The sequence below is a fragment of the Trachurus trachurus genome (assembly GCF_905171665.1).
Source record: "Trachurus trachurus genome assembly, chromosome: 17".
In the NCBI taxonomy this organism is placed as follows: Eukaryota; Metazoa; Chordata; class Actinopteri; order Carangiformes; family Carangidae; genus Trachurus; species Trachurus trachurus.
Window position 1 is genome coordinate 24,331,959 of NC_139900.1, and position 68,071 is coordinate 24,400,029.

General features: G+C 41.6%; 3 protein-coding genes across 4 annotated transcripts; 2 read left to right on the top strand and 1 right to left on the bottom strand.

Annotated features, from left to right (window-relative positions):
* The first annotated feature begins 1,203 nt into the window (after nt 1-1,203).
* Nucleotides 1,204-26,207, top strand: acot11a (acyl-CoA thioesterase 11a). Of its 2 annotated transcripts, XM_083991524.1 has the most exons (17): nt 1,204-1,299; nt 4,977-5,181; nt 5,305-5,374; nt 5,478-5,538; nt 10,137-10,241; nt 10,347-10,482; nt 11,560-11,651; nt 13,362-13,423; nt 14,505-14,624; nt 14,734-14,872; nt 18,187-18,242; nt 18,692-18,758; nt 18,937-19,020; nt 19,207-19,340; nt 24,345-24,512; nt 24,593-24,719; nt 25,954-26,207. In XM_083991524.1, the coding sequence occupies exons 2-17, from the start codon at nt 4,986-4,988 to the stop codon at nt 26,191-26,193; spliced, it is 1,857 nt and encodes a 618-aa protein (XP_083847650.1). In that variant the 5' UTR covers nt 1,204-1,299; nt 4,977-4,985; the 3' UTR covers nt 26,194-26,207. The 2 variants fall into 2 exon arrangements, with proteins under 2 accessions (XP_083847650.1, XP_083847651.1); XM_083991525.1 differs by lacking the exon at nt 1,204-1,299 and having other exon boundaries at nt 5,064-5,186.
* A 1,574-nt stretch (nt 26,208-27,781) lies between these two features.
* Nucleotides 27,782-40,225, top strand: dnai4 (dynein axonemal intermediate chain 4; the record flags this gene model as incomplete). The annotated part of the gene is made up of 17 exons (XM_083991341.1): nt 27,782-27,978; nt 28,059-28,221; nt 30,169-30,329; nt 30,924-31,030; nt 31,243-31,399; nt 31,502-31,641; nt 32,145-32,309; nt 32,557-32,742; nt 32,839-32,990; nt 33,962-34,048; nt 34,171-34,325; nt 34,427-34,587; nt 35,223-35,335; nt 35,551-35,649; nt 37,314-37,540; nt 37,622-37,775; nt 40,181-40,225. The coding sequence occupies exons 1-17, from the start codon at nt 27,920-27,922 to the stop codon at nt 40,223-40,225; spliced, it is 2,331 nt and encodes a 776-aa protein (XP_083847467.1). The 5' UTR covers nt 27,782-27,919.
* A 2,582-nt stretch (nt 40,226-42,807) lies between these two features.
* On the bottom strand, nt 42,808-53,682 carry LOC311000502 (dual specificity protein phosphatase CDC14AB-like; the record flags this gene model as incomplete). The annotated part of the gene is made up of 14 exons (XM_083991232.1): nt 42,808-42,856; nt 42,963-43,103; nt 43,242-43,333; nt 43,448-43,667; nt 44,224-44,362; nt 44,463-44,693; nt 45,108-45,195; nt 46,472-46,534; nt 46,814-46,880; nt 47,357-47,436; nt 47,525-47,617; nt 47,959-48,034; nt 52,676-52,766; nt 53,637-53,682. 14 exons carry the CDS (start codon nt 53,680-53,682, stop codon nt 42,808-42,810), a joined length of 1,476 nt encoding a protein of 491 aa, XP_083847358.1.
* Nucleotides 53,683-68,071: the final 14,389 nt, after the last annotated feature.

A 68,071-nucleotide genomic window follows, 5' to 3' on the forward strand; every position in this document is an offset into this window, starting at 1 on the left:
GCAAACTGAATCTGCTTTTGATGCAAGCTTAGACTTTGCAAGGCTATTTAACACAAGGACACCCTTTACAGAGGGGCTGTAATGGAGCCATGTATGATCTTTAAACCACTTCTCCTGAAAGTAGAGTGTTCTATTCAATAGGGTTTGACTGACCATCTGGCTTCAGGCTATTGGTGATGCGTGTTTTCTATTTATTAGTTTGATGCACACCTCTTTTTATACGATTTGAACCTTTCTCATTTTTTAAATAGATGTCATACTGTAAATATGAGCATTATAGCTGAATAACTTCCAGCTCATGTGACCTTTTGGATCAAAATCAGTGTGAAACAGTAGAGCTACACTTGCTGTAGCCTATGATGCACACCTCTTTTTATACCATTTGAACCCTTGTCATATTTTTTATGATTTAAAAAACAAACAAACATCTCATACTGTATAGAGCATTATAGCTACACTTACTGCATGATGCACACCTCTTTTTACACAATTTTAACCCTTCTCGTATTTTTATTAATTTTTTTTAACGAGATGCACATGTTTTTTTGTTGTTTTTTTTAAATCACATTTGAACACTTCTCATATTTTTCAAAATGAAATGTAATTTATATCTGTTGGTTAATAAAACCAGGTATTCTTTAACTGCAAGTATTTTCATTAAAAAGGCCAGTATGAGAGTAAACCTACAGTGTAGCCTACCTGTCAGCATGTTTTCCTGGAGAGGCAGACCCCACCCGAGGCACTGTGTGGCAGTCTGCTGTGGAGAGGCGGGTCTGTTATCTGTTGGTCTGTTGTTGATACCAAATTGTGGTTGATACTGAACTTTGCAGCGTTTCATCAAGTTAGTGAAATACAAACAGCGGAAGCCATCTGCTGTCCCTCCTTCGTAAAATGTGTTATTAATCAGTCTTTCCTGAATTATTTATGATGCGATAGTGCCTAATTTAACAGTCTGTTGCATTTCACCAGGCTCTCAGAGCACAAAAGTCGTTTTTATCTCTACCTGCCGGTCATGGTTTCCAAATTCTTACCCTCTCAGAATTCAGAATTTCCACAAGAAGCGTGTAACTGTGCAGACTGTTCACTGAAGCCGAATGACGATACACGAACATGTTTACTACTGAGGCTTTTATTTTGAAATTCATTTCCGGAATTCCTCTAGGTGTGTGGCGTTGAGTGGCTGGAGTCGGAGTCGGAGAGCAGAGAGCCCCGCCCTCTGCTGCCCCGAGTCCAGCTGAAGGACCGTCCGTCAGCCAGCCACTTGTCTGGAGTCTGGACATCGTGGTCAGCCGCTCTCAGGTCAGTTCAGATCAACTTCAGCTAAACTGTGTTAAACTGTGGCGTTAACTCAGTTATGTAGCTCTAGGTTAGCCCGTGTTTAGCCAGCTAACTTCGGCTAGTTCTGCACTTGATTACGATCAGTTGTTTACAGAGCTGTGCGGAGTTTGTCAGCAAATAGCATAATTATCATTTCAGGCACATAAACACGTAGGCCTATTATAAAAGGTTATTCTCAGGTAGGTGTATGTTGTGAAGAAAAAAAAGTACTATGTCAGAAGTTGTATCTATCTATCTATCTATCTATCTATCTATCTATCTATCTATCTATCTATCTATCTATCTATCTATCTATCTATCTATCTATCTCAAAGCAGCAGACCTTGTGTGACACTTCTTCCTTGAGAAAAAAAATACTTAGAGTTGAAATGAATCATTGTACAGGAAGCTGTTGCAGTACTGTATTTCACCATCACCCAACATTCATGCAAACACTGAACCAGTGTGGATGGAGGCTGTTAGGCTATCTCTTAAGATTAAGATCATAGAGGGGAATGAATCTTGAGGTCTTGTTATCACATTTCACCTCACAACAGCAAACAGATTACTACCTGCAGATACACAGTCTTACATTCATTATAACTAGCCTATATTTTTGTTCACATAGCTGTCCAATTTCATAGTGCAGCTGTAAAATTACAAAGGCAGTCTGATGGAAAGTAAAGAAAATCAGACTAGTCTTTTTCTCAGTAGGTCGTTAACTTGTCGTCAGTGATCACATGGGTTTTTCATGCTGTGGCCTGTTGTGCATGCAGGTCAACTGATAAATAGTGATGGTTTACAAAACAAAGGACTGAATGGAGATAGAGCTGCAAGCGGCAGCATGCACAACTCAAAAACATCCTACAAACGATCAGGCTGCACAATAATCAAAATCTCAGGAGCTGTAATTTCTCTGATGAAGTTCACAATATTGTGCGTTGTTAGCAGCACCATGTTACCAAAGATAGACGCCCTGGCCCACAAATCATGTTCTCCAGACAGAAAGGAACATGTTTATGTAAAACTGCAGTTCCTCGGCTGCCGCTGGGGGCTGAGCAATTCTCCCTTGACCCCCATGTTAAAATAGCCGACTTTACAGCTTAAAAAAAAACATATACAGCCTGGTACATTTTTTGTTTTTGATAGTTTCAACCTCTGTGAACACAGGGGGGGGGATGTTTTTGTTCCACAACCGTTTTAGTATTATTTAGGATTAAAATTCAGACATAAATTGGGGCGTGGTTATGTTGCTTCGAGTTCAGTCGGTGGGTTCTTGGCTGGCAAACCGCTGCACATCTCCAAATATGGAAAGTATACTCCCACTAAAATCCAAGATGGCGCAGTTCAAATGCTCGTACTACCCCCAAACCAATGGGTGACGTCAGGGGTGCTACGTCCATTCTTTTTACCGTCTATGATACTGCTCAGTCCATTTGCATAGACAAATTCAACAACAGCTGTCAGATAAACAAGCTCCTGTTTTATTGAGGATAAATGTAGATGAGTTTCAGTGATAAGCCCTCATCTGCAGAGTCTGCACATGACAGAACAGAGCCACAGATAGTGTTGCTGTTAACTTTTCTCACTGTGAGTCTCCAAACACCTCCAGGTCATCTAGTTTCAATCAGAAGCTGTAGGTGTGGGAAACTTCATTGAGCCCAGTTTGGTGCCACGAGGAGTCTGAACTGAATCAAAGTATGAAAAAGCAAAAACTTCATCAACTTCCTGTTCAACCTACAGAAACGTGAACATGTGGGAGGAGATGGTTTAATGTGAAGATCAGATATCAGATTATCACTTTTTTACAACTTTATCATTTTTCCCTATCAAAAACACTGACATTAAAGCTATTCTTTACAAAACTTGAAACACCCCTGCCCCCCCAGCACCACAACTCCTCCACTCAGGAATAGGAAGAGCGTGTGCAATAGTGCAAATGACTAACTAAGCCCCCATCCAGGTGGCATCCTTACTACAAACATAAAATTGCCTCACAACCAAATATAGATATCAAGTTCAAGTTGACTTTATTGTCACATATAATTACAAGTAATTACAGTGAAATTCTTATGTAGGCTACCTTTGGTCATTTACACAAATAAAGATACAAGTCAAGAAAATAAAAGAAGAGGAGAAAGATATTTAAAACCAAAGAGGTTGGTAATAAATTAAAAAATATAAAAAAGTGCAATGGCAATCAATATATAAAAAAGGAAGAGAGAGAAGATTGTGCGGTGGATATTTTTGTATGTATACAGGTATTTTTATATTATTAAAGCAGAAGTAAGCGATCCGGTCATTTTGGCTAATGCTGCGTTCCAGGCAGGCTTTTGAAACCGTAAATTACAGCTTTAAGTCACGACTTATGACTTTGTAGCGTTCCAGGCAACCCACTCTTGTTTTTCCGACGTGTTTTACCTGTGAAAGTCACTATAACGGCCACTCGTAACTTCCGACCCGTGAACTCGTACCAGATCGAACTGGTACGACTTCACAGGTCAGAAATACACGAGTTACGGGTTGCCTTGAACGCACCATAACTTCTTGTCAGCCGATGGAGTTAGCAGCCCCCGCCCTCGTCATGGATCTATTGGTCCTCGTCCCTACGTCACCACATTCAGTCGCATGCCTTGGCTGCACACACAGCCCTTCATGCCGTTCTCTCTCCTCTTTGGATAAAACTTGTAGGATACGAGAAAAGTTTTCTCCTCGGCTCAGAGCAGAGCAGAGGGACTGACAGACCCGTGTTTCGGTCCAAACACTCTATGTAAGTGATTGCTGTCTGAAGATATAACTATTTAAGACTTATATTAACACAAAAATATTGCTTACTTCTGCTTTAAAATCCTCTCCGTGTTGGTCCTCAACTGTCTATAGCGCCGCCCTGAAGGCAACAGGGAGAACAGTCCATTGTTTGGGTGGTTGGGGTCCTCGTTGCTCTGGCCCTGCAGTGGTTGTTGTGGATGTCCCGCAGGTTTCCCGCAGATATATTAAACAGGCAACAGATAGACACTCACACACGTGTGCATATAGTTAAAGGCATACATGTCCTCTTATCTGTCAGGATTCCAAACCTATACCTTAGGAGGAAAATAGATACACACAAATGCAAAATGTAATAGATAAACTGAGACTGAAGACTCAAACCAATCTGCTTTGATTATTGTGGCCATACAGTAATGCCAACATTTTGGGTTTCTGGTAGAAGAGGAAAACATGAATCCTGGTAGAAGACTTAGTCAAAGAGAAACAACAAGGGGTCAAGGTTCCTAATAAGAGTTATGAACTGTGACCAGGTTTTGTCACATTTATCCTCCTACCCTCGTACTGTATAGGCCTACCTAGTTTTATTATTTAGTTTAGTTTAAACCTTTATTTATAACTCGGGGCCCATTGAGGGAGACGCTCATTTTCAATGATGACATTTGTAATACAAAGTTTGACTGACAGGTTAGATGGAGGTTTTATTTCAGTAGCCTTAGCTGTGGTGCTGTGTCAGTGAAGTTGCATGTAGCTTACTGTCACTGAGGACAACATGGATCATTTGGGCAAAAACATGTTGTGGACACATGTTGACTTTGGCATCTCATTTTCTGTCTCTCTAAAACCGACCAATGGGACGACTGACCTGAGACACTTTTTCTCTCTTCCCTCAGCTTTCGAGGATGACTTCTAGAGTGTTTGGTGATGTGGAGAAAGATGAAGAGGAGGAGGAGGAGGAGGAGGAGGAGGAAGAGGAAAGTGTGAACCCCACAGAGTTGAAAATGAGTCAGATTGTGATGCCGTGTCACAGCAACCATCGCCAGGAGCTGAGCGTGGGACAGCTGCTGAAATGGATCGACTCCATTGCCTGCCTCTCTGGTGAGGTGTGTGTATGTGTCTAAGAGAGAGAGAGAGAGAGAGAAAGAGAGTTAGTGAACATCAGTCAAGTAGTGTGTGTGTTCCAGTTGATGTTGTAACCACTGAGCACATTGTGTGTTTCAGCTGAGAGACACGCTGGAAGCCCCTGTGTCACCGCGTCCATGGATGACATCCACTTTGAACACACCATCAGGTAACAGGATGTGTGTGTACAGAATGTGTGTGTGTGTGTGTGTGTGTGTGTGTGTGTGTGTGTGCAGTATACACTAACTCTTCTTTAATGTGTCTTCCTTCAGTGTAGGTCAGGTGGTGAACATTAAAGCAAAGGTCAACAGAGCCTTTAACACCAGTATGGAGGTCAGAGACGTACACACACACACACACACACACACACACACACACACACACACACTGATACTTTACATACAGTGCTATAAAGTCCCAATGCTTTAGAAATCGCTTTGTAACACTTTCCAGACTTATAGATGTATTTTTTTAGATTTTTTAGATCACACCATGATGTGTTGCTGTTTGAGATCTCAGCCTCCTTTACTTCACAGTAAACAGGTTCTATTGAAGTGATTTCTTGATTCAACAGGTCTGGCAGTGATCAGGCCTGGGTGTGGACAGTGAAATTAAACTCTACTTTAAAAAAAAAAAAAAGGTTTATCACAGTTAGTTCATGATTTAACTTGGGTTATCTTTGTCTAATATTAAAATTTGTTTGATGATCTTAAACATTTAAGTGTGACAAACATGCAAAAACATGAGAAACATGAGAAAAAATGAGAAAAACACAAAGCCACTTTCCCTCATTGCATTGGGACTCAAATGATCGATCAGCTTCAGTGAGAAAGTCCACTGGATTTGGAATGGAAGAGTCAGCTCACCTAACAAAGCAGTGATCAGCCATGTCATCCATCCATTCCTCCTCTTCTATCTGTTTGAATGTGGTTCAACTTCCATGAATCAACAATTACTCCAGTGTATCTATCTGGAAGGCCCTCCCTTCCCTTTATAGGTTGGGCTTTTAATGTGTAAAGAAGCATTAGGAAGTGTGGAATCTTATTGTTGAAACTTGACATTAGTCAGGAGTTTGGCCCAGAGGAAATGACTGGAGGTAATTATCTGAAAACATGACAGAGTCTCAGCTGTAGACTGGTTAGTGCTGTGGAAATCTCCATGATATTGTGTTGTCTCTTTGGCCTTTTCATGCTGGCCACTGGTTATTACAGGAGACTTTTTTAAATTGTATTTATCCAGGATCAACAATCTCTTTTCCAAGGGAGACCTGGCCATGAAGGCAGCCACACAGTTACATTAAAAACAATAAACACGTTTAAAGTTAGACTGCAATGATTTCACCAGAAATTGAGCTTGTGGGGTTAGTGTTAGATGAAATTGAAGTTCAGATTGTAATTTATTCCAGAAACCTAAATGCTTTCTTGCCCGGTTCAGTTCGTACCTTGAGGACTACAAATTGCAGAGTACCTGAAGATCTGAGATTGTGACTTCCATGTTTCCTTGTTATACCCAGAAACCCAGAATGGTTTTGTAAATAAGTACACAATGAGTGAGGGGACAGTAAGGTAGTGAGGCTTTTACTGAGCAAATGTCTCTATTTGTTATAGCAGCAGTCCTGATTGTGTTTGTAGTGGTTTTAGCTGTATGTAGTTTTGATTCATGTGTCCAGGTTTAGAGTCTGTTCAATATCCATTTGGTCATACAGTAGTACAGGGGTCATCAACTATATTTGTTGAAGGGCCAGAATTTTTCTCAACAGACACCTTGGGGGCCGGACATTCAGATTGGCAGAGATAGAAATTAAATTCACCTTTTTGCCTAATAGGCCTGATTTATTTTATATTCTATTTTACCTGTAAACTCATAATTTTCATTTATACATATCTTTGGTGTTTGGTATGATATAAAATGAAAAATCTTGACAGCTGGACTTTCAGATACTCCGACATGCTGGAGCTTTACACTGCTGACTTGCCCTGTGATTTTCAGCCTAAATATGAAAGGAGGCTGACAATCGGTTCTGAGATGATACAAGTCAGTAGTCCTGAGTAGTCAGTAGTGTTTCTCTTCTATAATACACATTCTACATCTCGGAGGCGACGTTTTTCCACACACGGGCAGAGCTCAGTGGGAAACAGTAGGAGAGACACAGGTCGAGGGGGAACCGGGACACAACACCGGAGGGAGAAGCAGGTCCGTGCGCCGCAGGACGTGCACAAAAAACAACCGCGTGGCATCAAACACGCGCTGCTCCCGCATCGTTTTTGGGTTGTGAGCACGCATGACGCGCATCTACACTGAATGGGTTTGAGTGCGCAAAAGACGCTACATCTGAACGGCCCGTGCACACCCAGTTTAACCAAGGCGGCGGCCAAACTCACCCAGGCAGCTCACCTCTGCAGACAGGCAGGGAAAACCCTGCAGTCCAGCTCCCTAAACTTTCATGCACGGGGCTTTGGGTACCGCGGCGTTTCCTAATCCCAGCACATTGACTTACAGGCACACACTAACACTTTCTTTGAGCGTGTCTGCGTGTCTCCGTGTCCCAGCGCATTGACTTACAGGCGCACACCAACAGAGACGGAGAAATATAATAGCTACTTTTTAACTATCAGAACTCAGTCGCGGGCCGGATTGGAAGGTTCGGCGGGCCGGATTCGGCCCGCGGGCCGCCAGTTGATGATCACTGCAGTAGTATATAATCCACAGACCGAGTAGACCTACTTTCTACAGTACACAAAGACACAGTTCCTGTGAAATTCTTCATATTTCCTGAACCTCTCAGTCCTGCAGAGGAATTTGTTCAAACTGAGCTCTGTGGATTTTCACAAACACCGTTTCTAGAAAAGCAGATTATGCAGGGTTCCTACTCGTCCAGGAAAACCTGGAAAACCTGGAAAACCTGGAATATGGTTGACCAGTTTTCCAGTCATGGAAAACCCATGGAAAATGAGAAAAAAAGTCAAATGTCCTGGAAAAGCTTGAGTTGTCCTGGAAAATGATTTATCACATCTTGACATCAGCGACCTGGGGCCTCATTTATCAAAGAGCGTGTAAAAGTCCTCTTAAATTTTCAGTACGACGGAAAGGCAAAATGTGCGTACGACCAAAAAATATACACTCTTTTCAGATCTATCAAACTCCGCTTACACACGGCTGCACGGTATTTCCCTTGATAGATCACACCGGACCTGAGAAAAGCGTGGATGAGAACACGCCTCATACCCAGCCCCCTAAACGGCCCCATACAACCATATGTGGTCAATGCAAATCAGTTACGTGCATATTAAGTAGCCATGTGCGCTCTGGAAACGTGTGGAATGACGTCAGTGGAAGACGGTGAAGACAACAGACGGACTGAGAGCGGAGAAAGAAGCGGAATTTCTCTGAAAGCGAGATACACGGTAACACGGCAATATCAGTCAGAAACATCATCTTGCATTGAAAGGCTACAATAAATACAAAAAACTCCCAAATCTAAATGAAACAGACCAGAAAGAAGAAGAATCATATTTATTCTGCCCCTTATTTTAGATTATGTCATAATAATTTAAAGCAGGGTTTCCACTGCCAGTCAGTACTACTTTGCACCCCTTTCCACTAACCCCCCACTGCCGTTCACTGGACGACTTTGATTTTCATTTGTGCATAGCTATATATTAAAAAAAAAACAAAAAAACATTGAAGTCCACCAGTCTGTGACTTTTCCTAAAATGATGTTGGGCAGCACCCATTTTTGTTAAATACAATAAATATTATTCACACAAAAAATATCGATCATGTTTTCTCATTTGCTTTGATTTGCGCCGACATTATTGTGCTTGCTGCTTGCTTGTGTGTGTCCAGTCTGGCTACTTAACACAGGCACGGAGCAGAAATTATTTTCCAGACTGGACAGACTGGTTGTGGAAGAGGTGTAGCCTACATGCAGGGGGAAAATATCAATATGATATCAAAAGAAAACGAAATTCGTTTTATAAAGCCAGTATTTAGGAGCAAACTAGTGTAAATGCACAGGGGAAAAATCAGAGTCGTTGTGCTTTTCATGTAAAGTGCCGACGTCAACACGTGTGCGGTGGTGGTGGTGGTGGTGGTGGGGGGGGGGGGGGGGGGGGGTCATCATCACCACCACTTGCTACTTCAACACTTCAAACAGTGTCCGCGCTCCTCTCTCCCTCTCACACTGCAGTTCTCTGACTCTGCAGCGGTGTCGCCAATTCCTCCTGTTCTTCAAAAAGCGTGTAAATGCCGGTACGCCATGGTCGGACTGGTCGTAAATTTTTGCACTTACTCCCGACAAGTTTTGGTTTGATAGATCCCAAATTAGGCGGAGAAAAGTGCGTACGCACAAAATGGGGGAAAGAGCGTGTAAAAAAGCGTGTATCCACAATGATAAATGAGGCCCCAGAGCTGTATTTGACTTTTTCAGAACCCACCAAGGATTTCTTCTCCAAAGAAGTGCCTAGCGAGAAAACATTTTCTTTGTCATAATGTCAAAGCATGTAAGAGATTATTTCATAGATGAGTCAGAGCCATAGACTGTCTCTGCACATCTTTAGTCAGACTTCTGGGGCTGAGAGAATGAGAGTGAGGAATAAACACAGAAACAATCATGAACAAAATAAGGGACAACTGTCGACAAGAACACTTCTCCAATAATAACAACATGTCTGTCAGACTGTAGCAGCTGAAAATGTCCTGGAAAAGTTTCAAGCAAAGAGTGGGAACCCTTTTATGGTGTGAAATGCTGTAACCACCACAGATGAAAGTCAGTTCACCTTCTGTGTTTGGGAAGATGCAGAAAACACAGTTGGTGAACAGAACAGGTCCACAGTAAATGAAAAGCCGACCCATACGGCACATTTACAACTTATTGAGGATATGAAAAACAACACTTACATTCCGACCACGTTTCCCTGTCTTCATCTCAGGTGGGAATATGTGTGAGCTGCGAGGACCTGTTCTCAGATCGTCACTGGAGAGTTTGTCACGCTTGCGCCACCTTCGTCACCCAGCGCACACACACTGGACAGAAGGTGATGCGATGCCTGGATAGAGATGTCTGGCTTGATCTTTTTGGAGAATGTGTGAAACCATTGTGTGTGTCTGTGTGTGTGTATATGTGTGTTATTACCTCACAGGTGATCTTGAAGCCCATTGTACCCCGCACTCAGAAGGAGCATGTTGAGTACAGTGTGGCAGCTGAGAGACGGAGGGTGAGGATGGTACATGATGAGATCATCAGAGACCTGCTGTCCCACGGCTCCATCCAGCAGGGTAGGTCTCTCCATGTGTCTGCAGGGCTCCGCCTGCTGCTGAATGTTGCTGAGAGAAGGAGACGGACACTCAGATCATCCTCCACATTTAGTTAGGTCTAAGCATAAGGAGAAACATTTATTTGCATGGTTTTATTTGAAAATTCAACTACTATTCATACTTTTAACAATTATGGCTAAAATGCTTATAATTTGTAGGGCTGACCCAAAAAAAATCGAAGCTTCATGAAGTCCGTGATCGACTTTTTTTCCTTTTTGACACCGGTTCTCATTGGAAATTGTTACATTAAAATGAGTAGGCTACTTGGCATCCTGGAAACCTGTCTGATTTTGGAGATATGCAGTGTCTGTTTGCCATTACTTTCATTATTTCCGCTACGATCGCCCCCCTTGAAGGCCCGGGTTTTTTCTGCATTTCTTGTGGGACTACTGTAGGGTTGGGCCACTAGGAGGTGGCCACATGTGGTCCCTGGGCCACCATTTAGGCCTGGTCTAGGAGAAACACTGTACATGGTGAAATATGAAGAATGTCTCCCCAAACATTGAGTGATTGAAACTAGAAGAAAAGAAGCCAAGTTAACATACATGAAGTTATTTTGGAGCATGAAGAAGCAAATCTTACAATAATGTAACTGAAGAAGAGTTACTTAGCTTCATAGTGTTTGGGTTGTTTTAGTGAAAGAAACCTCCTGTTCTTCTCTAGGCTTTTTGAAGTCAATTTCTATTCTCACATTGTGCAGCTTGATTTTCTTTTTATATCATGAAAGTGTTCTTCAGAGATGAAGGGAATTGAGAAAGCAGTTTTGCATGTATTATTGTTGCAGTTTTACACAAGAAATGTAAATAACCCCTAACTCTTCAGAAGCATTTATATCAGATTAGGATGAAAGAATCTAATGGATATATGTTGTTGCTGTTTCAGACCATACTGTCACACCCTATTCAGGTGCACATAGTTGGTTTTTGGTCTTTTTTTTAGGGGATCACTGAATGTATATAGAATAACAGTCATGCTCACTGTCATCTTTTTCTACTGTGCGCCTGTGTGTCTTTGTATCTGTGTGTGTGTGTGTGTCAGCTGACACCTCAGCTGTAGAAAATGCAGTGGCAGCAGAGAAGACCAAGGTGGAGAGTGTTGAACTAGTTCTACCCCCGCATGCCAATCATCAGGTGACTGCTTCACTCATCTGTCTGTTTCTCTCAGGAAGTCAATCAGCAGTTTAGCTGGTCATATTTTTATTACATCTCTACTAGGGGTGCAATGGTACAGGTAGCCCACGGTACGATACGTACCTCGGTTTTTGGCCACGGTTCTCGGTACGGTTTCGGTATGTGTTTTGTGCAGAGAACTTTTTTTTCTCCCAAAATAATGTTTAAAATTTATATTATTTCTAATAGGCTACTACTATTTATAGTATTTCCTTGTAGAGCTCCCCTCTCTCTCTCACACACACACACAGACACACACACACACACACACACACACACACACACACACACACACACACACACACACACACACACACACACACACACACACCTGGGGTCCGTTTCAGGAAGCAGGCTCAACAAACTCTGAGTCAAATCCCGAGCTCAGGGTTGATTGAGCCTGAGCTGGAAAACTCTGAGTTTTCGGTTTCAGAGCAGCTGATCAGAAATAGTTCAATCAACCCAGAGTATGTTGAGCCTGAGGGAGGCGCGTTCACCGTGAGCACAAGAAGCATCATCAGCCTGCCAGGGAGCGGTTTGCTTCACAGCACATGTTGCCGTAGCGACTGACTCAGCATTACGCTGATCCTGCTCTCTGAAACGGAAAACTCTGAGTTTCCCTCATCTCAGGCAGACCCCAGAACTGTCTGTGTCGTGAACAGCCCCTAGCTCGTTGCATCCCCCTAGCTCCTCCCTCTGCACACTCCTTTAGTCTTTCATATGGTGCACACTCTGAAGCCACTTTCAAACAGAGATCGCGCTATATTGCCGTCATGGAAGACCGTCACTATTCTGGCAGCCACAGTCTCTCACTGGGAAAGAAGGAGTTACGGTAGTCTATTGTGTTTTTTTAAACAGCCTTTCACTACCTCTCATCCCTGTCAGTCAACTCCTCCTGCTGGACATCGTCTTTCTATCGCGCGTGGGCACACGGATACGCGACCACACACGTGCAGTGTGCATGGACAGAGTCCTGCTGGAACTCTAATAAAAGCTAAATGTGCTAAATCGCGCTAACTAATGTGTGTGTGAGCTGCTGCACTTTCAGTTGCAGGGGGGGGAGTCACTGTGAGTGTGTGGAGGCTCAACAGTGATTGGACATCAACTCGCGGGGGCGGGCTTTTGCCTTAAACGGCCAGGCGCACACACACATGGCACAGCTGCCTGTAAAGCAGTAAGAGCTGATGCAAGCTGAATCTGAAATACCGCGGTCCAAGAGCGTATTGCACCGTGCAGGCCGTACCGAACGGTTCGGTATTTTACCGAGAACCGTTGCATCTCTAGTCTCTACTTGTTCAGCTGTCTGTCCCCTTCTTTTGGACACAGTATCTCAGTAACACCCTGATAGAACTTCAGTTACACACAGATTAAAGGATAAACGAAAAGCTTTTTTGTGGTTTTTCTTTTGTGGCTTTGGCTTTGTGAATGCAATATCTCAGTAACGTCGGGAGTGGCAGCGTTGAACACTTCACCTGGACCGTGGTGTGTTTGGGTCTGTGCAGAAATGTGGGACACTGCTGGTGAACAGGTCCAAGCATGTTGGTGTTTGTTTAACTAAAGGGATCAAAGTGTAAGAAGTGACATTTCTGTGTCTTCCATGCCTCCAAACAAGCAGCAGTCATGGACAGAGGCCATGCAGTAATTGTAGTTTACTTGTGTGTTGTGTACCAGGTGAACACATTTGGAGGACAGATCATGGCCTGGATGGTGAATGTGGCCACAATCGCTGCAAGGTACAATTCCACACATTTAAAATGCCTTGTTTATTCAGACCAGGGTCACAGAGGGTTACAGATGGTACACACATGAAAACACAAACAAATCATGGGTGGAGGACATGATGTGTTCAGGTGTTTTAGATGCTAGAGCTCAGAGCTGAAATGGTTTCAACTGTGATATTAGAAACCATAAAATGCCTCTTTCTCTATAGTAAAGAATTAACATTTCTGGAGCTCTGAACACTTGTATTGTCCATATGTCTGTGAAGTGTCTAATGAAGCAGTTTTGAGAAAAGGAGTTTTCAAGAAATGGGTTTAGCCATTGTAAAAAACTGTCAGGAAACATTAAATACAAACTTCTTGAGTTTAGGATTTTTTTTTAAAAGGGATAGTTCAACATTTTGGCAAATTCGCCTATTGCCATAATTCCTATATAATAGTCATAGGGGTAGGTTAATTACCTTTAATTGTTGGTGCAAGCTGTTTTTAGATCAGCGGGGCAGAGACCTATGGCAGAAACGCGAGCTGCTCGGCTAACGCAACGGAGGTGCACGATACTTTCGCCTTTCCCTCATCAAATACACAATCCAACAACTCCAAAACACTCTCATGAACAAGTTGTGACCTGCACATTCACCACGCTATGAGATAATAACGTAACGTTATGAGACGGAGTTGTTTTCAAGGCAAATACGTAGCCGGAACTACATTCCAGACATGGCTGCTGGGCAGAGCGACTTCAAAAGCGCAAGCAGTTCTGAGTATTTGCTTCATGTGTCGTAATGTTACTTAAGCATACGTTATTATTTCATAGCGCAGTGAATGTGCAGGTCACAACTTATCCATGAGAGTGTTTTGGATTTGTTGGATTGTGTATTTATGAGTTTGATGAGGGAAAGGCGAAAGTACCGTTGCATTAGCTGAGCAGCTCACGTCTCTGCTCCACCGATCTAAAAACAGCTTGCACTGACAATTAAAGGTAATGAACCTATAGGGATTATGGCAATAGGTGAATTTGCCAAAATGTTGAACTAAAATATTAGTAACATGTCATTTAACTGATAAAACAGTCATCTGACCATATCTCCCTCCACAGCCGTCTGAGTAAGGCTCATCCCACGCTCCAGGCCATCGACATGTTCACTTTCAGAGGACCTTCTCAGATCGGAGACAGGCTGCTGCTGAGGGCCATCGTCAACAACGCCTTCAAAAACAGGTCTGAGTGTGTCTGATACCTGATCCCTGTGGCCATGACAACACAGAAAAGAAAAAGTGGTGCTGTATATAAATCTGAATTAAACAAACTGTGACTCGTGTGTGTGCAGCATGGAGGTGGGGGTGAGGGCAGAGGCCTATCAGGAGGAGGGGCCTAACCGACACATCAACTCTGCCTTCATGACCTTTGAGGTGCTGGATGACCACAGGAAGCCCTGCCTGTTACCACGGATACGACCTGAGCCCCTGGTGAGTGAACCAGCAGAATGAACTACAAGTGAAGAACCATTGTTACACTGTTTATGGCTCTGTGTGCATAAGATTGCAATGTAAGCAAATAACCAGTCATTATCTAGTTGTGATGGGAAAATATTGTACCAAATTAAACTGAAACAAAGTCATAATGCATGAGAAGACTTTGTGACGAGAAAAAATAAGAGACAAGATAGATGGAAAAGAATGATGTCATCATGATGTCTGTCTTTATCCTTGAGTTGTGGGACTGTGCCTGGGTTTGGGTTCAAGTTTTCATCAGATCAGCCAACTAGGTTTAGTAATAGAATAATCAAGATAAGATCATTATCTGATTCAAATCAAGCAGTTTGTTTAACATGATTTAACCATTCATGGGCAGATGGATGATTGTTTGGAATATTCTAAGAGTTGGAACAAGGACATTTGGCTCCTCTAAAAGTTTTAGAAAACATGTAGTGATTTAATGCTAATGAAATAAATAACTTTGTGACAAGAAAAAACAAGAAAATTACACAAATTATATGAAAACGATGTTTACTATGCATTGTGTCATCATGTATAAATGAACCAGAATCAGTTGTTAAGCTCACATACGTATATCAATTTACAAAGTCAGGTTATTAAATTCAAATGTTGTATCTATAATTTCTGTCATGCTCATGGCTGTAACTAAACTTCATTAGCTGTAAAGAGGCAGTCAAAGGTTTAAAAAAAAAGATGACATTGAACCCTGTGAGAGACTTTTTGTTATCACCATTGGCAAGGTTCCAGAGCTGAGACAATACAAAAATGAGAGTCAACCGACTGCTGGCCACTGATTGGCCACAGTGTCATCACTGGAAGAGTTGCAAGTGCAACGTCCAACACAAAAATCAAACCCGCTATTTTTAAAACACACCGGCACCAGCGTCCACTGATCTGAATTGAGACTGTTGCAAGACGATGTGACCGTAGCAGCCGTGATATGACGACCCCGCCCACATTGAGGAGGAACTATGAGGTACTCTATGGGAAGTGACAAAAAACGAGTTGGGTCGAGTTGAGTTGAGTAGAGCTGTAACTGTGTAGTGGAAAAGGGCCATAACAGACACAGCAACAGGTTATAAAAGACAGTGCTGAAATACTCTATTATTTATTGATGAAGTCCTGATGCATATCACCAGACTGAATCCGAACAGTCAAATCTCAGGCCATAAAACCAAAACAATGATCTGTATGAAGCCACAGTATACACAGCTGATAACACCAACCTGTTGTAACCTCTGACACAGAGTTTACAGTGCTGGGGCTGTAGAGGTGTGAAGGCTCGGCTGAGCAAAGGTCATTCGTCAACCTGACTCAACAATGACTCAACAATGACTCGTACATTGGAGGGAAGTGACACAGTGACTCTTTGAAGAGCCGTCCTTGTGTTTATTGATGCAGCTCTTACTACAGGGATCCTACACTACCAGTCAAAAGTTTGAAGGAGTTCCCAGAGGTGCTGAGCACTTACGAATATAAATTATTTTGTTAATCCTCAAAGGGAAATTCATTTGTCTGTCAGTTTATCACCATTTGCAGAAGAATCAAAAAGCCAGATGGCTGAAGGTACAAGGGATCCTCTGTGTTTCTGTGTCCTGCGAAGAGAGAGGAGCCGTCCACCTTTCCTGCTCCATCAAGGTGCCATTAAGTGGATGATCCCAGTTGTTCAGAATGCCGGCCTCCACCATCTCCAGTGTTCATCTCTCCACCACATCCCCCAGTGGGTCCATCAGGGAAACATGACTGAAGTCTCCTGATATCATGCAAAAGTGCCTCAGGATGTTTAGTATTGTTAGGATTTGAAAAAATGTCTACTTTCTGAGTCTTCACCAATATCTCCAGCTCTTCATCACTCTTGTTGGGCAGAGAGTTGATATTTCCCATGATGACTGACAGCAGAAGATGTACAGTACGCAATATTTTTTTTCATAGGATGGGTCCGGGAAAGTCCCGCCTTTCCCGCCGTTCCCGCCTCTGATTGGCTAGATGGGCTCCATTTTCGACTCTGATTGGCTAGAAGGGCTCTCGCCTGATTGGTTGTTTGTTTTGGCTGTGAAACGGCTGTGAAACGCAGGCTGTCGGCAAAGCGTGAGAAGTGCCTAGATCTACCTGGACTCTCTCTACTTATCTGGCCTGTCTACACTCTACCTGGTCTTTTTACTAAACTTAACCAACTCCTTTCTTCATTGCCTAAACCTAACCAATGGCACAATTACACTTCTCTCAAACTCAAAATGTAAACTTGGAATATAAATTTAAAAACTAAATTTTCGGAATGTGAAACCAGCGGGGATCGAACTCGGATTCACCGCACCGCAGGCGAAAACGCAAACCGCTACACCATGGCGTCTGATTACATCAATTACATCAGTTGTGTGTATTTTAGTTTACTACAGTACTGTTGTGAGATGACGTCAATCGGAGGAGAATTCATCCAGCCAATCAGAGGCGGGGAAGGCGGGACTTTCCCAGACCTATCCTACGAAAAAAATATTGCGTACAGTACATCTCCACTTCCAAGCCTTCATCTTTGCACCACCAGCACGGCAACCAGGAATCATCTCAGCTGGAACAGGGTGGTGTCCTCCAGATCTGCTCCATTTTCAATGAAAGAAGCTCATCTCTGAAGAATCAGTCAGTAGTTGACAAAATACGACAAAAACACAACAAAAATAAAGCAGAGGTTGAGTAAAAACTCAGAGCTACCAGACTTTGCTGCTCCCAGTTAAAGTGCATGTTCTGGAATCACTTGTTGGCTGTTTTGCCTTCACTTGGTCCAACTCATCCCAAACCATCTCAGTTGGGTTTAGGTCAGTTGATACATAAGACTTTGGTTTTAATTAACACGTTTGCGTTTACTATATAATTCCATATAGTTCCGTCATAGTTTTGATGTCTTTAGTACAAGTCTACAATGTAGAAAGTGATAAAATAAAGAAAAAACATTGAATGGGAACCCTAACTTTTGACTGGTAGTGTTATTGTAGGCTACATCAGTCGCCTTCATAACCACTGTTTATTTCATCATCAAACGTTTCCATTAACCTCTCAGTCTTCAGCACACCTGTAAACTGAGGTTTATCTTTGTTGACAGGTTAGTTATCTGTTAGAGAGGTCAGTCCTCTGTATGTTTCACCTCAGTCTATCTGGGATGTGTGGAAACAGTGAAACCAGGTTTGCTTCATTAGCTCCTCTTTGTAGTGCTGTGAGATGATTCATTTATTCATTAATTCTAATGTAAACATGCCTCGTCCTTTCTTCTTCTCTCTGTGTTTCATTTACAGGAAGGGGAGAGGAGGTTTCAGGAGGCCATAGCCAGAAAGAAGATCCGATTAGACAGGTCAACATCTTGTCAACCCCTGGAATGAGCAATAGCTCTCACTTCCAAGTCTGTGTGCCAGAGATAACTGTTTTTTTAAATAGAAATAAGAGGAACTGAACTTTATAGAAGGAAAGAAAAAAATGTCACCACTGCTCTTTGCTGTGTTTATAACACTACACTTAAACTGTGTCTAAACGCCTATTACTGTATGACCCACAGCTCTTCATATCAGTGTTGATACTGTATGAAAACAGAGTCTTGAACACTGATAAAAACTGTTTAGAGTTGTGTTTGGTTTTGCTAGAAGAGTCAGGGGTTTGTCCAGAGTGTTGACAGGTTTGAGAGAAGCATAGAAGATTTCAAGAAATGTGTTTAAGCAGTTGTGAAAAACTGTAATTGTTTGTGTTTTATTCATCAGACTGTTTCAAAGATGCTTCTAACTACTCTTGTTGTTCCTATTGTTTCAGAAAGTATATCATTTCCCGCTCGCAGGGCGAGGTCCCTCTGTCTGTTCCCTGGGACCCCAGGAACCAGGTGAGGACTCAGGACTCAGACATAGTTACATGGTGTTGTGATGAATAATGCATTATTTACAGCACATGTATTGTTTCACTGGTACTACATACATCAGCATCAGCATCAACGTCTTCTGCAGTGTGTGCTTGTGTTGGTGTTTGCAGTTGCATACAGTACTGTATGTGTGTGTTTCCAGGTGTATCTGAGCTATAACAACGTGTCAGCGCTGAAGATTTTGGCTGCTCGAAACAACTGGCGCCTCAGTTCTGAGAAGGACAAGGTATCTTATCTGCTGCTCTGATCTTCTGCTCTGTGGGAGGACTGTGTTGTGTTGTGTTGTGTTGTGTTGTGTTGTGTTGTGTTGTGTTGTGTTGTGTTGTGTTGTGTTGTGTTGTGTTGTGTTGTGTTGTGTTGTGTTGTGGTCCACATGAGGAGCTGGAGGTTTCACATGACTGTCTGTTCCCAGGTCCGTCTCTACACCCTGGAGCAGAAATCCTCGCTGAGTTTCAGGATCGAAGCGGAGGTGGACGTTCCCGCTCACAGAGCCTTCTGTCTGCTGGCTGAGCTGAGCAACAGACCCAGCTGGGACAAACATTATCAGTGAGGTTTTAACACACACACACACACACACACACACACACACACACACACACACACACACACACACACACACACACACACACACACACACACACACACACACACACACACACACACACACACACACAAGCTTAAACTGTCTCTCCACCTCATGTAGAAAAGTCAGGGTTTACTGTGTGAGTAACATGAGCAGCAGTTCAGAGTGTGTATTTATCAAGAGATTAAAGAGATCAGATTCCATAATAAGGCTGTTGTTAAAGGGATATTTCAACATTTTGGCAAAGTCACGCATTACCATAAACCATACATGGGCATTTTACGGCCCGCGGGCCACACCCGGCCCGCATGCCGTCTCAATCCGGCCCGCGAGCCGAACTGTTATTATGACCCGATTGCTTTTATTACGTTGATGCGCACTAATCAGCTGTTTGAAACAGTGACAACCCTGTTAGAACAGGAGCCTGCACATCGCAGACAGAAAGTAACAACGTAACCTCCTCCAGGTAGAAGACAGACGGCTGCTCAGTCTCTTTCTCTGTCTGACACCGGAGCTCCGACTGAGGAGGGAGAGGAGCCGCTCTGGTGCAGCTTTTCTCCACAGAGGAGTTTCTGACCACCGCGACCCTGTCAGCGGTAACCTAGACCGCGGGACCGGGCCGGTGTTTCACAACCCTCCGTCAGCCGAATCATAACTGCTGACGGTTACAAAGCCCCATCACGGCACCTAATTATTAGAAAACTGTGATTAAAAGAGCATTTTATGAGATCGCTGGGTTTTCTGACGTGATCGACCATATGACTGATTGTAGCCACGTGCGTCTGAAGCCTCCATCCACCAATGGCTACGCTTGTAATCAAATCACTCTTTTTTTTCATGTTGGTGCTGTTAGGCAGCAGCAAATGAGTTTTGTGTTTCTTCATAAATAAAAGGTTATCTACATACAAATAGAACAGTCTCACTGAATCAGAACTGAAAAGGAGTGCTTAATTGTAGCCTAATATTCAGGTGTCTGTGAACATTATTAATTGGTGCAGTCATTTATGGTCAGTAAGTTTCTTATCTGCCTTGAGTCCATATTTATATCATAATACAGCATGTTTCTTCAGTGATCTGTGATGGATATAAGTTGAAAATGCGATTACATGATTGTGGGCTGTCAGCCTATTGTAATGCAATCATTTCCACCAAATATATGTAGTTATATAGGCTAATATATAATTATATATAATTCAGCAATAAATATTTTATGTTTCAATTTGATTTCGAATCGTGTGGCCCTTCACTCACTTTATCGGAGTCAGTGTGGCCCTCTGGAAAAAATAATTGCCCACCCCTGCCATAAACCCTATAGTCATAGCAGTAGGTTCATTACCTTTAATTGTCAGTGCAAGCTGTTTTTAGATTGGTGGTGGAGAGATAAGCTACTCAGGAGGCTCATGGTATTTCCAGCTTTCCCTCATCAAATACACAATCCAACAACTCCTCAACGCTCTTGTGGAAAAGTTGTGACCTGCACATTCACCACGCTATGAGATAATAATGGAATATTACAAGACAGAGTTGTTTTCGAGGCAAACGCATAACCGGCACTACATTTCAGACACGGCTGCTGGGCGGAGTGATTTCAAAAGCACAAGTAGAAAGAAAATATGTTTTTTAATCTGATTTCACAGAAACACAAAAATGATTCTGGCAAAAAAAAGAAGCACCTTTTCATGTGTTCCATAGAGAGTCATATAAAACCTTTATTTATTCTGCACTACAGAATTCTTACAGGCTTTGGAAACTATTTCACTTTCATGTACGTTTATTTGAATGTACTATGTCAATGGCCTATTGGTAAACAGGCATGAAATGAAGGTGCTAATTTGTCATCATATGTTTACATATGGCGCATTTCCACTAGCACGGTTCGGCTCGGTACGGCACGGCTCGGCGCGCTATTGCGTGTTTCCACTAGCACGCAGTACCTGCAACCGGGTACATTTTTGGTATCACCTCAGCCCTGGTTCCAAGCGAGCCGAAGCGTTACTAAAACGTGACGTCAGCCGACTGCCTTCCACTGATTGGCCGATGAGTGTCGTCACTGGAAGCGACGACCGACAACAGAAATGTTCCTGCTGAAGCCTGTTATTACCAGAGAATTTCTAATATTGGGACTGGCTCTGTCATTACGTGACTTTATTAAGTTTTAATATTTTTTCATGCGAGAAAGTAACTGTTTAGATCCCAATGTGCGGTTAGTTTATCCAAACGACGGCTGTTTAGAAGTTTGCCCCGATGTTTTTCGGAGAAGTGAAGCTCCAGGTCCGAGCAGCGACCGGTTCATCACAGAGGCAGCAGCCCGGCTCCTGACGTGCTCCGCCGGGCCAGCCTACCATCGTCACCCCGAGGAGAACAGACCGCTAATTAACTTCCCCGATGGCTTTTAGAGGTTTACCACCGGCTGGTCAAACTCTTAAATGTTGGTCTCATTGATGAAATCTAACAATTGTGGCTGTAGCAGAAGTTTGTTTGTGGTTAGACAGAAGAGCAGCACTGCCTTGGGGTCTGTACGCACAGAAAACACCACATTTACATCAATAAATAAATGTTTTACAATGAACCAGGCCGATCTCAGAGCTGGTAGACTCTCCGGTAAGGCATATTGAACGGTTAAATGCCGTTAACGGGACGAGAGCAGTCAAAACGGCGGTTTAAAGCTAGCTACAGCGAGGGTAGGTTCACTTCCTGTTTACAAAGTAAAAGCACCAATTCTATCGTAATGGCTTTCCTTATGATAAAAGGCAACGGGTATTTTATTTTGTGAAAATAACCGGAAGTGCGTTGCTCACTACGGCTAGCTTTAGTAACGCCGACTTCGTTGAAACAAAATTGTAAACAGCTGGTATTTTGTCAGTTTTTCAACACGTTGGGGATCTAAACGACTACTTTCTCGCCTGAAAATGTTTCAAATGTTGCTAAAGTTATATATTTACAGAGTTTAGAGCGTTGCTCGGCGCCGTGTAAATGACGTCACGGCGGTACTAGTGATACTCAGTTGTAATGGAAACACAACCAAACCGAGCCGAGCCGTGCCGTGCCGAGCCGTATCGAGCCGAGCCGTGCTAGTGGAAATGCGCCATAAGATACCTGTGGTAACTATTAACCTGAGCTATTTGACTACCACATGAATCACAAATCATTCTTCAGTCTCAATTTCAGTGTCATGATAAACAGGACTGATAGTGAGATGCTTGAAAAACACAAGCCCAAGTCCTCAATAAAGTAACTGTTGAAAGCAATAAACAAGTACATGGTCCTCAATCATAAAACCCACACATCACACACTTTTTCATATCACTGAGGTTGGCAGTGGGAAGTGTGACTGTCATGATTGAAGACTGAAAGACTTCTCTACAGGATCAGTGATAATTCCTCACCTGCAACACTGACACCTGCAAAACTTTATCCAGGCAGTTTGCCACTATGGTGAATAAGGATTTATTGTATTGTATTGCACTGTATTGTATGTAACAAGATGATTCTGTCAGCTGTTATTTCTATGATGTCCGCTGTGTAGCAGTGATGTGTGAAGGTCGTCAGTGGCAAGATAAGATAAGATAAAGTCCTTTATTTGTCCTGCAGTGGGGAAAAGTTCTGTCTGTGCAAAGGATCAGGTCAATATGTTGTCCTTGTCATAGGTGGATATTGTGCAGAAGGGGTGGGGTGGGGGGTGACAGGAGACATGCACACACACACACACACACCCATTTCACAGAGGTCTCCTTTAAAAATCGCCTGAGCATTGTAGTTCCTCTGACAGATCTTTCTTTTGTTTGTCCCCCTGTGAAGTGACAAGTTTTGCTTAGTGCTTACTGTATAGAGGACATAGCAGATATGAACCTGATAAAAACAGGTTTGTTACCTTTAATTGTCGTTGCAAGCTATTTTTAGAAGGGTGGAGCACGTTACGTTACGAGACAAAGTTGTTTTTGAGGCAAATACAAAGACTCTTTGCCAAAAAACTGCCCCCAACAGGAACGCACATGAGTGGTTTTGCATGAATTTGCCTCTAAAACAACTCTGTCTGGTAACGTTCTGTTATTATCTCATAGCGTAGCGAGTATGCAGGTCACAACTTGTCCACCAGAGCGTTCTGGAGTTGTTGGATTGTGTATTTGATGAGTTTGATGAGGGAAACCAAGAAATCCCATGAGCCTCCGTAGAGTAGCTCTGAGCAGCTCGTAGCTCTGCTCCGCCATTCTAAAAATAATGTAACTGCCACTGCTGTCCTGCTTTTTGCCATGAAGATGTCTGTGTGTAAGTGTTGTTGTTGTTGTCCTGCTTGTTGTTGTTGTTATTGTCCTGCCTGTTGTTTTTTATGAGACCAAAAACAAATGTCCACATCGTGGACAAATAAAACTAACTAACTAACTAAATAGCTTGCACCGACAATTAAAGGTAACGAACCTACTCCTAAAACTATAGAGATTATCGCAATGGGCCAATTTGCCAAAATGTTGAACTATCACTTTAAACAAATGCTGCCACCATGTTAAAATGCCGACCAGTCGTCACCTCACAGGAACACTGAACTGAACTGAACTGAACTGAAGCTGAGCTGCTCAAACTAAAATAAGTTTGGTTCCCATAATTAAAACACATTCCATCTTTACATGTTAATAGAAAAAGCTTGTTTCAACTTTGGTGTGAAGATATTTTTGTGTGTTCATCATCAGTGCAGAGGATCAACTTTGGTTGTGTTTGTCTGATTTAGACTCTGGATCCTGGTTTGGATTTGGGTGTGTGTGCCAAATAACAACACAGGTCACACACACATATGGTCCAATAACCTGTCAGTAAAAGGTCTTACACACACAGCAACATTTGCATATTCGGCATGTTTGTGACTGTGACCAAACAAAAGAAACAGTCAGGGTCCAGGGATCAGACGGCGACATGGTTTGTGTTACAACACTTGACCACATCCTCATCATCAGTGTCTCTCTGTCTCTAATCAGGAAGTGTGAGCTGATTCATCGGGTGGACGCGGATGACTTCCTGTATCGCGTGGTCACCCCATCAGTCCACCACGGCGCTTCTGGTTCTCCGACTTCAGCCAATCAGGGGGAGGGGATCCTCCAGGACTTCATCTTGTTGGCCTCCAAGAGGAAGCCGTGCAGCAGCGGGTCAGTGGGATGAGAGGAACGCCACCCATTCCCGTAGGACCCACCGTGAATGTTCATGTTGATGTGTTTTTTCTCCTCAGAGATCCATACGTCATCGCCCTTCGTTCAGTGTCTCTGCCCACCCACCCCCCCACTGACGCATACCACAGAGGGGAGGTCATGTGTGCCGGCTTCACCATCCTGGAGACAGAGAACAACATGTCACTGGTGAGACAAACATCACGGCTGTATTTACATCCGCGGTGTTGAGCATGTCACTTTAAAAAGGACATAGTTATAAAAAAAAAACTAACTAAGAGAGAAACTGATTTACATCATAAGAGTAACTAATTACCATGAAAAGTAACTATTGTGTTAAATTACTTGGACTCGCCTCCCTAACCTCCCGTTTATGTGGAACTAACCAACTCACTCACAGTATTCCTCGGCACAGGCAGGCTCTGAGATAAACAACTTTTTTCCAACTAGTTGATAGACTGAAGAAAAATGTGTAGGTAATAGGGGTGGCCTTGACCTCGAGGATTTTCATAGTCGAATCTGATTCGTCAGATTTTGCCCATAGTCGACTAATCGTCAAATCATGTTGTTTTTTCCCTCATTGATTCATGATCTCATTTAGGTCTTTTTCCGCTCCAGAGAAAAGAGTTAAAACACCCAAATAAACAAATTCTTCAGTTGACATTAGGTAACAGGACATTCTCCATCCATCCTTTTCCTGATCTCACTCATTAGGCTGCGTGCACGACATCACTGTGTCTCTCTTTCAGCGACGGTGCAGCGATGACAAGTATGAGTGTGTTCTGTGAATTAACGAGTGTGTATGGTGAATGAAAACGTGAAGTCCCATCGTTGTGTGGCCATGGTACTCAGTGCTTGTATAGGCAGTTCAGGAGTCAAGTGTCACAGCACTGCTTTTTTGCGTGATGGATAGACAGAGAGTTTAAAACTTAGTTTAAAACTTAAGGCCCGAATTTAGAGAGAGCAGGTGAGAGAGATAGCGAACGAGGTGCGCTGGTGCTCCAGTACTCACTGTGATGTTTGTAGCCAAACAGTCTCACCTATATTACAAGAAAACAAAGGAATTCTATGTAAAATCAGATGTTCAGCAGCAGGGAGCCCTTGTATGTATTCAGAAGGATACAATCTTTTTTTCATAACCACATTTTGTGATGATTCGACTCGAATAGTCGACTGTTTGTCTATTCAAGGTCACCCCTAGTATGTAACGTACACTTTAACTAGTGTATTATTTTGTGACGGGACTTCTTGAGTCAAGTAACGGTGCATTTTATTGTCAGTAACGGTGTTATAACAGGGGAAACTGTAACTTTTTTGATTACTTGTTCCTGAAAAAAGTAGTCCCGTTTGTAACACTGTTATTTTATAACACTGTTATTCCCATCACTGAACAAACGTGACCAACATGTGGTTGTGTTTACAGATCAGTTACTATAATCAAGCGTCTCCAGAGGTCCTCCCCTACATCTCCACCGACATCGCTGGCCTCTCCTCCTCCTTCTACCACACCTTCTGCTCCTTCAGCCAGTACCTGACTGAGAACAGGCTGCAGGTCACGGCAGAGGAACAAGCAGGCCAACACCAGGCCACCGGTCCGGACAGTCTGACCTGTGAGGATGAAGCAGACAGTCTGTCAGTGGCCCTCCACAGCACCCATCTGTAGACGGTCAGGGCTGCTCCTGGAAACCAGCATTACAACATTTTTATCGTTGTTTATTTACATACAATATCAGAAAAGTTCAACTAGAAAAGATCACAGTTAAGTCAGTGAAGACAAACTGCCTTAAACCCTAAACATTTGGAGCTGGATATAAAACAAAGACTGGGTCTGTATTCACTGAAAATTTGATCTCACCACAAGGATTTCTCCTGACTCCTTAAAGAGTTTCCAACTCTTAAGAATAATAAGAATAAGAATCTGTCAGCTCATCTACCATTTGCAGAAGAATTAAAAAGCCTGCTGGCTGTAGGTACAAAGTATCTCTTATAGACTACAGTATCTCTATAGTCCTTATTATGTTCCTTGTTAAATTCTATCACTATCTGGCAGAAATTGGTGAGGTGCTGTTTTTTTTTTTTTTTTTGGTTTTTCATGCCTTTATTTGACAGTACAGTCGGGAGAGACAGGAAATGGGGAGGCAGAGAGAGAAAGGGCCGTCCGATGCGGGACTCGAACCGGGGCCGCCTGCACAAGGACTATAGCCTCAACACGTGGGGCGCCTGCCTAACCCACTGCGCCACTCGGCGCCCCTGAGGTGCTGTTTTTGAAGTAATGAATTTCCCAAAGTTTAGTCTACTAAAACATTAGTGAGGACTGTCACAGCCAGTATTTTAGCTTCAAGATGCTTTGTGAATGCAGACACAGATATAATATAAAGTTAATAATTATAAATGTACATGTCCTGGGAAATGTACACTTTTATTTTGACAAACACTAACAGTGGTACGACAGTGCTGACAGCAGTTAGCACAAAGAAAAAAAAAATACATTGATGCTTTCATAGGACTGAAATAAAGTGTTTTTTAACTACTGTACTGTAAGTGTCTGTTCTTTGTTCCTACACAGAGATACCTGATGTAGTTATATCACTCTGTCTTGTTATTTAATGGCAACACATAATGAAGCACATGACCATAACTACACATTGTTTTGCTTCACATCATTTTCCCTCAATGATCATTTTAATTTGTGAACCATTTCAAAATGACTTTTCATGAAGGTGCGTCTCACGTTTCAGGCAATCACATATATACAAAATATAGCACCTTTGTACTTAAATAAATGAAAATCACTCAGTATGTTTAAATAGAGCCTTCAATGAGGACTCACTGTCTTAATGTTTGACTAAAGAAACTAAACAGAAAAGCCCAACAGAACACGTCGTGGTCACTGTTGAACAGGTGAGGCTTAGACAGATGCACCTTCTCCAGCCAGTTCATGAAATGAAATTTACTTCTATCAGTTCAGTTGTGTTATTTGAAATTTAAATAAACTAAGGATACACACTCATAGAGCACATTGAGACTAGTGTTAAACCCACACACATAAAGGTGCATTTAAATAAATTGAAAATATCTTGGAAAAGTTCATTTATTTCAGTAGAGTTCAATTCAAACGGTGGAACTCAAATATTATAGATTCATTACACACAGACTGAAATATTTCATGTCTTTATTTCTTTTTGATAATGGTTACATTTAATGGAAATACAAAATGAAGTATCTCAAAGAGAGTAGCCTAGTGAAAAAGTTCCCCATTGTAACCTAATGATGTCACACTCTAATCAGCTGATCCTGCTCTCCAGTGGTTACTATGAGACAGAGCCAAGCGTCACGTTGCTATGGCGACCGATACACGGAGCCACAGAACTAGAACGCTCGATAGAATCATGTCCACGTCGGTGGGGAAAGAAGAAAGAAAGAAGAGGCGCGCTCTGGTGCTGAGGCCGTAAGTACATATTCTCTCCCTTAATGTCAGCGAACAGCAGCCAAATTCTCTGATATTAATGAGTCTTCACTGTGTCCCAGCTCCTCTCGGGCTCAGAATGTGTCCGTGTCCGGAGCCCACGGACTGTACCACAGACACACCGGCAGCGTGGCCGGGACCTCCAGCAGGAGAAGCCTCAGTCTGGGTGGAGGCAGCAAAGTCCTGGAGAAGAGCGTCGTCCACACCCCCAGACAGGCTGCTCGGGTGATTTAATACACATGTACTGTATGCTGCGTTCAGGTGCCACTCGGATGGCCCCATTTTCCGAGTTGTGAAGTTGTTTTTCCGAAATGTTATGTTGATTATGTGTTCTATACGGTTCTAAGTCCGAATAGAAACAACATATTGTTATTGTAGCGTCCCTGGAATAAACCGCTTCCATGGGCCAAAGCCAACGCCAGCGTAACAAAACGAAAATCCTTGTCCAAATTTTAGCTCCAGTTCTCCCACTCCAGGCTCGCGCACACGTTAGTTCCCGCCTCCAACAATGACTGACAGGCTTCTCAGATCAGATCAGATCAGATGAACTTTATTGTCCCCAGAAGAGGAAATTCGTCTTGGGCAAAAGTGCACCGTGTAGCAAGACAAGACATATAAGCAGCAATAAGCAGTGACAGACATACATACAATGGAGTACCGAGACAGACTTACAAACGATAGACATGTGTACAGTGACAGACATACAGGCATAGACGTACAGACGAAGCAGCATTGCAGTGCGTCAAAACCCTGTCAGTCGGCATTATCAATTCTTTTTTTTTTTTAATTTCTTTTTATTAAGGTTCAATCGGGGCACATATTGTTCTTTACATATGGTTTCCACAGAACCATGCATTTTTCTGTAGCACAGGCTACTAAATAAACATAACAAAGCAAGTAACAGCTTACAAACATACATACATAAACACATGAATACACCACCAGAGTCATCCACGTTATGTCACTTAGTGAGGGATATTGAAGCTCAGTCCAGAGGGATCCACAGCATCAAAAACTGGTTGCCATACCTTTGTAAAGCCCTCCAAGTTATCATGAAGGCTATAAGTCAATTTTTCCAAAGGGATTATACTCATTACCTCTTTGTACCAATCATCCAATGTAGGAGTGTCTTTATGAATCCAAAACTTAAGAATAGTTTTTCGTGCCATATACAAGAGGATTCCAATGAGTTTTGCGTTGTGGTTGTTCCTTGCGCTCGAGACCTTGGCCGCCAGAATACACTGAAGAGGTGATAGGTCCAAGTTATGTCCAATCAAAGTGTCCAGTTCTTTCTTAACCTCATTCCAAAACATTTGTATCTTCGAGCATTTCCAAAACATATGTGCATAGGTACCAATTTCTCTGTCACATTTATTACAGTCAGAGGAGCTGAGACCAAGCCTGCCTCTCATCAGAGGTGGGCATTATCAATTCTAAAAGAAAAGTGTAAAGTAACAGTAAAAAGGACAGAAGCTTGGCTTAGTAAAAAAAAAAAAAAAAAAAAAAAAAAAAAAAAGGAATTTAAAAGATCCTAAGATCAAGAGTAAAAACTCGAGCTACGCTACGCTTCCTCCAATTAGGAGGCCACCAGCCTAGGGTTGATGCTGGCGTGAATAGGGACTGGCTGTTTGTTTAACAGAGCAATAGAATTAGGGAGGAAAGAGTTTTTATAACGATTGCTTTTGGAGCGGCAAGCTCTTAAGCCTCTACTCAGCCTCTACTGTATGCCACCTTCATGAACTTCAGGGCAAACACAGAACTGATACAGCATGCCAGTCTGTATGTTACAAATAACATTTCTAGCTCAGCATGTGTCATTCAATAGGCTATATAAAGTTTTTCACTTGGGAAATTCATGGGGAAGTTCCATAGAGTTGGGAAAACAACTTGGAAAGTTCCTGGCTGAAATGGTTTTAGGTTGTACTGTACTGTGTCTGTCCACGTAGACTGACAGACCTGTTAGAAAAATTAACACAAATACTGGAAACAGCTATCAACATGTTAACTCACACATCTTTAAACCTGTCTCCACTCTTAAAGCATGTGAACACACCTTGGTTAGAAGAACAACTCCCCAATCTGGGGGATGGGGCGGTCTGTGGAGGATATGAATGTTGTTGTATAAGCAGCAATGTTGAAGCTGAAGGTGTCTAATATCTCCTCTTTTTTCAGGTGTTTGACGAGGAAGACAATGATGTCACTCCTCTGCCACTGTACCAGGCAGATCCTGGATCAGTACAGGCCAGAGGAAGCAGGTTCTTTGTGGATGAAATATCTGCAGGATCAGCATCAGACCAGACAGTCATGAGCAGCTTCACCATGCCATTCTCCAGGTACCACTACAACAGGCTGGGGCGATGGTCAGATTAGGCAAAGCTCTTAAATATATGATATAAAGTAGAATATGATGGAGGTCAGCAGTCTTCTCCATGACAGTGGAGCTACTGAACTCAACTAAGAGACCATTTAAAGGCTCAGGAAACTTTTGGAGTTAATCAGCTGATTAGAGTGCGACACCATTAGGTTACAATAGTGAATTTAAACACTTTATTCTGATTGTTTGATAAAAAAAAAAAATCATAATCTTGTGGTCTTGTTCTGTACGGGTTCTGGAGGCCTGTAAGAAAGTTGCACAGACTGAATGATTAACAGCTGAAGTGATTGCTACTAAAATTGCTTTGTTTGCTTCACACACCCCGAGGAAGGTGCAATCTGACATGCGTTAGTGTTTTAGTGACTGAACCACTGAAATAAATGAACTCTTCCATGATATTCTCATTTATTGAGATGGACCACCTGTGAATATGATTATTTATAAAACACAGTGTAGTCATATCATATTTGAAATATGGTTTGTAGCCACATAGTGAAGATTGTACTAAAGTCTAAATAATAACTTTGCTGGCGTCAACTTGCTCTTTTGTCAGGTCAGTGTTAGGCAGCAGCAGAATATCCAGCCAGTCCACAATAGAGTCGATGAATGAGGAGATGGAGGACACATTCTCCAAACGGGATATGGCCATCAACCTCCCAGGTCTACACTACAATACTTTTTTTCTTTTATTTGAAATACATGTATGCAATTTCCCTGTTTTTTGTTGTATTGTTTAACTTCTGAGATTCATAATGAGAACAGGTTGATTTACACTAATTCTGACAGAATGTCACAGTTCAATGTAGCAGGCAGCTGTAATGTACCATTTGTTGGATTTGTTGTTGTTTAATGTCTTTGGTTCCTTCTTCCAGATGTGCAGGGGAAAAGAGACTCTATGAAGGAACAGCTGACTGAGGAAATGTTGAGGACAGTCGTAGACATCTACATCTCTGAGACAGACACCATCTCACTGCTGGACATACCCAGCACCCTGGTGTCAGTGGACGCTGATGATGCAGAAGTGATTGTGTGAGTGAACTTATCCTCTGTTTGTGACTGTGATCAGTGATTGAAAATGTAATATAGTTTTTGTTTTCACAAGCATGTGTCATGTTCACCTTGTTTCCGCAGAGTGAGGAATAATCAGTACGCCGACGTCTGCAGAAACAGAATAGGCAATGATAAGTACATGGATCGAGCAGTGCAGACGCTGAATGGAGCAGCTAAGAACAAACCCGCCCAGAGTGACAGCACCGTCATGGTGGATGCAGGTCAGACTCATGGCCTCATAGATGCATTCAATTATTTTCTTCACAGTCACCTCAAAACTCAACACTGACAGTATTTCACATTATGAACAAACTCTGCATGAGGAGCATTATGATATCCCATTCCTTTCAGCTCTGTTTCTGGGGTCTACCAGCTCCTGAGGAAACAGCCATCTCTAGTAAATGCTCCACTAACATGTTTTTGCTGCCCCCATGTGGCCAGAGTAACCAGTCTTTACTGCACAGACAGTGAAGAAGAAGACAAACCTAAATCCAGGACCCACACAGCATAGTTAACCCAAAGCTGAAGTTAAGATGCGGAAAAAAAGTTTAGAGGTTTGGAATAATGGGGAGGGGAAGTGTCCAAGGGGAAGTAGAAACAGGATATTGAACCTGGGGCACAGGAAAAATTGAAATTATCAAAAAAAAAAAAAAAAATCCAGAATGGCAAGAAACAGGGAGGACTGTGTCCAGCTTCTCCTAATGATCTGACAGTTTCTCCACAGGCGTGACTGTCAGCACCTGGGACATGTTTGACACACTGAGCAGCCCTGAGCAGGACGACACGGTGCAGAGGCCTGAGCCTGAGCAGACGGACCATCCAGAGGCTGCGGTGGACAGCAGCAGAGCTGCAGAGAGGAGTGTGTCAGTGGGCAGCACAGCCAGTACAGGTAACAGTCAGAGACACTGCACCACACACTGTCAGAACCAGAGGCATGGTGTCGGCAGGTTTTAAGGATGTCCATCCCACAATTTCTTCAAATTTTGTAAAAACATTCACTTAGACTCAAGGACAAACTGAACAGACTTGACTGGTCAAAGGTCAAGGTCACAAACTGCCTCAGTATCCTCTCTGTCATGCTGCAGACTCTAGGTGCAGGTGTGTGTTATTGTGTTATTGTGTTATTATATTGTCAGCCAGTGCAGCCAGCTCACTGAAGGAAGTGGAGGTGTTTGGGAGCAGTCTAAATGCTGAGTCCGACCTGCAGCTCATCCTGCTGTCAGCCAAATTCCAGCAGAGCCTACTGGTCACGGAGAGGAGCATCCTGAGAAACATCTTCCAACCTCAGCTGGCTGCGTACAGACAGCTGCCTGTACTAGAAGGTAACACACACACACACACACACACACATACAGGCAAATGGACATGCAATTATACATGTATGTATATTACTCCTCAACCTGGTGTGATTGTGTCAGACCCAGACAGTGTGGTGAAGCCTGGGCCCCTGGAGCAGAGAGAGGACACAGAGAGCGGTGGATCTCCACATCTGGAACATCTGTGGTCTTTCAGCTGTGAGCTCACCAGAGGACGCAGAGTCAGCTGCATGGCCTGGAACAGGAAGTACCGGGTAACAGAGACTGTCAATACTACTGATGAGAGTTGATGTTGATGTTGTTCCAGGTGACATCCTGTTGTTGTGCATCAGCTCAACCAAACAAACTTCCTCTGACTCCCAGTGTTGTCATCTGGTGAGAGAACATTTCTCACTGACTGAAGACATTTGTGTTAGTCATTCTTGCTGGCACTGATAATCACAGCTCCAGGGGTGGCAGTGCTTCAGTTCATCATCTTGGTTATCTGGATATCCTTACAGTTACTGAATGGAGCGACATTCATGGTCCTCAGGGGATGAAATAATGGCTGGAGAATATTTCATGAATGTAACTATTCATGTAGCCCTGAGGGGTTTGATGAAATGGATGGTCAGAATATAGATATCGTCATGTCATGTTTGTGGGGGTGTCCATCTGTCTGTCCCACTATTATCTCAGTTGGAAGGTGATTCTTGCAAATTTTGCACGAGCATTCACTTGGACTGATTAGATTTTGGTGATCAAAGATCAAATATCACAGCAGTGAAGTCATCAATAACTTCAGGTATTAATTGTGCCCACACAACATATTTTTGGCCATGAATTCATAAGGAAGGTGACTGTGAACATTATTCCTGCAGCTTGGTTGGTGGAGACATACAGAACAACTGTGATTCTTTTTTTTTTTTTTTACATGAAAATATGACTGGACTTCAACAGCATCATTTTGTGATGAATACATCCCATAACGGAGGTTAATTTAATTTTCATTTCTTGTGCCAAATGCATTGAGACACTGTATTGATACTTCCAGCAGCACCAACAACAATCTGTTGTTCCTCTGTTAGAGGAAATGTGTCTGGACTTTGTCAATTATGTCCATTTATTCTAAACTGTGCAGCCTATGAAATAGCATAGCATTACAGTAACACCAATAGGATCTTCTACTCTTTTACTCTTCTACCTCTGAAAGCATTTGTGTGTGTGTGTGTGCTGTCTTTGTCAGGACCTCCTGGCTGTGGGTTATGGTGAATCCAGCTCCACCAATCAGAAACCAGGTCTAGTGTGCTGCTGGAGCCTCAAAAACCTCACAGTAAGACTTGAATTTGACCTGGATTTTAACCTTCCCTGACTTGTAGTCATTGTGCAGCATTGTAAATCCCCTCATGCACAGTACTGAGTGACAGTTGCATTCACGTGTCTCCTCCTCCGTAGTGGCCTGAGCGAGTCTTCCTCTGCGACAGCGCTGTGACTTCTCTGGACTTCTCAGCCAACAGTCCCAGGCAGCTGGCTGTGGGCCTGCACAACGGCACCATCACCATCTACAACGTGCAGAGTCAAGACGACAGGCCACGTGTCTTCAGCAGCAGGTGAGAACTCTGTGTGTGTGTGTGTGTGTATGTGTGTGAGTGACTGTGTTCAGTGATGTGACACACAGTATTGTTCCTTATGTTTTCGTGTGTCTACACAGCGAGTGTCCCAACAAGCACCTGGGCCCAGTGTGGCAGCTCAGGTGGACTCAACAGGAGCTGAGTTTCACAGGAGAGGAGAAGGCCGAGGCTCTGTTCTCTGTGTCTGCAGACGGCAGGACCAACAAGTGGTCCATCTTCAACAATGGCCTCGACTGCACAGGTGATATGCAACACTCAACTTGACAGGTTGGTGCGTAGCACATTCATACGACCTTTCATAAGCTGTTTGTAATGCACTCACGACAGCTTCTTAAGGCATGACTCAGCATTCATACATCAAGTTACATTGCTATGGAATAATGAACTGTGATATTTTGCCAATACAGCGCATGGAAATACAAGAACAAAACACACGTTCAAGTTGTATTTTTATAAATATTTCATACATAGCTTATGTTATTTTGTATGTTGCTTTACAATACAACCAGCAAAGGCTTCGTAAGGGCCAGGAGTTATTTGTACATTTTTCATGTATGGTTTATAAATGTTACTTTCCATGTCACTTTACTAAACAGGTGGTGAAGGATTCATAACTGAATTACAAATGATGCTCCCACTGGAATGGTTCAGTGTCTGGGCAAATTTGGGTGACAGGAACATAGCAAACAATGCATCTGCATACATGACTTTAATAAAATAAGGATGTGACTGAACAACTTTCAGTTGTACAGGAATCATATTTGACCAGGAATCAGGTGGTGAGCAGTCCTCAGGCTGTGGACTGCAGCTCATCTCTGTATATAACTGTAAAAATGTACAGAACTTTTCAAAGCAGCTGTGAATCTTTTGTCACAGATGTAATGAAGCTGAAGAGGATTCATAACATGAAGAAGAGCGATAAAGGACAGAGGACAGAGAATGTTCTGTCGACACTGACACCGGGTCTGTGTGCTGACTTCCACCCAACAGTAAGTTTGGAGCAGACACTGGTTTCAGGCTGGTTTCATTTCATGGACTGATGCAGTCGTGCAAATGTATTGAAGTAGCTTTATTGGCTACAGTACAGTGTCCATTGAACACTCGTACCTACACAGGTCTTTTCCCAATGATGGGTAACTTCTCCCTGTCCATTAAACTTCTAACTGCAGGACATGTGTGTCCTCGTCTCTCCCTCCTCCTGCAGAACTCCAGTCTCTACCTGGTCGGTACCAGAGAGGGCCTCATCCACAAGTGCTCCTGCTCCAACACTCAGCAGTTCCTGGAGACTTTCAGGAAACACTTTGTGAGTCCTTCAGAATAAAATCCTCCACCTTCCTCTGTTTTAAACTTATTACTGTTATTTTTTTTTTTTTACAATCGCTATGACCCGTTGTTCTCTTCACACAGTTAGCACAACATCAGCCTGTGTGGGCTACACAATTAACATATTTTTGTTCTTATTTTGACACAAAATACATACATTTAACACATTTAAAATTTGTTTTAACTTATTTTACACACAAGCTCAACTAAGACCAAAACAATAGATGTTAAAGCAGAAGTGAGTGATCCGGTCGTTTTCGCTAATGCTGCGTTCCAGGCAGGCTTTTGAAATCGTAAATTACAGCTTCAAGTCACAACTTACGACTTTGTAGCGTTCCAGGCAACCCACTCGTGTTTTTCCGACCTGTTTTACCGGTGAAAGTCACTATAACGGCCACTCGTAACTTCCGACCGGTGAACTCGTACCAGATCGAACTGGTACCACTTCACGGTCGGAAAAATACGAGTTTCCTTGAACGCACCATAACAGTCCTCGTCGCTACGTCACCACATTCACGGCGTTCCTTGGCTGCACACACAGCCCTGCATGCCGTTCTCTCTCCTCATTGGATAAAAACTGTAGGATACGATAAATGTTTTCTCTTCGGCTCAGAGCAGAGCAGAGGGACTGAGAGACCCGTGTTTCAGTCCAAACACTCTATGTAAGTGATTGCTGTCGGAAGATATAACTATTTAAGACTTATATTAACACAAATATATCACTCACTTCTGCTTTAACTGCTACATTTTCAATTGCTTTCATGCCGTTTGTCAAAACAGAAAACCTCATGTTCAAAGCTGAACCTAAAGGTTGAGGTTGAACTGAACAGTAGATTGAAACAAATGTATGACCTGTATTTTGTTTCATTGCTTTTGCATATGTGAATGATTTTTCTTTTTCTGCAGTAATTTTCAGTTGCTTTACTTGAGACATTTTGTAATTTTTTTCTCTTTTTTTGTAAAGTGTTCATTCTGCAAAGCTGCTCTGAGATAGGTTGTTCACTTTTTCTAGTGTTTGCAAAAAAAGAAGAAGAAACAAAATACCTGCATTTACTAAACCCAACAAAAGCAAAATATGGAGAGGCTCAAGAGAAAATTACAGCACAAAAGTCAATTTATGATCAATACAATAATCTGTTGACTGTAAAACAGCATGTAAAGTGATTCAGTTTGTGTTATTCCATCAGTTGTTAGTGTTTTTAGTAGATTTGGTGAATAGTGTTAGTGTATTATTGTATTTATGTGTCTGTGTTTAGTTACACTGTGTGATTTTGAGCATGAAATTAACTGTTTTGGGAATTGTGTGTGTGAAGAGTTCTGAAAAAATGTATTAAGTATTAACAAACGGGTTATAGCGATGGTAAAAAAAACTGCATATTCCATGCTCACCTCTTATAGTTATACTTCATTTCTTCAGGTAGTGAGCTTGTAAAACCGATTAAGTCACTATCCCACAATGCTTTGCTCACTGGCTCCTCAGCTGTTGTGATGTTGAGTGCTTATTAGACTTTACAGGTCACTGTGTGTCAAATTTCCACCATGTTGGTAAATTCCTGAAGTGGATCGAATTGAAAGGAACAGTTTGAATAGTTTGACCTCTTGTCACTGCTGCTGTTGTCACCATGGGTCACTGTTCTTCCTCAGGGTCCTGTCAACCATGTTGCGTGGTGTCCACTCAGTCCAGATGTGTTCCTGAGCTGCTCCTCTGACTGGACCATCCAGCTGTGGAAGCAGGACCAGCTCAGACCCGTGTTGAGTTTCACCTCGGCCCAGAGGGCAGTGTGTGACATCCAGTGGTCCCCACAGTGGGCCACAGTGTTTGGAGTGGTGAGTGAGGGACAGCTGGAGATCTGGGACCTGACCTCGAGCATGTGAGTGGGACTGAAGACAGTACCCGTCGATGCAGTCTCATCTTGTCTGTCTCTCTGACATGTCCCCTGTCTCTCCTGCAGTCTGGACCCAGCCTGCGTGCAGTGCGCCGCCCCAGGTGTGGACATGACGACCCTGCTGTTTGCCACACAAACAGACTGCGTCCTGGCCGGAGACAGTGATGGACAAGTGACTGTGTATCAGCTGAAGAACTTTGGGTTCAGAGACAGCAGCCAGGTAACACTGTGGGACAGGTGGACCGGTACAGGGGGGTCAGGGACCTGCAGGTACTCACTGGGACTCACAAACATCCCTCCACAACACTAGTGACAAGATAAACCAGTTCACCTGTACAGTAGTTCACCCTGAAGCAGACGTCACCTGAGCTTCAGATGCACAAACACATCATTTTGTTTATGGATTTCATGGCTGGGTATCTCCTGACAGTAATTATGAAAACATGTTTACTGCAGCTCTAAAATGATATATATAAAACGTGCAGTAAACACGGTTTCATTATACACACGTATATATCAATATATAAATCCAGGGAGCTTTTTGGAGTGGAGCCTTAAGCGCCAAGTCTAACTATATAATAAATCAATGTTTTAATCAATGGCAGGAGTGTTCCAGAATGAATGGAATTACCTTTTAAACAGAGGTTAAGAAGTGCTTCAACAATTGTGGCAGAAACAATAACAGCAATAAGTTTAAAGGCAGAGATGGAAGTAAAGATGCTGTTTCAAAGCAACAAAGAAACTCACAATAAAAGCATCAGAAGAATGATAGAAGCATAATAAAATGGTATAATCATATACTGTAAAAGTAAGTCTGCAAAAATGACTGAGTGTTAGGAAGTGATTTAAAAGTAGTTGCTGATTCTACCTCGTCTCCTCTGGGCGGTCCTTCCAGTGTCTATCTATTAGATAGATATCACGTGACGTCACACAGCGGTCGCAGCCGGTCACAGCGCCATCTTGGGTACCGACTTCCAAAGTGACCTAATACATCCATGGCTGTGACATCAAATCTCACAAAAATAGTGGATAAACCTTTTTTTATTACATGGCTCTATTGAATGTCGTATTCCGATAATTTATTGATATTTCTGATATTTGTTTACATCTTGATTTTGCATTTAACAGTCTGTTATTCCTGTTTAACAGATCGTTGCTAAGTAAAATACACCGTTGCTAGGGACGCCGCTCTGACAGACGTACAGTACGTTCACGTTGCTTTCGTGAATTGTAAACAAACAGACGCCCCCTCGGTTTTAGCGTCCAGCAGTTTAGCAGCTAATTCAACAGCAGTGATGGATAACTGTACCGGAGAGGCTCAACATGAGCTTCATTTGAGGAATAAACGGCAGCTTTTACCTGGGGAGCATACATCAGTCCGACTGCCCAAAAGTCCGACGGCTCATTTATCCGACTACCCATTCTATAGTGTTAAGGTTAGGTTTAGGGTAAGGTTAAGGGTTAGGGCTACTTAAGTCGGAGAAGTGGGAGGTCGGACTAATGGACGCAAAAATAAAGAAATGTATGGTCGGAGAAATGGGTAGTCGGACAGACGTCATGCGCCCCTTTAGAACCGCCAACATTCCATGTACTCCTAGAACCGCCAAGAGGTCATTTTGACCTCCATTCATTCTAATGCAAAAATGGTAAATGGACTGCATTTATATAGCCATATACATTATACAGCCAGCCAGACACACAGCTCAAAACACTTTATAGTAATGCTTCACATTCATATACAGACACATACTTTACAAAAAATAACAATAGTCGTTGCTAGGCAACCAATATAGACGACTCATCAATTTTCTATTTTTCGAATAGTGTGTGTATATAAAAATTTTCAAAATTGTTACAAATTTCTGAATTCATGTCCATTTCTCATGAGAGCAAGAGACTGTCACTGTTATGTTCAATGTTTATGAGTAATGTTCATTTGTTATCTGTTTGACACCTGTTTAACTGTTTGACAACTTTCTAATATCTGAACTCGTGTTGTGTTGTGGCAACTGACAAACTGAGTGACTAAATGGACATTATTTAGCATAGATTGCAATGATTAGAAAATCAATTTTATACATTTTTATATACACACACTGTTCGAAAAATAGAAAAATAAAGAGTCGTCTATATTGGTTGCCTAGCAACGACTATTGTTATTTTTTGTGTGTGTGTGTATATGAATGTGAAGCATTACTATAAAGTGTTTTGAGATGTGTGTCTGGCTGGCTATATAATATATATGGATATATAAATGCAGTCCATTTACCGTTTTTGCATTAGAATGAATGGAGGTCAAAATGACCTCTTGGCAGTTCTAGTTAAAATCACAATTTTTTTCGTTCTCTTTTATACTAGAATCATGAAAACGCATAAGATGATGTAGAACACACTTTTAGGAAAAGTCATCGACTGGGAGACATAGGGTTTTTACGCAAACAGAGTTACATGCATTTTAAGAAGCGAGAGAGGTCAAAATGACCTCACGGCGGTTCTAGTGTTCCTGACGGGAGACCGACGCCTGAGCTACGGTAGCTAACAGCTAACAGCTAGCAGGTTTTACCTACTTTTTCCTCTCTCCCTCCTTCAGCTCACAGCATCTTTATCCTGTATCTTGTGTTTCAGGTTGATGTTCTGGAGGAACTCATCCTGGCTGCAGGTTCCAGGTAGCCTGAAGAAACCATCAGACTTCAGACTTGGTTCAGGATGTATAAGTAAGAAGAAATAACCAGGACACATTCAGAATCATGGGAAACATCAGTACATGCACCAGTCATCATGGGAACCTGGACTTGAAAGCATCTAAATGATCATATAGGTAGCTGAGCCTGTTCCAGTTTTAGGGATCATGTTTAACATCTTTATCATCATGAAAATCTGTATCATAAAGTGATTTGGTGATATTATTAAAAAGAACTCAATAAAATCCAAGAGATGATTTAATAATGTTTTACATGTAGTCACTGTATTCTGCTCTACATTTTCTTTTATACATGTTTTATTTTTCTATAGGACAGATTTAACTTACAGTAAATCCTACTAAAGCTCAGTCACCAAATCAAAAGAGAGGTTCTGTGTGACGTATTGTACTTCACTAGATTTATTTTGCAGCTTTAGCTTTAACTTTAAAGACAAGCTCATACGAACATTTTACAATCTCTTTTACAAAAATTGGTGAGCAGCTGGAGACCCTGGTTATATTCCAGATGTTCACGTTAGCATTCACATGTGTGTGTGACATTAAATGTAATGTTATGTTAATACCTCTGTTCTGATGTAGAAGGACTGTTGCTTGATGAAGTACAGTGTCGTGAAAAAGTATTTTCCACCTTCCTGATTTCTTACTTTTTTGCACATTTGTCAAACTTAAATGTTTAAGATCATCAAATTAATTTTAATGTTCGACAAAGATAACCCAGCAGTTTTTAAATGATGATTTAATTTCCTAAAGTAAAAAATCCAAACCTATAGTACCTGGCCCTATGTAAAATATGATAAACCCCATTTTTTGGAAAGCTGAGTTTATTAGCACATTCGCCATGAAATAATGTCTAATTATGTAACATTACAACACATGAAGCAAATACTCTGAACTACTTGCGCTTTTGAAATCACTCCACCCAGCAGCCCTGTCTGAAATGTAGTGCCGGCTGTGCATTTTCCTCGAAAACAACTCGGTCTCGTAACGTTCCATTATTATCTCATGGCGTGGTGAATGTGCAGGTCACAACTTGATGCGTTTGATGAGGGAAAGCTAGATATACCATATGCCTCCATAGTTTAGCTGAGCAGCTTGTATCTCTGCCCCACCGATCTAAAAACGGTAAGGTGAGGTGAGACACGGAGCCAGCAGTAGGTTTGTAAATTTGTGCATTCACGTCTGTAACTGTAACGGCTCTTGCGTCACTTGCAGGTGGTGCTGGGGGGTGGGTGTGTTCTGACATCTGCTGTCAACGGCAAGGGGCCGTGTGGAGGAGGGGCCCAATTTGAATGTTGTGTTTACTGCAACAAACAAACCTACAGACTCTACATTTAATAATAAAGAGAAACATTAGGCTCTCCTTATCATTATCAAGCTTTATTCAGTTTTAAAAATAACATTCTCATCACGACTGTACATCACAAGTCTTACCAATCAGCTGGTGTGAGCGTATCAATGTATTCATACAATTCATTATGATAACAGCATAATTTTTACTCAACAGAATTTGTACTGCAAACATCCAGAGAGAAAAACAAGAAAACAATTCTTCTGTATATGTTTCCTCAAAAAGAAAAATGTTTAAACGGCTACACAAACACAAAGGTTCCCTACAGTGTTATTATGTGATTCTGAACATCTGGTCCAAAGTCTAGGTGCTCTGATACATGATTTGATAACTGAACTTTTTACTGACTTAAACTGTTTATACCGTACTTACGTAACATTAGCTGACTAGTGTTTATTTGATTATGTTCTTGGCTGTGGGTAAACCAACACCTCCACTTTTAACCAAAAACACCCATGACACATCACATCAATTCAAAACCTAACTGAACCGATGTCAATTCAAAGATTTCACCTGGGTGCTGATGGTGGTGATGGTTTCAATCAGACAGTTTCCTGTCTGACTGGACATGATCAAGTTTTCATTATCCCATTTTAACCTTCTTCTTGTGTTAGCTTTCTGCTACCATCTCTTGTGTTAGGGTCGGTTTTGACCCGAGTCTTATAGTAAATCACCTGTAAAGTAAAAACTTTCCTTTTTTTCATCAAGTTTGTTTTTCATCTCTTGTTTACATTGTTAGGCTTCCTTATCCATGAAAAGGTTGGTTTTCTTTTTATTTCTTTTATGCATTAAAAGCCTAAAAAAAAAGAAAGAAAACAGGTCAGTGGCGAACCTAACACAAGAGGAAGGTTACAGTAAAGTCACGTTACGTAATGAGCTGTCCTGATGGCCTCACAGCATGTCCTGCGGCTGGGTGGAGTCCACACAAATATAGGTTAACTGCAGACTGGATGTGAGTGTGGATGTCTCTTTGTGTGTGTGTGTGTGTGTGTGTGTGTGTGTGTGTGTGTGTGTGTGTGTGTGTGTGTGTGTGTGTGTGTGTGTGTGTGTGTGTGTGTGTGAAAGTGTCAAAGTGTCAAAGTGCAGATATCAGAGAGATAATTAAAGTGTCTCGGGGCTGATAACCCATTTAAGGCCTTGACAACCACAGCATGTTGGTGGAGACCGGCTGCAGTGTTCAACTCTGTCCTCAGAACTGTGAAGTCAATGAACAACGGCCGGCCTGCTGCTGAACAGACTGAGGCTGAAGGGACTGGAGAGAGAGAGAGAGAGAGTCACACCATCATACAGAGGCTCTTTGAGAGGAGATCATCAATAATAATCAAAATGGTTATGTCAAAAAGTGCATTAAAACTCACCTCTTGATCTGTGTGATGGAGGAGGAGGAGCTTCGTACCAGCTTCTTAGTGGAGGAGGAAGAGGAGGAAAAGGAGAGAGGGACCTTGGAGGACTTGGGAGGAGGGAGGATGGAGCTTTGGGAGGTTTTGGCCAAATTTAACCTGAAGAAGAAATACAAATCAACCCACATTGTATCCTTGTCCTGCAATATAATAAAAATCATTCATGACAACATTACGCTGAAAATGTTTAAACAGAAACTGACCCATCTAAAGCACAAATCTCTACACACACTGTACCTTGAGGAGGATGAGACTGATCTTGGAGGCCGTTTTCCCTTCAGTGCTCTCAGCTTGTCTCCCTGAGTCACACTGCTGTCCGTGTAGTTATTCTACATAGGGAGAGAGAGAGGGAGGGGGGGGGGGGGGGTCCACATTAAATGTCTGTTTACATGAGACATTTCTTATTTGAAAGAGGCAACAATAAAGGAAATCCTCCAGCTGACCTCATCCAAGCTGTATGATTTGTAGAGGGTGGTGTTGATTGACAGGTCGTCCATGCTTGCGAGTAGACAGGACATGGCTTCCTGTTTCCCGCCCTCAGAGTCTGGACTGTGAGGCTGCTGTTGACGCTGCTGGAGCTGCTGCCGCCGGCTCAGTCTCTGCTGCACCAGCCTCTGTTTGGAGCGGTGGACGTCACCCTGGACCCACAAACTGTGCTGTTTCCTACACACACACGACAGACACAATGTCATGAATTCCTGTCTTAACAGGATGAATAATAAGGGCGATGACATAAACTTCACTGTGACACCAAAATGTAGCTGTGTTTGAAATCACTCACTACTGACTATATAGTGGACTATGTAGTGAATAGGCCATTTTGTGGTGCTGTCCAAATGTATAGTGAGAATTAATTTACCCTATATAGTGGACTCAGACAGTATCCTACAATGCAGTGTGAAAAGAAGTGGACAACCGATGGCCCCAAACAAGCAATTTATACCATAATGCATTGTGGTCATGCCGAAAGACAGATCTGGCATGTCTTAATTGTGTGACAGTAATGATTGTACGGCAGAGTAGTGTCCACAAGTGTGTTTTTTTGTTGTTGTTTTTTTTACCATTGAGCTCACCAAATAGTTTGTTAGGTTATAGTGTTACTTGGCGAACAGTCTGAAGACTGCACCTCTGGCTGTGATTGACACTGAGACATCATCAAAACAGAAAGCAAACCCTCCAACTAGCAGCTGTGTGTTTTAGAACAATGTCAACCACTCACTCCTCCAGGAAGTTCTGCTGTGGACCGATGACGGATCCGGGCCGACAGATTCTGATCCAAGCGATGGCCTCAGCCGCGGTGAAGCGGTAATGCTTCATCAGGTAGCATCCAATCAGAGTGCCTGTCCGGCCCAGGCCAGCTGTGGTTGGATGAGGGAGCATCAGTGGAGATAAGTTATAGACAAGTGAAGACAAGCTGTGAATCACTGTTGCCTGTGATCACGTCAAACCCACTCCCACCTTTGCAGTGCACCGCCACCGCCCCCACCGTGCTCTCACACACATGGAGGAAGCGCCTGACGATGAGGTCAGAGGGCGTGGTCCCGTCCATGAAGAAGAGATCGTGGTGCTGGATCCCTGCATTCTCAAACCGTCTGCCTTCATACAACTTCCTGTTCAAACGGACCACGGCAGTGATGTCGTTTTGGCGAAAGTACGTGAAATACGCCTCTGGTGAATGGAGTGGATAACCTGGGCAAACAGACAGGAAGTGTTGTGACCTCAGAATCTGATTCAGACTCAAAGAGAAAGTGAGGAAAAGTTCACCAGTATGGATCAGTGGTTTAGAGGACAGGTCTTGAAGGGGAAATGTCTTGAAGGGGACAGGCCTTGAAGGGGACAGGTCTTGAAGGGGAAAGATATTGAAGGGAAGAGGCCTTGTAATGGAGAGGCCTCTGAAGGGACAGACCTTGAAAGGGATAGGCCTTGAAGAGAACAGGTCTTGAAGGAGAGAGGCCTTGAAGGGGACAAGCCTTTAAAGTGACAGGTCTTGAAGGGGATTTACTTTGAAGGGGACAGATCTCGAAGAGAATAGGTCTTAAAAGGGACAGGTCTTGAAAGGAACATGTCTTGAAGGGGACAGACCTTGAAGTTGATCAGACTCACCGTTCTCTATCTTACTGCGGGGGTGGGGGCTGCTGAACGCCAGAATCTTCCCTGGGATGATCCAGTTCATGTCCCCATTTTCGACACGCTGAAGACACAGAGACGACAGACAGAGAGTTGGTGAGAGACAGAGGCAGAGGACACGTGTCATTATTAGATCAGTGAGTCAGTGAGTCATTACTCAACTGAACCAAATCTGAAGAAGAGAAAAAGTGTGAGGAGGGACAAACCAGACAAACACTTTGGGCCCCAAAGTCTTTAAGACCTGTCCTCTTATGACAGCACATGTTGCTATGACAAATGTGGACCCCTTTAAATTTAAATCTCCCATGAAAACACAATGCAGTTTTTTGCAGCTGCCATAAACCTGAAAAAGTAGGCCTATATCAGGCATATCAGTTGGCTGCATGTGAGGCATTCATTGAACATCTGTAAATTATACATCTTTAAAATATAGTGGGAGTCGGTGAGGGCCACTGATGGGTTAGGGTTAGAGTTTCTTTGCAGCTTAACAGTATAATAAATATCAAAACAATAAATTATGCAATATCTCATTTAAAAAAGCATAATTAGGAAACAGTGAAAGTATTCTAGATTAGATGAGGACAGAGGAGAATAGCTGAGATTTTAGCTTCTATTTGAAGCCAGGTACAGTTTGGGGAGATTTGATCTCCAGTGGGAGCTGGTTCCAGCTGGTTCCAATTGGTTCCAACAGATTAATGGCTGACCGCCATTTCACCCTGTTCAGTTTTAACTCTTGGCTGCACCGACCAGCTCCTGCAGATCTAACAGACTGATAGGGACTGTATATATATGGAACATTTCGTGTGAAACTCTGAAGACCTGTGTCAAAGACCTGAGAACTGGGGTCAGGAGGATATAAAGACAGGAGTGAGTTTCTCTGTGAAGTTCTCTGAGCTTTCCTCTGTGACCACCTTTGATTGGGTCATTAAATGAAGACCTCCTCCTATGATGACATGGTTTTCAACACGGGTAAAAGTCTTCAGTGCTCTAGAATCCCAGTAGGCTCTGGTGTTCAGGCTGAACAGCAGGGGTCTGATCTTGGGCCACTGTGGGACCCACACAGCGGTTTTGACTGTTGGAGACACAGCAGTCCCCAGACTCCCCACCTTTACATCCCCACACATTAACACACTGATGAGACATCAGGGACAGTTTGGGGTTCACTGACACTTTGACATGGACTGGGATCAAACCAAAGACCCCAGTTCTGAGGTGAGTGTGCTGTGTGGTCCTGATCTCCACGTATTACATCAGGTGCAGCATCCACACAATGACTGAGTGTGTTTCACATTCTCCAACTCTGTGTTCTCTCTTATTGTTGCACCCAGTCACTTCCTCACCTCATAGTGTTCATACTCCTCAACATCGAAGTTTTCAAACTCCAGGAAGCCGTGTTGTAACGCCTGGGTGAGAGAGAGAGAGAGAGAGAGAGAGAGAGAGAGAGAGAGAGAGAGAGAGAGAGAGATGTTTATACAGTCTAATAGTGTGATGTAACTTCTCTCCTCTGTTTTCTCCTCTTTAAACTTTCATAAGAGTAAAGGATTAGTATTAAGTTTATACATAACAGCTGTCTGACCTCCAGAGGGAACACAGATCTCATCTGCTGCTGTTTGCTCTGGTCCAAAAATATCTTTCATCTGCACTGCCTTCATTCACTAACTGATCAGATGCCTGTTGTTTACCTTGCGTACCGCCTGCAAACAGTCCAGTACAGAGAGGTTGAAGGAGCACTCTCCCACTGCCGCATCCCTGTGACACACACAGACAGACACGCACAGACACACACACACACACAGATGGTTGAACTACTGATTGTCATGATTTCCAGATTTCAGCATGAGGTGAACAAAGAAAAGACAGAGCTTATCTTATGAAAATGTGGCATCTGGCCTCTACCACAGGTTGAATTGAATTGAATTGAATTGAATTGAAAACTTTATTGAACAACATTAAACAAGTGTTCAAAAGGATTAAAACACAATAAAGCCCAAAGGCTTATTTCCATTGTGGCCAGTCTCTGCAAAAATCTCTGCCCAAACTTTTTCTTCACAACAGACCTATGACTGGGATGGAACCCTCTGTGTCGTCTGCTATTCTCAACTTCTACATCACCTTGCAGTTCTGTGTAGAGGCTTGTTATCTCTGCGAGTGAAGATTATCCATCAGTGTGTGTGTGTGTGTGTGTGTGTGTGTGTGTGTGTGTGTGTGTGTGTGTGTGTGTGTACCTGAATGGCAGGTACCCTGTGTTGTTTCCTGAGATCAGAGTCCTGTAGGCTTCCTCTGGACTTCTTTTCAAATAGATGACCTACAGAGGAGAGGGGTTACTCTGCATCATTATCAACAAACTAGACAGATGGCTACGCAAATGGGTGGATGGATGGATGGATATTTACAGCATAGGCACCGATGAGGACAGCAGCATTGGCTCTTTTCTTCTGGTCATAGCTGGTGTAGTGGACCAGTTTCTTCCTGGACATTGTGAAGGACTGCAATGATCAAACAATGTAGTAATCAGTCATCACAGCATCATGTTCCTGGACTAATTAAAATGATACAACACATGGACCATGACCATGTTGATAGAGGTTGGTCTGCACAGATAAAGACATCCTTTATAGATCAGATCTTATATAATGGTAGAAATGTTTTAGAGTGGATTGTTGGTTGCTTCCAGAAGAAGGCCAAGACCACCCAGTCCTCAAGGACAAGAAGAGGACTGTGAAACAGATATTGATATACGTATTGGGAAAACTTCATATTAAAGTGTGCAGAGCCCTGATAGAAACCACATGTGTACTTCAGTACTGAGCTGCCAGTCTGCTGTTACCTTGAGCTTCTTGTTGAGTTTGCAGCAGTATCTGTGTAGCATGGCCAGGTTGAGGGGACCAAAGTCTGCATAGAAACTGCAACACACAGACACACACACCAGTCCTCATTATATCAGAAACACACAGCTATTCAGACCTGTCCTGGGCCTGAGGATCAAGACAGAAATATCCATTCATATTCATACATGAAATGTGAATTATACAGATACTGAAGGTGTGAGGTCTTTGTGCTGAAGCAGTGCATGTTTAAACCACGATGAAATCTAAATACGCATGATAAACATGATGCTACTGCACTCAACTTCTGCATTTGAATGTCCCACCAGAAACAGGAACAGAGTGGATAACAAGAGGTTAATATTACACATTACAGATTTCAATGTATTTAATATGTTGTGGTGATTTGTATTTTTGAGAATTCATCAAGCCATGTAGAGAAAAAAGCAAGGGAGGGTGTAAGAGTATAAACCTTGCAGGAAACATAACTTAAGAGGTAAATTAATATATAAAATGTGACATATTGTGATTTATTTCAAAATACACATTTTCTTTCTGCCTGATGGTTAATTAGAGATGAGGAAGGTTCTGTTGGAGCCGTTTTCGGTACTGGTACCGCTAGGCTACTGGTACCTATTATGCTGTTAACGTTGCTGTTGTGCTGCAGCGGCGGCACAATTCATCCTATTAACCATGTTTCTACCACTTCACTGAGTTTATAAACTTTATTTTAAGTCAAAACATAGTGTTGCTTTAAAGTAGGCTACATCAGTGGAGTGAGGTGTAGTATGACAGCAGCCTCTGTGTCTCTGTCTTCCACTGTGGAGGTCACTGAATATCATGACCACTAATGAAAAATCTGGTCCTGGTGATCGTTAGTGGAAAGTAACTAAATAATATTACTAATAAATATTACACAGCAATTTAGCTCAGTAGTCCTTGCCGCAGTGGCCCCAGTTTGATTCCACAGGTGGCCCTTTGCTACATTTTGTTCCTCCTCTGTCTCCCTCCCAAAATACAGAAATATACATAAGAAGCAAAGGGAAAAATCCAAAATAATGACAAGCAGAGCAGAGGGACATTTCTCCACATAGTGAAGGATGTGACTGATTCAGCTGGTAATCATGTGTGTTTGACTGCAGAGTCAGAGGCCAGTGGATCACGCTCCCCTGTGTGTTGCTATAATCTGCAGCTCAGGTCATTGCCACGGTCTGTGTGACTATGACGTGGTCAGATAAGAGCGCAGTGACCTCACAGACGTTTTAAGATCCTGGATTTCCTTCAAGAAAACCATCAGTCTGTAGCTACACACCATCCCCTACCACCAGCCCCTGGACACTGACCAGGAAGTAACAAAGCTGAACAAGCAGCCGGGTCTCATGGGAAATTCTTATGCAACTCAGTTGAATTATCAGTACATGGTTGATTCTTTCAGAGAAAAACTGCTCATGGACATCAGAGGGAGGGACACTCTACTGAAAGTGGCACTTTGGTATTGAACAGGATTTACATAATGTCAGGAGGGACTTGAAAATGAAACATCAGAGGACACTGCTCTCACAGACAAGAGGATGACATTTCAATGACCTCTGTTTTCTTCATTTATACAGCGTCCAAAAATGTATTTTGTTGTGATGACCTACAGAGAGTAATCCATGTTCTGAGCTTGTCTCATTCGGATCAGAATAATTCTTTATTTTGGCTGGAGCCACAGATCTCTATCTGAGCTGGAGCAGATCACAGGCCAATAACTGATCACCAGTGCAACAGTGTTGCACTGAATCTCTTCATTGATCAGTATATGAGACAGAATCAGGGGAAGCTTTATTTTGTTCCTTACTTTGATTGCTAAGGTCTTTTGTGTAACTGACTTTAACCGATTCCTTAAGTATAAATCATACCAATCACACACATTTTAAACTGTGTTTTCTGGAACTGTTCTTATTTTAAATAAACCTAAACTCAGACTTAAAGCAAAACATGTCATACAATAAAAAATGTGTGTTTACTATTCCAACCCAGTTATTATGACCATTAAAAAGACTGAATAAAGAAGAAAGGGGGACAAAGACGTCAGGGAGGAGTTGGCAGCTGAGACTGATGCTCTTTTTTTTTTTTTTTTTTTACCAGCAACTGAATTGTCCCTTCTCCATAGCAACATTTCTTCTGGACCAGAGGATTAAAAAAGTTTAATTTGAATGTTACCTAATAACCGAAGCCTCCAGCAGCAACAAAAAACACAGGTATGGTTGCCAAAGCCTCTGCTCTTGTTTATTTCTCCAACTTCATCACATTATATTCATTTGTTGTCAATGACTAGGTCTAACTATCACTACAAACAATAGAGGCAAATAGTGGCTGAGTGGATGAAGAGTCCACTCTGTCCAGTCTGACTGGTGTCGCTCTGCGTTCGTCCTAAATCCCTGTTCATGATGAGGACACAGCCACTGATCTCATCTTGACCTATATCTGATTGTGTCATCATAAACAGTGACTGGACATGTGTGAAGAGGACTGGGCTTCACTACAGCCAGCTGTTCACGCCCACCATCAGCAGCATTCTCTAAATCATTCATATGCTGTACAAGGGTACATACTGGACCAGTCACGGCCTTATATGGTGTCCTCCTACCTCATCAACCACAGAGGTCACTTTTCCCAGCACACCATCATCATCATGCCACCAACATACTGTATGTACGACCCATAAGAGTGTACCAGTCCTTCGTCCCCATCAAAGGAGCCCATTTCTCCTTATTTATCCTCAACATTATCCATCATGGCTGGTTATGGATGGCTTTGTGCTTAGGTGTGTGAATGGGTTATGTGTAATGTTATGGGATATGTGCAATACTGTTGTGTAGCCTAATTGTAATGGCTATATTATGGCTGATGATGTCTGTTTGTTGTCACTGTGGCCATCTAGGCATTTATGCTGCAGTTGCTCAAGGTACATTTTCCTAAGCGGGACAATAAAGTATATATCGTATTGTGTTCCTACATGTGTCCTGTTGTTTTATTATTATTTCCTACCTACTAATTTAAAATACTTTATGTAAGTCACTTCTTAAAAGTATTTTGTCCTGTTATCATTCCTCTATTGCCTTTATTGTGGCTGCTGTTATGACATCTACTCTCTCTAATTGGCCTACATTGAAACATATTGTCTTCACCTTCTCTCTGCCTCTGACTCTCTTGCTATTATTGCTTCGCAGGGTTCTTAAAGGTGCAGTATATGTAAATAGTACTATTTCATTACTATAATTGTTTTTGGTCAGTAAATGTTACTTCATCTGTCATGATGTTTAGTCTCAAGGTACGAAGAGGACATAGAGGGAGTGGGATGCTCCTCAGAGGCAGTGCTCACTTCAACAACAACATCTGTAAGGTCTTCCTTCAGTGTCAGCCCTCTGCACTCATTCATATCCAGGTTTTTACTTTAGCAGATGTCAGACTAGAGTGCTGCAACTTTGCAGACAGTGTCTCCTCTGATGCAGAGAGCAGTACATCCAGCAGCTCCAGACCACACTCCTGGCCCTGTTACCAGCTTCTACATGTAAATCAAAGTCTGACTGACAAGGTATTTACATGACACGTCATGATGAGGAAACCAGCAGAGTGGACAAAGAAGAGACAGCACATGTAAGTAAGTAAATGGAGAAAATAGTGTGAACTGAACACCTGTAGGCCTACTTTAAACAGGTCAATCATTATAACTGATCATTCTAACCTGGATGAGGGAGGATTCACTACAGGACTGTACAGTTACACTGCCCCCTCCAGTCTCAGGGCTTTCTGATAAGGTCATGTAAACTTACACTAGTTCTGCTTCAGCACTTTTTAGATACTACTTAGATAGTCCACTGGTTGTAGTGTGCAGTGTGGTACAGTGAAGGAGCCCATTTCGATTGAACGTATGAGTTAGTCTATACAATAGTCAGTCTGCCTCCATTGGGCCCTAAGCAACATTTTATTTTGGGGCCCTATACCAATAATACTGATTATTAATCATTTACACACCTACTACAAACTTATTTCATTTTGCTAATCTGTCATTACGAATCATCATCCTAGCCTGGCATGTTTTTACCCACCTATGGTTTTTAATAAAGCCATATTCTATTCTGTTCTTAACCTGAAATACCAAATCAGCTAAAGTGCAGCCTGGGATTGTTTTACACTTAATATTCAAAATGATATTGTACTAGTGGGATACTGAATGTTAACAAGCTTAGTTGAAGTTGAACTAGGCCTACTAAAAGTAACAAAATAGCAATAGATTTGTATATATAATATATAATATATTTGCTGTAACACGTCATCTGCGTTTTTATATTTGGTTTTAAATAAACTGCAACAGAAATGTGAAACAACAATTAAAAGTGCAACAACAATGAAGGGTAGTTGTTATTATGCAGGATTTATCTAGGGATTGACAGAAGTTATGCACTATAGATTGAAAAAGTTAATAGCTTTTTGGGGCCTCAGTGGTCACTGGGCCCTAAGCAAGTGCGTAGTTTGCTTATGCCTTGGCGGCTCTGAGTCTGGCCACAGCTCAAACACTAACAACCCACCAGGAATTCTCCCTCCTCTCCTGACTACCACTCTGCTCCAGACCTACTATCTACTGATGTGTTTCCCACACAACCAGTGGTCTGCTGTAAGGTGACAGGTGTGACTGATGTCAACATGACCCAGCAGCTCATCACAGAGTCTCACCTTTCATATAGGAACTCCTCGTCCACGCTGAAGTAATGTGTGTTGGCCAAGTTCTTGGGTTTGACCCGCAGAGTGGCAAAGTACAGCCGATCTGTGACAGACAGACAGACGGACAGATGGACGGACGGACGGACAGACAGACAGATAGACAGACAGACAGACAGACAGGTTGAAGTGTTGACAGGTTTTACACCTCCATTTACTCAGTGTAAACAGTTGAATTAGAGATTGGTCTGTAAAGAAAAAGACATTTCAACTTCCCCTCCTCACTGACACAAATTAAAACTTTGAATGAACAGTTAACTGTGCAAATGTTTTTGGTTTACAGCTCTTCCACAATAAGAGTGTTACCTTAAAACACACCCCCTGTTACTTAACCTGCTTTAATACAACTCAATCCTCCTGGGACTGTTGTTGCTGTTCAGCTCTTACACAACTGTACCAGTTTATATGGAAGAAAACGTTTTGTAGTGTGGATTCCATGAATGTTAACAAATAATTTACTAATACTCCATCTATATCTGAGACACCAAAGAAGAACAATCTTTACTGTATAGGTCATTACTGTATATATATATATATATATATATATATATATAAAAACATTTCAAATGAAACTTAACCTTGATTCTAACATTTAACACGAGGGATCTATTTACTAAAAATATTTTTGGGTTAAGTATCTTAATTAGCTGCTAGTTTTGTGTCACAGACACAATTGTTTCGATTGTAGGCTATATTCATTATAACTCTATATCCATTATAAAAACAACAACAAAACATAAATCAATAGAGACATTCACTTGAATTTTCAGAATTAACAAGTGTTAATTCTGAAAACAAACAAATAAACAGAACGTAGGCTATTTGATTAATTCATTGATTAATTATGACATTGATTTGGTAAAACAGAGCAGATGTGAGAACATGACACCTGTGTGTTTCTCCAGGTGTAACTTACCTTTGATGAACTCCGACGCACCGGTCTGTTCATACTCCTCCGCCATTGTTCTCACTCTGCACTGACTCCCGGACAAGTCTCCGTGTAAACAGTCCTGACCCAGTCTATATCAAGTGGAAGGCTTTGTACTGGACTTTCTGTAGTGAGTCACTTGAGGTGTGGGGTGTGATCATGCCCAGCTCCACGGTCCGGTTTCAATCAAAAAACCCAAAAAACAACATCAACATCCAAGTGGTAAAAAAATCACAGGAACAGCTCCATCACATGTTTCCACCTGATGAGGTCATTCCAGCATTTAAGGAGGTCTCCAAAGTGAAATAAAGAACCCTGCTGGTTCAGCTCATGTCACTCTGACACACACTCACTCACTCGGTTTGAACTGAACTGTTTCCCGCAAATGATCCAGATCCAGTCCAGGACCAAATTAAAACGTTTCCAGGAAGATTAGGCAGCTGAGGGAGGAGGAAGAGGAGGAGGAGGAGGTGCTACAGCCACAGAGAGCGCTAATCTCTCTGCTGCTGCTCTGCACATGCTTGGGCCACACACACACACACACAAAACCATTGATGGAAGATAGAGCAGAATACTCCTGGAATCTGTTTTCGTGATATTATTACATAATGTATTTTAATACTGACAGGATTCATTCAGAATGATTACTTCTGTTCTATAGTTCTACTGTTCGATATTCTATATCATTACACGTACCTGTAGAGTGACAGCAGAACTTATGTTATCAAAGTATATTTTTCACCATTAACTGAATACAGTCCTCCTGTATAGAGCTGCAAGAATTAATCAATTAATCAAACAATAATTGATTATTGAATTAATCGTCAACTATTTTGATAATCCAATAATTGTTTGGGCAGTTATTTAATTAAAAATAAGGTCCAAAATCCCTGATTCCAGCTTCTTAAATGTGAATATTTCTGGTTTCTTTGTTCCTTTATGACAATAAACTGAGTCTCTCTTTGGTTTGTGGACAAAACAAGATATTTGAGGATGTCGTCTTGTGGTTTGGAGAACACTGATCAACATTTTTCACTTTTTTAACATTTTATTGAGGAAACAACTGATGGATTAATCGTTTAAATAATCAACAGATTAATCGATAATGAAAATAATCATTAGTTGCAGCCCTACTCCTGTATTTGTAGTATAGTTGCTTCACCTGACCTGAGGAGTATGTGCAGCTTGCTGGGTGCGGTGCCAAGGGCCCGGGAGCCAAATGTCTGAGCTCTCTGCCTGCCTGGCTGAGCTGTGAGTCTCACATGGGCCCAGTAAAGCTGCACTTACATCACACACTCTTACAAGTGTTTGATTATGCAAGGAGAGCTTGGTTGGTTATTAAACAGGAGTCATGTTTGCGCTGATTCGGTGATGTTGGAATGACTCAGAGTTTGTCTTGTTGTTTCAGTGAATCCTGTTGATTTTGATGATTTTACTCTGGAGCCAACAGGAGGTTCACACTTCACACATCTTCACACCTGTGGACAAAGCGTGACAACTCTCCATCCTTCACTATCACCAGGCCAAAGTTTTGTTGTGTCCATTTCTCTGGTTCAATAGCAGTTTGTGTTAAGTGCTACTGAGCAGATAAGATATAATCCTTTATTTGTCCCACAGTGGAGAAATTTGCAGGGTTGCAGCAGCAGACAACAGCAAAGAAATGTATAGGACAGATAATAAATAGCAGATAGGAATAGCAGGAAAAAGAAAGTAGTATTTGTAATACAGTATGTTTAAGATTATGATTAAGACAAAATAATGAATAAGAAGAAATATATATACACGTTTGAATTGTGTTTAGTCCAGAGAGCAGAGCTTATTGTGGACTCTGACTGCTGCAGGGAGGAAGGATGTAGAGAATGTGTGAGTCAAGAGCAACATGTGAGGCAGTTGGTATTCGGATCAAGAGTAAGGAGAACTAGAAGTCCTGGACAAGCAGACCAGAGCCCACCTACACACTGTCTCACTGAACCACTTCTGAGTGGTGAAGAACTCACTTTACCCCCTGACCACGGCTCAGTGAATCACCAGTGTTTCCTTGCAGAAAGGTCCTGTGTTCAATTCCCAGGTGAGGTGGGAGTTTGTATGTTCAATCAGTCAATCAATCACTTTTCATGCACAGAGAAGCAGCCCAAAGTGTTTTACATAACACTGAAGTTAATGATCGGTGCATGTTGTTTGGAGATCAGCGGGGCAGAGACGTGAGCTGCTCAGTGAAGACAATGGAGGTGAACGGTACAGGTCCCCTGTCCCTCATCAAACTCATCAAATACACAGTCCAAATTTGGTTTATTTAACCCTTGAGGCCTCTAGGGACCCAGAAGGGTCCCTTTTGAAATTCGTATTTTTTTTATCCTCAATATCTCAGTCAGTTTTAAAGCAAATTTAATGAAATTTCCCAAGAATGTTTATTTTATGATGCTTTTTAATATTCCAAATCCCCACCTTTGTAAAGTCTATAGAATAGGAGATACACCTATTAGTTACGTAGGTATCCCTCGGGCCCAAACGGGTCCCATTGACTCCCATTAAAACCACTCATTTTCGATACACTGTAATCCTGACATATTATAATGCTTTTTCCATGAAAACCTAATAAATCTAAACTTTTGGCTTCAAAATAAAGGAAAAACAGGTTGTGGGTCAGGTGACCCCCCTAAACCCCCATAGAACCAGGCCTCCATTGAGACCTTGATTCCTGGTTTCTTACCTTGCAGATTGCACTGCAATAAAAAAGCTGAAAACCATAAAAATGGTTTTGGTGTGTGGAGACTGATGGTAAAGACTGGTGTGAAAGTGGATGAGAAAATATCTTGTCGGTGTGTGTGTCGGTGTGTGTGCAAAGTTTGAATCATAATAAAATAGCTAAATGGGCTTTGTTTATATTTTGCGTTTTTTATGTTTTGATTCTCAATATCTCGGTCAGTTTACAAGTTAATTGTATGAAACTTGGTCAGAATGTGTGTTTTATTGTTATTGTTAAAATTCTAGATCCCCTTTGTTGTACGGTGTATAGAAACGGAGATATGCATTATGCGTATACACTCGCTACCTTCAGGCCCAATCTGGGCCCATTGACTCCCATTATAAACACATATTTTTTGATATACTGTAATCCTGGCATATTAAAATATTTTCCCATAAATACCGAATTAATCTAAACCTCTCCCTTCAAATTAAAGGGAAAATAGGTTTTAGGCCCCCTTCCACCACTAGAGGTCTCCCTAAACCACCAGAGAACTAGGCCTTCACTGAAACCGCTGTTTAGGCATATTTCTCTTTCTATGCAACATATAGGGCAGTAAAAAACTATGAAAACCCTAAAACTGGTCTGGGTGTGTTTGGACCAATGCAGAAGAGTGGTGTGAATGTGGGTAAGAAAAATATTTTGTCTGTGTGTGTCTGTGTGTGTGAAATTTGGATCCTCATCAAAGGCCATACAGGCTTTGTTTATGTTGGTGTTTATAAACAGAGTCCATATCTCCCATTTGTGTGGTATCTCCATACAAATCTCTACAAAAACATACAAAATATAGAAAAAATCATATAAAACTTCATATCTACAGTTAGGTCTGACATTTTTGAAAAGATTTGATGCAGTAAAAAAAAAAAAAAATGTTATGTATATTACCTTTTTATGGCATTTATATGACAAGGGCCGTTAGTATAAAAGTATATGTTTTTGTTATAGCTCCAAAAATAATAATGCATTCAAATCAATGTTGTTATCAATTGTTGACATATTCAAGCCTCTAATAACTTCATATGGAGTGATCCACTTTGGATCTCATTTTTGGGAAATATTGCATATTTAGTTTTTTTCCTCAGTAAAAAATCAGGGGTTCGTCTGACAAAAAGGGCATAAAAACCTAAAAAATGACAAAAATTAATAAAAAACTTTATGTTTATGAATAGGTCTGGAGTAGCTGAACAGATTTCATGTGAAGAAAGCAAAAAAAAATATTCATATATGACATTTTTATGGCACTTTTATGAGAGGGACCCGTTTGGGTCCCGAGGGATACAAGGGTAACTTTTTTGAATAAATTGTAATAACTGCAAAAAAAATAATGCATTCAAATCAATGTTGTTATCAATTGTTGACATATTCAAGCCTCTAATAACTTCATATGGAGTGATCCACTTTGGATCTCATTTTTGGGAAATATTGCATGTTTTGTTTTTTTCCTCATTAAAAAATCAGGGGGTCACATGACAAAAAGGGCATAAAAACATAAAAAATGACTAAAAATAATAAAAAACTTTATGTTTAAGAATAGGTCTGGAGTAGCTGAACAGATTTCATGTGAAGAAAGCAAAAAATAATAATAATATATGACATTTTTATGGCACTTTTATGAGAGGGACCCGTTTGGGTCCCGAGGGATACAAGGGTAACTTTTTCGAATAAATTGTAATAACTCCAAAAAAAGAAATGCATTCAAATCAATGTTGTTATCAATTGTTGACATATTCAAGCCTCTAATAACTTCATATGGAGTGATCCACTTTGGATCTAATTTTTGGGAAATATTGCATATTTTGTTTTTTTCCTCATTAAAAATCAGGGGGTCGCCTGACAAAAAGGGCATAAAAACATAAAAAATAACAAAAAATAATAAAAAAACTTTATGTTTATGAATAGGTCTGGAGTAGCTGAACAGATTTCATGTGAAGAAAGCAAAAAAAAAAATTAATATATGACATTTTTATGGCACTTTTATGAGAGGGACCCGTTTGGGTCCCGAGGGATACCTATGTTATAGCTCCAAAAAAAAAATGCATTCAAATCAATGTTGTTATCAATTGTTGACATATTCAAGCCTCTAATAACTTCATATGGAGTGATCCACTTTGGATCTCATTTTTGGGAAATATTGCATATTTTGTTTTTTTCCTCATTAAAAATCAGGGGGTCGCCTGACAAAAAGGGCATAAAAACATAAAAAATAACAAAAAATAATAAAAAACTTTATGTTTATGAATAGGTCTGGAGTAGCTGAACAGATTTCATGTGAAGAAAGCAAAAAAAAATATTCATGTATGACATTTTTATGGCACTTTTATGAGAGGGACCCGTTTGGGTCCCGAGGGATACAAGGGTATCTTTCTACGAGGAGGCCTCAAGGGTTAATCAAGGTGACTTTTACAGATATTTACAAATTAGAGATTTCATAATTAAAAACACCACCTTAATGACTAATAACACCACTTAATGTGTTGAGAAGGCCCTGTCTCTACAGATTAGGAAGAAATGCATTACTGTTTTTTACAGAGCCCTAAACTCTAATTCTCCTCATAGCTCACAAGCCACCAAGCAAGCTTGGGAGAAAGATCTTGGCATTGCCATAGATGATGCTGACTGGCGGGAAGTCTGGTCTCAGGCCATGAAAATCTCTGTGTGTAATCGCACTAAATCCATACAGTTCAGAATTGTACATCGCACACATAACACCTGTTGTCAAGAACAAAATGGATGCTAATAATTCCCCGCTTTGCTGGAAATGCAATTCTGAGACTGGTGATTACTTTCACTGCCTCTGGTCATGCGTGAAGTTACAAATGTACTGGTCTAGTATTGCAAAGGAACTTACTGCTATCTTTGGTGTCTCAATACGGATGGACCCTATGTGCCTGATACTTGGTCTCCCGGATGATCAGATCACTGACAGTAAACACAGGAGACTTTTCAATATACTGACTTTTGCTGCAAGAAAGAACATTCTACTCATCTGGATCAAGAATGCTGCTCCAACAAAAAAATCATGGCACAACATCGTTATGGACTGCATTCCTAGTGAATACATTACATGTATGCTTCACTCCAAAATAGATGCTTTCTATAGGGTCTGGAACCCTTACTTGAAGCATATTGGGCCCACGCTGTCATCCTCCTTGCTTCGTGGATTTCCCAAATCAGCCTAGCCTGTTTTCATAACTTTGTTCGATAAGTGATCACTTTCTAACAAACACCTACTGGCCTTGTTATGTTTGTATGCTCTGTATTGATTGTCATCTGGATACTGCCTTGTCTTGCTGCAGGAGATTGATAGGGAGGAGGCTGGTCAGAAAATGTGCCCACTGTCATGTGGCCCTGTCATGTGTTTTGTGTGGTCATGTGTTTTGTGTTCAAAAAAAAAAAAAAAGAAATAAAAATATTTCCCTCCCCCCCCCAAAAAAAACACAATCCAACAACTCCAAAACACTCTGATGGACAAGTTGTGACCTGCACATTCGCCACACTATTAAATAATCATGTAACATTACAACACATGAAGCAAATACTCGCAAACACTATACGGAACTACTTGTGCTTTTGAAATCACTCCACCCAGCAGCCGTGTCTGGAATGTAGTTCTGGCTACATATTTACCTCGAAAACAACTCTCCGTTATTAACGTGGTGAATGTGCAGGTCACAACTTGTCCACCAGAGTATTTTGGAGTTGTTGGATTGTGTATTTGATGAGTTTCAAGGGACAGGGGACCTGTACCACTCATCTCAAAACAACATGCACCGATAATTAAAGGTAATGAACCTATATGAATATGGCATAGGCGAATTTGACAAAATGTTGAACTATCCCTTTAAGAGTTGCTTGTCTTGTGTCTTTTTTTTATAGTAGCCCTTTACGTCCATGTGTGCTGAAGGCTCAGTAATTGAAGTAGCTGTGGTAGAAAGTAATGAGGTTGATTTATTGTAAGTAGCCTACAATGTTGACGTACTTTCTTGATATACTATAGTGTATGTTTCTCCTACAGTTCAGAGGAAAGTTCTACTGTAATTATATTACTAAGCCACTTTCACAGGCTGTGGAGCTGTATCTATTATCAATCTGTGTGTGTGTTGGTCCTCCTCAGATTGACAGACCACATGTGGAGCATGTGAAAAATGTCTCAGTCCTCGGTGGATGAGGCTGTCATGTCATATTTAATATTTGACTCAAACATTTTGAAATTCTTTTTAATCTCTACTACTAAGTTTACGCTTTGTCTAACCTCTAACTTCACACACACACACACACATGCATGCAGAGAGAGAGAGAGAGAGAGGGTATCTGTGTATGGGATGTAGTCCTATTCCTGGTCTTAGCTTCATCTGTTCCAGTTAGCCAATTAGACATCAGATTAACAGAGGGAGGGAGTGAGCAGGGTCAGATCCGAGGACACCTGCTCCACCAGCATGAAAACAACACCAGATGCAACAACACACAGCACTAGATGCTGCCGCTGCTGCTGGTATATTGCAGATACTTTTGTGGAAAGTCAAACAATGTATTGATAATGTTACATTCAATGAATCACAAGAATCTCATTTTATTTTTTCTTAATTCTCAAATGCAGAAATAACGTGTAACAACAGTATTGTCAGCCACGTTTCTGTCCAAACTCCTTCGTTAGGGGCGATAAGAGCGCTGATGCTGGACGTTTCAGTCTTCTAATGGATTGCAGCCCTCTAGTGGTCATTCATATAACAACACCTACTGTAGCTGTGATCCACTCTCCACTACCAACTGCATGTCAGGGTTATTGTGCTACAATCAAAACAATGCGAGCAGACAACTGTCCCAGAAAACCTGATGGTCTGTGTCAATTGTGTGACAATTTGTCTGTGATAATTAGATTATTTATTGATTATAATATATATTTATTTTGACATGCAGCATCACAAACTCCAATCTAAGACAACTAAGGTGAGACAAAGGACAGTGATCCCCTTTAAAGTCCAAGTCATTCAGAGAACTGGAAAAGGTCTCCACAGCTTGATGAGCTTTGAGCGCTCTTGAATTATTCCTTTAAATCAATTAAATCTGGGAGAAAATATATCAGTCTAATTGCAGGTGTGAAGTGGGGTGAGGTGGGTCAGTGGTATTAGACATGCCAGGCCTATATGTTGGACAGGTGCTCTTTGTTTTTCTCAATCATTTTATTACAGAGGCAGTTATTGCTGAAAATCGAGTCTTTTAGTCTGTTTATTCCTGTTTAGTTGTAGAGGCAGGTAGAGACACTAAATGAGTGAATGCTAACCACATCAATTAGATTAATACAGAAAACTATTCTCATGGGTTGTAGCTATACTTTATATACTGTTATACATTAGCTACTCAGCTATCTGGTAAATCTGGCAGTTATCCCCCAGTAGCCTATGGTGAAGTATAATGATAATCCTTCTGTAAGGTTTATGGACCAGATTCATGCAGCTTGGTGCAAGCTGGAGGAGGAAGGAAAGGCAGGCATGTGGCCCACATAAGGCTGGGTTGATTGGACTGTCGGAGGGGGAGGGGGGGGGGGTTCAAACTGTTCAATGTGACCCTGAAAACCCAAAATGCAGAACACCAGGGAAACAGAGTGAAGTGACAGAGCTAAATGGCAGCATCAGCTGTACAGGAGGCCTATCCCGGTCTCAAGGGCAAAGAGGGGGAGGGGTGGTAGTGGTGGTGGTGGTGGTGGTGGTGGGGGATGAGGGAGAGAGAGCATCTGTCTGCATGGTGACGTCACCCCGCCTCATCCTTGAAGCAGTCTACGGTGCGTAATCCACCGCCCGCCCGTCCGCACCGTCCGGGAGGATGAATCCAAACACTTTGATTTCATTTAACAAATCCGTCTCGAATATTAAACAAATTATCCGAGATGATTTTTTCATCATCCAGCTCGTGAGAAGAGGAGGCTGACCGGACCCTGCGCCGCAGATTACGCACCTTTCTTTGTTTTTATTTTTTCTATCAGAAATATTTTTTTTTTTTGTCCTGCATGAATGGATATGAAGAGGAGAGGAGAGGAGAGGAGAGGAGAGGAGAGGGGGGAGGATGAGGAGGCTTCGGGATGGACTCCTGGAGGAGATAATGCGACAAGGAGACGCGCATCTCCGGGTTCCACTGCAGATATCGACGCTCTGCACATTTAGGCAATTCTTTCCTCTTATTTGAAATCATGTGTCCAGAGGGCTGCCTTTGTGCGCAGTGTATCCTTCAGCAAAACGGAGCACTCACTTTAAACTCAGACATCTGTGTGTGTTTGCTCGCTCCGTGCTCTTCTAGGTGCTGATTTAGTGTTCTTATTGTCTGGGAGAATGTGGTGGTTGGGCCTCGGTGCTGGAGCATATAGGCTAATGGTGCATGGCCCGGCCTACATACTGTAATAATCTGCTCCATATAATGTCGGGAGGGGTGAAATGAAAAATCACTCTTATGTAACATTCCAGGAGGGACCTTTATCTGTCTGTGCTCGTTAATATTCTGTTCATTCTGCCTTTATTATATTGATATAAATATGTATATCATAGGCTTTTTTAATATATATCTATATCTACAGTATGTACAGAGCCTTTATCTCTACTACAGTATTGCAGCAGGGACAATGTGTGAAGTACTCAGCAGTGTGTTCATAGCACTGCACTACATGTAGTATGCTTAGGTTTAATTCTAATCCACCACATTCATTTAGATAATAAGAAAACGTTCATTTCATCATTCTGAATTGATTATTTAGATGTTTTCTTTTCATGAGGAAAAGGACAGTCACCATTTGGCACAAGCCAAGAGGGAGTTTCCATTAAACCCCCCCCCCCTTTTTTTTTTTTTTTTTTTTTTACATTGGGGCATAAAATCTCTTCATCAGTTTTATAAAGTGATTGAAAATGTTCCAGTTTCCATTCTGATAGGGCTCCATCAAATCTGGACTTAGCCTCATTTGGATCTCTGCTGACCGGGAATCTGCAAACTCTGTAATGGCTGCCTACTTGATGTGTCCTTGACATGTCATGAAAAAAAAAAAGATGGAATATATGGCTGGTGTGTGCATGATTTTCACCGCTGAAGGAGGCTGTGTACCAGGCTGGAAAGGTGTAAACAGTTTGTGGCTGACATAAATTATAGAGAAAAATGAAGATAGTCAGCAGGTATGACGCGTGACCTTTAAGGTAAATATCATCAGTATGGAAGTGTGTTCGAGTTTTAGATTGTAATGCATTTTTCATTTTGTCATGGTTTTTCTTTAAAACCTTTACAGCCATTTGTCACACATATTAACACACATTGCTGCTGTATGACTGGACAATGCTTCACACTCTCATTTTCTGTTCAGTAAGCAGAAAGAGCAGAGATGTGCAGTGGGTTTAACTTCAGCCTGTCTCCATTAAGGTGACCGTCCCTGTGTCTGTGTGACTCTGGGCTTTCTCTCATAGTGTTCACAGTGGACCTTGATTTAAAATCTGTCAATTAAGGCACGCGGTGAATGCCAAGAGAGGAGCCTTGCTGCTCCAGAATGAATGCACTAAAAGTATAGTTTGATGTGGGTACTGTTGAACCTTTGTATGTTATGTTACTGAGATTTGATAACTTATTTTTAATTAGTTTCAGATTGTATACTAAGGTTTGAGTATTCTGTATGCATTTATGAAACACCTGGTTGTACATTGTGTTTTTATCTGATGGTTGTGAACAAATAAAACAGCTTTATTATTATGGGTAGTGATTATGTCTTTTTAAAAGTGTTTATACGTGTCTGGAGGCTCCATGACACCTGAGAAAATTATACATCTATCTACCTTTTTTTTTTATTTTCCTGGCCTGAAATAATAATGCAACAGGGGGGTGTTAAAGGGCCACATGTATCATGTCTTGTGGCTCTGGGGAGGAATTATCAAGTCTGTGAAATTAAATCTGATGATGTCATAGTGATTTAATTGGGGTCTTGTCAGATTGAATATGGAGACTTAATATTATTCCAGATATGTTGGATTACATATTGAAGGTGTGGGTGTTTTTAGGCAAACAGAAAACAAAAGATGTTTTTGTGTTGCATTATGGGAAATGTTGGGTCCAGTCTTATTGATGCGCATGAAGAGTCTCATCCTCCACTGATTAGATTCTGACCATCATTCTTTTTAAGTGTTAGGCTACTTGTCAGCCTGCACTCTTTGTGAAGTGTGATGCTACTGTACATTGCTCTTTGAATGTGAACCAACCACCAATGAACAGGAAGCCTTTTTCTGTCCGTGGAGCCCTGTAAATACAGCTGTCTGAAAAATCTATTATAATGTATACATACACAAGAGACACTTTTCTCTTAGGTGACTGGACGCTGCTAGTGTTTTATATATCAAAAGAACTAAAAAAAAAAAAAAAAAAAAAGAACAAGTGCGGAGAAGTTGTCATCTTTATACCTCCCAGTTTCTCCTCATTTTTCCCCAAACACAACAAGGTTTTCAGGTTGATCAAGCCTAAGGCCAAAAGAATAATAGTAAAAGAAAACATACATGCTTTGGTCATAAGGTATTGAGTTGTGTGGTTATAAAAAAGTTCATGTGAAAAACTGCATGCTACATATAAAATTAGAGGTTAGTTCGACAGGAAACGGAGTAATAAAACCATCCAACTGTCAAGGTCACAGTGACCTCCCAAAGATATGCATGGCATGGGTATATATATATACTATACACTGTAGGCTTTCTGAGCGTATAACCTCTCCATAATGCTGAGGGAAGGTCTTCAAAATTTGGTACAAATGTTTACATAGATTAAAGGAGAAACTGATGAGATTTTGGCCAAACATCAGTGTGACCTCACAGATCACACTTATGACAAACATTCACACAAGTGTTTGATATTTACATGACCCTGATGAGGGATCCCTCTTCTGTTACTCATCCTCAGGTTCCTCCTGCTTTTTTTTCTTGGGAGCTTCTCCTCAGAGGTCAGAGGATGTTGTCATGATGCTGTGTAAAGCCCTTTGAGACGAACCGTTTGTATAAAAAAAAAAAAAATGACTTGCCTTGCCAAACAGGCTTGTAACCTAAGCCTACACTCCTGTACTGTTAGTTACCTAACTATACTTTATTCCTGTGAGAGACTCTACATTCCTGTTTGTGTGTTTGTTTTGAAGTCTAGACAGCAGCTTGGTCACATCTAAACAGCCTGGCTCTAAAAGGTGAGCGGTCTAATCTGACCTGACTGCCTGTTAATCCCACGTAATGATTCTTCTACATTTAGTCCTGCTGGCTCCACAGGCAGGAAGTCCCTCCAGCTACACTCAGTGTTCAGGTGCTGTCATGAAAATCTGCGCATATACACACATGCTCACACAATTTGACATAGTCTAACATTATCTCTCCATCCTTATCTGCTTGAATGCATTGTGAGTTTTATTGATCTGGCACAAACTCTATGTTAACATGAGGCTGTATGTTTACAGCCTGACAGTGTGTTTACAGTGGGGATGTCTACAGTTAGCTGTCATGTGGGAGTTTGCCCTCAGGTATGTTGACAGTGAGAGAACCAGATAAGACTGAAGAGTGGCTGCTACATGTTTGTATCTACTGTATACGTAACACACTGAATGTCTGCAAATTGTCAATTTGTGTGACCTCTGTGGAATTAAATACATAATAAAAATGTACCTGATGAAAGCTGGGGGACGTTGTTTCATTATATTTGGCAATGGAAGAGTTTTATAATCATGAAAATAATTTCAAAACAAACCTCTCTGTGCCTGAAGATATCTGTTGGGCATGAATCCAGAAAAATGATAATAGTTAACAATGAACAAGCTTTTATAGACGATAGCAATTAAAAGAAATAACATAAATTATTCATGTTTACTATGACTCTGGATAAACAGGGATGTGACCTTACACAGTCTGAGTGGTGTGGGCAGACGACAACAGGAGGAGGTTTAAAATGTGTTGTCATGGAATCACATCCACTGACCGGGCACAGCTCGGTGGATCAGACAGATTTTATTAAGGCATCTACAACTTGATTCTTTTCTTTTGTTTTGGTTGGTCGGTGCACATAGCTGAGTCATGATGCATGACAGCTGATGAAGCATTGCTGAATGTATGTACAGCTAGATCAGTGGATATAATAATAATAATAATAATAATAATAATAATAATAATAATAATAATAATAATAATAATAATAATAATAATAATAATAATAATAATAATAATAATAATAATAATACACTTTATTTATATAGCAACTTTTAAAACAAAAGTTACAAAGTGCTGTACAACAAAGTGACACCCTCAAAACATAAGACTGATGAAGCTGACCTAATGATCATTCCAGAGACTTGGGGCCTGAACTGACAACATTTTGTCCCCCTTTCTCATCAGTCAGGCCCCAGGGACAGCTAAAAAAAACCTTTATCTGAAGATCAAGCAGAAATGTAAAAAGATAAAAGGTCTGTGATATATACAGGACTAAGACCGTTGTTGAGTGCTGTAAAAGGAATCAATAAGATCTTAAAATCTTTAAAAAGTATACACAATATCTGCACAACAGCACGAATAACAGTGTAGTTCAGTGAGCGTGTGTATAAATATTCTCCAGATATCAACTAGAGCAGTCCAAATGTAATCTGCTCATTTATGAGGAGTTTGTCTTTATATCAGTTTGGCTTGTAACTAAATGACACTTGACCTTTGTATGAAACATATAGTATAATATTAAATGTTTAAAACAACAAGTTTGTGTCAATACAAAAGGTCTAAGAAAAAAAAGGAAACATGTCCATGTTTCTTTCATAGTGTGTGATATGTTGTCATTGTTGTGTTAAACTCTGTCTATGCAGTATAAAATGTGCTGCTGACCTGTAGGACATGTATCTTGACCTCTAGGTGGCACAACAGGCTCACATGGTCAAACCTGTACCTAAACCCTCATGGCCTCAAACCTACTGAAAAGGTGTTGGGCTGATGGTTTTTCTCTAGACCTTCAGATATTTGCAATATTTTAAAAGATTTGGCCCAATTTATGGAAAAAAATATTGATTCTAAACATAGACATATTTATCTTTATATTATAAGTTGTCATTTAATTTTCTAATTTTCACGTTCATTTGCAGAGAAGCGCTGTGTGGACAAAATATTCTGGGCATGTTGACAAACTGTGGACATGGTGAAGCACTGGGACGAGTGTGTGAAGTTACATAACTAACACCTTTCCTCAGAGATCTGTAGAACGGGAAACAGTTAACAAAGTGTTTGTGTTTGTGAAGGCTGCTATAGCCTACTACACTAACAGTGCTACCATGGCTGGTAAAACCTATCATTAATTTGTCACCTGTAAATTCTGATAGAGGTGGGTGGATGAACCTGTGGCTTTTTTGGAGCACGTTCTGGTCCAGGACCTCTGGGCAGTTGCCTCCCACTGTATAGGCTTGATTAGTAGGCTACTTCCCTTTGGGGATGAATAAAGTCATTTGTATTTGTATACTAGGCATACTTCTATTATAGCCTACTACACCTGTAACTGTTCCTATTACTTGTAATGGTTCAACTCCAACATCACATCAATGCCCACAGGTGTGGAGACCCCTGCATAGAATTTGTGTGAACCCTATACAAAAGTACAGTACGTAAACCAGCAGTATTCCCAGATCAGACACACTAAAATGAGACTGCAATGCCACAATGAG

Excerpts from the sequence above, each read along its gene's own strand:
- acot11a (XM_083991524.1), top strand. The coding sequence starts at position 4,986 with ATGACTTCTAGAGTGTTTGGTGATGTGGAGAAAGATGAAGAGGAGGAG. Across the intron at positions 5,539-10,136 it reads CCTTTAACACCAGTATGGAG|GTGGGAATATGTGTGAGCTG; the intron begins GTCAGAGACGTA and ends TCTTCATCTCAG. Across the intron at positions 14,625-14,733 it reads AACAACGCCTTCAAAAACAG|CATGGAGGTGGGGGTGAGGG; the intron begins GTCTGAGTGTGT and ends GTGTGTGTGCAG.